This window comes from Amaranthus tricolor, chromosome 14, assembly GCF_026212465.1.
Source record: "Amaranthus tricolor cultivar Red isolate AtriRed21 chromosome 14, ASM2621246v1, whole genome shotgun sequence".
Classification (NCBI taxonomy): domain Eukaryota; kingdom Viridiplantae; phylum Streptophyta; class Magnoliopsida; order Caryophyllales; family Amaranthaceae; genus Amaranthus; species Amaranthus tricolor.
Window position 1 is genome coordinate 12578052 of NC_080060.1, and position 60948 is coordinate 12638999.

At 33.4% G+C, this 60948-nt stretch overlaps 2 protein-coding genes, 1 long non-coding RNA gene and 1 pseudogene across 10 annotated transcripts; 1 reads left to right on the forward strand and 3 right to left on the reverse strand.

The window, feature by feature from the left end:
- The first annotated feature begins 3986 nt into the window (after positions 1–3986).
- Positions 3987–6101, forward strand: LOC130799560 (uncharacterized). 2 transcript variants are annotated; one of them, XR_009039292.1, is made up of 3 exons: positions 4011–4202; positions 4697–4818; positions 5699–6101. It is a non-coding gene; the product is annotated as an uncharacterized LOC130799560 (long non-coding RNA). The 2 variants fall into 2 exon arrangements; XR_009039293.1 differs by having other exon boundaries at positions 3987–4202; positions 4697–6101.
- Positions 6102–7771: 1670 nt separating this feature from the next.
- LOC130799559 (uncharacterized) lies at positions 7772–13170 on the reverse strand. Its single transcript, XM_057662691.1, has 6 exons — positions 13010–13170; positions 11994–12150; positions 11703–11904; positions 10373–10438; positions 9621–9697; positions 7772–8965 (listed from the first exon to the last, which is right to left on the reverse strand). The coding sequence occupies exons 1-6, from the start codon at positions 13027–13029 to the stop codon at positions 7880–7882; spliced, it is 1608 nt and encodes a 535-aa protein (XP_057518674.1). The 5' UTR covers positions 13030–13170; the 3' UTR covers positions 7772–7879.
- A 9978-nt stretch (positions 13171–23148) lies between these two features.
- LOC130799562 (uncharacterized) lies at positions 23149–53488 on the reverse strand. Of its 7 annotated transcripts, none has more exons than XR_009039299.1 (4): positions 35774–35853; positions 27860–27966; positions 24197–24237; positions 23149–24017 (listed from the first exon to the last, which is right to left on the reverse strand). XR_009039299.1 is itself a non-coding variant. In XM_057662692.1 (3 exons), the coding sequence occupies exons 2-3, from the start codon at positions 35837–35839 to the stop codon at positions 34033–34035; spliced, it is 1152 nt and encodes a 383-aa protein (XP_057518675.1). In that variant the 5' UTR covers positions 35840–35850; positions 53370–53488; the 3' UTR covers positions 33883–34032. The 7 variants fall into 7 exon arrangements, 1 of the variants encoding a protein (XP_057518675.1); XR_009039295.1 differs by having other exon boundaries at positions 23152–24017; positions 24197–24275; XR_009039297.1 differs by lacking the exon at positions 24197–24237 and having other exon boundaries at positions 23153–24017.
- Positions 38092–38185, reverse strand: LOC130800566 (small nucleolar RNA R71; annotated as a pseudogene).
- Positions 53489–60948: the final 7460 nt, after the last annotated feature.

Below are 60948 nucleotides of genomic sequence, written 5' to 3' on the forward strand. Positions count from 1 at the left end.
TGCGGGTAGTTTGACGATCGTCTCAGCCAACACTTTAATAGCGGTAAGCTAAAAAAACCTTACAATATGGTGAAGATCCGATGAAGCGTGCAATATTTTTCGAACTTGAAGCCATATATATGTCATTCCCAATATAAGTATGCCTATCAAGGAAATGGAAATCACATGAAGCAAGTTGTGAGATTTGATAACGAATACTCAACTAACACTACAAGAAAAATCATTTTTGGCAACAAGTTTTAGCAACGACTATTTTTTTCTTGTTGCGAAAAATAAAAGTTGTTGCAAAATCCATTATTGTTGCTAAATAATTATTGCTATAAATAAAAATTAACTTTCCACCTCTTGAACTATTTTCGTGGGTTTGAACACATCTTTAGCAACAACTATTTTTGTAGCTAAAATTAAAAGTCATTTGCAATAGCATATTTCGCTGCAAAAACTTATTGAATATATTGATATAACAATGTCGTTGCCAAAAACCTCATAGTATTATTTATAAAAGAAATCGATTTTTATTGTGCATAGTATCTCACCCAAAACAGCGCATGGTATCTCCCTCTCACCCAAACCACGACCAAGTTTCTAATCATCGTAGAAAATTTTCAAATTACTACCGTCACTAATTAAAAAAGAATTAGACGTCAAATTCGTGATTAAAATGAGATTAATTTCTCTGCACTTGGCCAAAAGAAACCGCACTCAAGTACCTTCGTCGTGGTTTTATAAGAAGTTGCATGACCGCCACAAGGTAGGCTATGATAATGGACAAGAACGAACTCCATTTTCTCCTGGGTAATACACCTTCAAATCATACCATCCGAACACATGAAAAAGAAGAAAATCATCCCAAAAGTAAGATTTGGTATCATGAAAGAACATCTTTTCATAGTAATTGAGATTGTGTGGTATGCCTCCACTAGCAAGATAATTGACAATGTCGGCATATCAAGGATCACCGAAAGAGGTGATTATAGAGAACAATTGATCGTCAAGAAAAGAATCATCAATTGGGAGCTCATCGTGAGATGACTCCAATGTTAGCCTAGAAAGGTGATCGTTTATTACATTCTTGGCCCATTTCTTATCCTTAATCTCCAACTCAAACTCTTGGAGCAATAATATCCATCGAATCAACCGGGATTTAGCATCCTTCTTGCCAAGGAGGTACTTGAGAGCCGAATGGTCGGTGTGAACAATGACCTTCGACCCGATCAAATAGGAACGAAACTTCTCCATGGCGAATACTACGGCTATCAACTCTTTTTAGTTGTGGCATAATTGACCTAAAGTTTTACTAGCGCAGTATATCGCATTGAGCTTCCCCATCTTCTTTTGTCCAAGTACCGCACCTACTGCATAATCGCTTGCATCACACATGAGCTCAAATGGTAAGCTCTGATCTGGCGGTTGGATGATATGTGCGTTATGAGTACCTGCTTAATTTCTCAAAAACTTCCAAACATTCATTAGTAAAAACAAAAGAGGCATCCTTGACTAGAAGCTCAGTTAGAGGTCGCGCAACCTTAGAAAAATCAGGAATAAATCGCCTATAAAAGCCGGCATACCCGAGAAAACTTCTTATACCGTTCACATTGATAGGTGATGGAAGTTTCTCAATTACCTCAACCTTCGCTCTATCCACTTCGATGTCTCGATACGACACAACATAGCCCAAACAACCCCAGATTGGACCATGAAGTTACATTTCTCACAATTTAGCACTAGGCCGACTTCTTCACATCTATATAACACTTTCTCAAGATTAGCTACATAATTATCAAAGGTATTACCATGGACTGAGAAGTCGTCCATAAAAACTTACATGCATGACTTAACAAAATCAAAAAATATAGTGGTCACGCAGTGTTGGAACATGTTGGGAGTGTTGCACAATCCAAATGGCATTCAGCCATGAGCATAAGTGCAAGGACAAGTGAACGTGGTCTTCTCTCTATCATCGGGATGGACCGAGATTTGGAAAAATCTAGAATATCAATCCAAATAACAAAAGTAAGAATGATTGGCAAGTCTTCCAACATTTTATAAATGAATGGAAGGGGATAAGTGGTCTTTACCAGTTGACGTGTCCAATTTTCAATAATCAATACACATACGCCAACCCATAATAGTCCTAGTGGATACTAGTTCGCCCTTGTCATTTTCAACAATGATCATACCCCTCTTCTTAGGTACGACTTGGACAGTGCTAACCCACTTATTATCGACTATTCGATAGATAATTCATCACCTCTTTTTTCACTACCACTTTCATATTTTGGTGTTCAACCAATAGGTGGGCCCAGTGTCACATGATTCAGTGGTTTTACCCATGAATCACGATTGGGTTCAATCGACCCGAACCGGGGTTCATTTGCCGATTAAATCGCCTTGATGAGAGATTTAGATCGCCGGCGACAACGTTCTCGTTTGCAAAGATAGAAGCTTTCTCCAACTTTAAGATTTAACACCAAGAAAAGAGACGAAAACTGAAAAAAAATTGAAGAGAAGAAGAGAGAAGGACAGAAAATAAAGAGAGAGAAAACCTACATGAAGGCAGGAATCCCAGGCAGGAAGGCTCTATGTTCAGCCGCCCTTCTCTAGGGTTTTTTTGTTGTAAGTGTTTGCACTTTACTCTTGTCCTTCTAATTTAGACTGTAATTTTGTAAAAACCCTGCATCATATGATCAGTGGGCTAGGCCCATTTAAAAATACTCTCATCAAACTCTTTCTTATATTCTTTACCTTTTTTTTTTCTTTCTTTTTCCTTTTCTTTCCTTCAACGTTATTTGATTAGTGGGCTAGGCCCATTTTAACTGTTCTTTTTCTATTATTTAATGTCACATTATTTTTTAACCATTAACATTATTTATAAAACGATACAATACAATTAACTTAATGTGATGACTACTTATATTTTTTACAATTAACTTAAAGAATACCTAAAAATTGAACGAAACAATCTAAGTGAACGAACAACAAATATGCCAACTAGCGAATCACGAATTCGAATCCGTACATCGAATCAAATCGAATCACGAATCGTGTGACATTGGGCGGGCCTCATCCTCCAAATTAATGCGGTGAGTGCAATTAGAGGGGCTTATACCCTTAATTTCATCAATAGTGTATCCAATGGCTTTACGGTGCTTAAACACAAGGCCACACAAACATGTCAATTGATCATCATCAAGTGCAATATTAACAATAATAGGGTATGAGGAATTATCACCAAGAAAATCATATTTCAAATTGGAAGGTAAAGATTTTAGTTCTACCTTGGGAGGCGTAGATCTCTCCCTTTCAACCTTCTCCATTGCATAGACTTCATCATTAGAGAATTGAGCATTCCCCAACACATCTTCCATAGGAGGCTCAAGCATCTCCTCTTCATCAACATTATCATCTAGACACCAACCTTCATCAACTCCCAAGACCAACTCTAACTCATCAAGCTCCTCTTCCCAAAAGGATTTAGGAGCTTCTTCTTCGATTGCTTCAATAGAGAAACGTTGATCCATTGAGCTAGGGTAGCTTAGAGCTTTAGGTAGTTCAAACTCTATCTTGTCGTCACCAACCTCTAATGACAACTTCTCTTACATCAAGTGCAATATTAACAATAATAGGGTATGCGAGATTTAATAACGAATACTCAACTAACACTACAAGAAAAATCATTTTTAGCAACAAGTTTTAGCAACGACAATTTTTTTTCTCGTTGCGAAAAATAAAAGTTGTTGCAAAATCCATTATTGTTGCTAAATAATTATTGCTATAGATAAAAATTAACTTTCCACCTCTTGAACTATTTTCGTGGGTTAGAACACATCTCTAGCAACAACTATTTTTGTAGCTAAAATTAAAATAGTCATTTGCAATAGCATATTTCGTTGCAAAAACTTATTGAATTTATTGATATAACAATGTCGTTGCCAAAAACCTCATAGTATTATTTATAAAAGAAATTGATTTTTATTGTGCATAGTATCTCACCCAAAACAGCGTATAATATCTCGCTCTCACCCAAACCACGACATTAGTATCTCCCTCACACCCAAACAGTGCCCGTATCCCTCACCCAAAACTTTCTGCATAGCCAACCGCCGCACAGCCCCAACATAAAGTGCCCAACGACCATGGTGGTTGTAAGAGTGTCCTCTTTGCTTCACACAATAGCCAAATCAGGCACATAATCGAGATGGGTAGCTCTCAACCTCCTTAATTCTCATTTGTTCAATTGAATGCACTTAAATTTTGGTTCTTTCATTTTAAATATAATTGATGATTTTTTTTAAGACAATTTTATGTGGTTAGATTTATTATTTGGATGTTTCTTTGGTTATAATTTTCTGGGTTTTGCCCTTAAACTCAATCAATCGCCATTCACTCTTTAATGTTGACGGAAATCACACTATGAAATTACTCAATTGTTGATGTTTAGGACCCAACATTTGCATCCTGCTTTAATTAAGAGTAGCAACCTAACTGTAGGATCTGAAAATAATTTCACGCATAATTGTTTTTGCTTGCTAGACTCATGGTTAGGTGAAGTATGGTTATGACTTATGACAAGTTAATTTCCTTCCTGATCTGGTTACCAATGTTCTGAATTCTGCTGTTCATCTTTGTGATTCAGTTTAGCCATCCAAAACTCCGAGAAGCTATGTCTGACTTAATTTTATAATTTTTATTTCAGGACGTTGCTCTTAAAGACTTCCTCCAACACATCCCATAAGGTTGGCTCTTTCTCTCAACTTTTCAGTGTTCTACTTTGAGATCCTCAATTCTGCTGATAAAGCTTGTAGCATGGCTAAACAGGTAAAATATTTCTGTTTCATTCTAAAGTTTTTATGGTTGAAGTATTTTTCATTTTTGGTAATGATAATAACCCCACATGAACTTGTTTTCGTTTCACCCCCCACTTATCTTAATGTGGATGATACTATTGAGTGTAGCTCTTATATATTGATGCTAGAAGGATTGTGCTTTCTATTGTAGATTTGTACCTCTAAATAATGTTTATGGAGTTTTTGCAGTTTGCATTGGATTCTATGTAGGAGCTTGCCAAAGTTTTTGATTTTATTATTTGATCACAAAAGATGGACTTGTTATCATTGATGCTATTTATATTTGTCTACTACTCTTGTAGTCCTATATTAAGTGGTGAAGTAGGTAAATATTTTGCAGAGTTGAATTAGTGATACTGAGTGTAGAAAGTTTCCCTTTGAGGCCTTCGTGGATTAAGTGTAAAACGGAGGAAATAGTGAGTTAGAAAATTTACGGAAATTTTATAGACTTTGATTGATAGTGAAAGAGGAGGATAAAGTATAGTAATCTTTTATCCTTCTAGAAAATCTTGGCTTGCTCATTTTTCATCCCACCAATGCCAATCATTACTACTATCTTCACCACCTCCATCCTCATACCCACCCCCAAGGTGTAGAAAATAAGAAACAAAGTAACCCACAAAAAGTACCCCAAGGTGTAGAGAAGAACAGGGATTTGATGCACTTGGACGCAAATCTACAGCCTATTTCGGCTAGAAAGATGTGGAGTATTTTGGACTGTTCTGTCGTCAAGCTTAGAATCGATCTTAAGGGGTATAGTTTAATTTGTTCATGTGGCATTCATGTGCGCTAAAACTTTTGTGATTTCTTCGAGTTTGCTATCTGCTATTTATCTTCACATTCTTGTACAGCTGGTATATTGTACAGCTGGTATGTGTTTCGGACTTTGATTGTGATGCATTGGTGTTCTGCTGTCATCCGCTTGCTGTTAATGCCTTCTGCTCTGCTGCTGCTTCCATCTGACGCAGCTGCTACCGTAGCTGCTGCTGCTGTTGATGGTGCTGTCATTGCTACTGCTGCCGTTGATGTTACTGCTGCTGCCGTTGCTGCTGTGTGCCATCTGAAGCTGATGCGTGCGTGTACTAATGTTCTAAGGCTTGGTTGATTCCTCTAGTTAGACATGGGTGGAGTGTACTAATGTTCTAAGAAGCTGTGTACTAATGTTCTTGCTTTCTGTTTTTTTCAAAGACATACCTTAGAATATCAAATTCAAAAAATTAATACAGCAGAATCCAAATAGGAGGACCAAGGCCATCTACAAGAACAAGTAACACCAGACACACAATATTGTAAGCAAACTTGATGTACCTTAAAATGGAGGAAATTTCATAATCATCATGTTGAACTACAAAACAGCCAAATTAAGCTAAATGACCAACTTTGAAGAATGTTCATTTCAAGTTGGAAAACCCATGAAAACCAATTATAAACCAATTACATAAAAAATTAACACAAATTACAAACCAATTTTCTTCAACCTTAATTTAGAAGAATTTTCATTTTCAACAAATCAGAAAGAACATCAGAACACGAAGACGAGCAATTCGAAGAATTCCCAGCTTGAACAGGGATAAATTGCTGACCTTGAAAATTTGTGGGTATAGAATTGAAAGGTCTAGCAATAAAAAGATCTCCATCCCATTTCATTTATGAACTTTCCATCAGTTGCGCTACAACATCAGTCCCAAAACCAAGGAGGAAAAAAAAGACAACCAACAAACAAATAAAAAGAATCCAGCAAATAAGAGTTAATCACCAGGCATATATGACAGTCTAGTCAAAGACATACACAGACCACACAAAACTCAGTCTGGTCTTAAGTAGACCACCTTATATGAATGCATGGGTCATTTACTTCAATCTTTGGTTTACCTTAAACTTACCTTCAATACATATGGGAATATGAACACTAAAACTTTCAGCTTCAAATGCTCAATACAAGATAAGCATCTCCATTACCAAATATTTACAGGACAAATACCACAGGATTTTCTCGCTAATATTCAACCCAGAGAACTGACCTCTTTTCTTTAGCTCGTTTTTCTACAAAAATCTTGCTACATATTTCTTTTCTCGGAGTTCCAATTAAATTTTTATATACATCTTTTTGGAAAACTTTACCTTAGAAGTTCGCCTCCATTCACCCACTCTTATTCACTTCCCTCCCTTAAACATTGTTCCAAAAGAAAATGGAGCAAGTCATTTGAGACAGCAGGAGTGATAAGTAATAGAGAGATCAATTATTAGAAAGGAATCCATATACAAAAGAACTTTCACGAAAAAAAAGAATCATGCATTCTAGCCACTATGAAGCAATTTATCTACAAAATGAAGATATACCAAATGTCAATTGTAGCTTAGAAGCTAAAACTGAACTTTAGCTATAAACAAATAACCTCAAAACAGAAATTTGAAAACTCTTTTCTGATCCTTTAATGAAGCTTTCAATAAATTGATTGAGTGCTTGATTTATACCCTTCAATTTCATATGGTTCTTAATTTGTTTGATGATGCTTTGAATTCCGGCATTTGGGTGCAAAAATGTGTTTATTGTAAGGCAATACAGGCATCTGTAAAAGGTTGGTGAATTGGGGAGAGGTTTGCAGTTGTTGAAACTAATGGAGGAGAGAAAACTTGGGTTTAATGTGTTTATAATGTTTTGATTAGTGGTTTGTGTTAGGAAAAAATAACTACTACTGAGTAATGACTCAATCAATAAATTATACACTAAAACAACCATAAAGAGAGATTAAACAACAAAGATATTATCAACAACAAAGATATTATAAACTGGGTATGTTTGATTTCTTCAAATTAGCCACCAATTTTTAATTTCTCACAGAATTTTCAACAGCAAAAATATTAAATTTTGTTTCTGATTCAAAGCCTACAAAACAATACTTTCAAAGATTGAAGAAATTGAGTAGCACTTCAAAACTTGACTCAAAGTTGAGTTTTCTTCAGGTCTTTACATATGTTAATCTTTACATATATATCTGCCCACGCTAAGTTCAGCCATATAAGAAAACCCATCAAGTGAAAGCTGTACGTTTGTTGATAAATTCCTCGAAGCTTTCAGTAAAGCTTAAGAACTTTTTACAATGCTTAAGTGTGTCAATAACGTCCAAAAAAGATACCATCCCAACATCCTCCACACTACAGTACTTCTTAGCAAACCCATGCAAGCTATGGCGATGAGTACCAATTTCTTCCATAAATTTTCCACATTCCTTCAAACTTGTTTTTACATCTTCCCATGCACCATTTTTCTCATGCGTCTCAATTGCTTTACGCAGTTCTATAATTTTATCCATGTATTTATCCGTCTCATCCATGAGTTTTGCAACCTTATCCACATCCCTTTTAAGGTATTGAAGTAGATCATATGATTGCATCAGAGCTGGAGGGTGTACTGGAGGAAGGGATGCTCCGTATATCAGCTCAACAATGAGATTTGAACGAATTAAAGAAATTCCTTTTTTACATAAACTCTTTTCAGGATCACCATCTGAGTTTTGGTAATATACATACAATACATCGTCTACTTCTATGTAATCTAAAAGCACAACAGCATGATAAGCTTTGCCCCAAACTTTTTTCCCCTTATCATCAAAACAAAAAAGAATATCATCAATGTGATCCCCCAAACCATGGTATATCCCATCTCCATTAATCTTATAATCCTTTCTAACTTGAAACACTCCAACCACAGGGCATGTATTCAAAAACATCTTTATAGTATCCTCCCACTTCATTCCTTTAGAGGCTAAGGGGTCAGCAAACATGCATTCTTGAATACAATGGTTCAACTCATTCCAAAGGGGAGCACCATCAATTGTTGCTGATTTTATAAGGTCAGCAGGTTTCCAACGAGTTTTTTCAGGAAATTTTGCTTTAAGGTCACTTCTCCACTTAACATGGTCAAAAAGACAAACACCTATGTGATTGACTAATTCGGTTGGTTTAGGTGTAAGTGAATATAACAGCCTTAGTTGATAATCTAAAGCCTTAACAGCTGCAGCAAAACTACACTGACAATATTCTTGTTGAATTGGAGGCTGAATTATTTGTACGCCTCTCGATGTTTCATGTCTTATTAGATGACATGTAAGTTTGACCTACAAACAAATATAGAAATATTTGATTCTTAAGCTATAGGTTGTGCATCAATTACATGAGATCAATAACATATTCTTAATTCAAATCTAAAAATAAAGCTGAAATAAGAAAAAACATGACAAAAGTGATACAAATTTCAAATAATGATATGTTAAAACATTGACACCAAAGTGAATCAATCAACTGCGTTTATTACCTAGTAGAATACACTATTCTAAAATAGGAATCTTCAAAACGAAAAACCAAAAGAGAGAAGAGAAGTTCATGCATATTTAATAAATGAAACATCATTATTTTTTGTTCATTTTAAAATTAAACAAAATTTTCAATTTTCACAATAATCAACTCCCTTTGATTTTTCATTCTGTTTTTTTTTTTACTCAAATATCAGCGGCATGGCTCAAGTGCGTCGAGTAGAATGGCGCGAGTGGATTGAGCGACCCTTCTAAAGCTTCTGACTATTTTTCACACACATTCTGAAATAGTTGTCTTATATATTTTGTCTTGGCCAGACAACCTTTAAAGACATATGCCTTTGTTCATCATGCTTATAAATACTCTAACATCTAATTATTCACTTTAATAAATTGATGGTGTTCATCAAATCGATAGGAAGGAATAGGTTAAAGCTGAGAAAAATACAAAATAACATACCCTCAATTTGGCGTCTAAATCAGCGTAAAATTCATTATCAGCTTTCATTTTTGGCACTTCTTCCATATTCGTAATCACTGCAAAATACAAAGCAAAATCAGGATTTAGTTTTGGATTATCGTTTGGTTTTTGGATGAAAAGTCAAATATATATATGTATTTTAAATCATTTTGTTAGTTTTTGGATGAAATGGTTTTCGCAAAACCATAATGATATCTTTATTTTTGATTAAAATGTAATATACTCTCTTAATACTTTCAACCTTATGACATTTTTTTGGATAGATTTGAGTTTTTAATGATAATTCTTTGCAATAGGTTTTTGTGGAGAAGGTCTTATATGAAATTAATCCACACTATTTTAATATGTAACAAACGTAAAAAATACAAAAATAGATTTTTGTTAATTTTAGATCGATGCACACTGTAATAGGGTAAATCAAATCCATACGAGAATTAAGTTTTTGGGTCGAGCTTAATGTCATCCAACTTATTTATAAACTAATCAAGTTAATCTTGTAGGCATAAAGAGAGGCTTAACTTGAATCATAGGAAAGAGAAATCCTAAGTAATATAAAAGTCTTAAAAATAAAAAATTGTCCAACAGTTGCCAAAACACTCCCGACTACTTGAAGAAATCACGTCACACATCCACTAGCATATTTGTAAAACAAAATTATTACAAGCCTAGATAACAGTAGAGATGTGATAGTTATCACAGACTAGTAGATTGTTGGTAGGAGGGTCACTTATCAGATTTAGAGATGGGATGATAAACTATATTTGGGCACATCTTACAGCCAAGCTCGGTCTTCATACCTGACAATAGAATAGTCATACGTAAATACTTAACAAAAATTCCCAACATTCAAAACCTAATAAAGCGAAATGCAGATAAAATGTCAAGTTAAATTGACATTAAGAGGTCACCCAATATCTAGCATTTACAAAAGTGGTTTGAATTTCCAAAAGAAACAACAGTCAAAGAAAGCATAATATTAAAAAAGTATTCAATATAAATTAGTTGAAAACAAGACATCTCGGAAGAAAACATCATTAAAAACTTCAACAATGCTTCCAAATTGAAGACGAAAAAAGAAAATGAATAATAGGGAGTTTGGTATGAGGAATGAAAACGTAATGGCATTAAAAAAGAGGGATAAGCATCGCATTTTTTCCCAAAACCTAGATGTGAAATTCCGTCCAAAACTCACCTCTCAACTGCCACATACCACTAATAAGAATTGAACAAACAAATTTCCACTCTTTTCTTTTGTAAATTCTCTCCCATAAATTCATCTTTAAATTTCTGTTATATAACTTAATTCTTTGAATTTCAAATTTTTACAACTTAATTCGTTGATCAAATTTGACCCTTTCTAAACCAAACAGAGAAGAAAGAAGTTGAATTTGATCTTCAATTAGTAAAAATAGAATAAGGATATATATATATATATATATATATATATATATATATATATATATATATATATATATATATATATATATATATATATATATATATATACCAACAATGGCAATGATAATGTGCGTTGTGTTTGCAATCTTTGTTGATTGGAGAATTGAAATATTGTTTTGCTAGTAGGTTTGTTGTTGGGTTGTATCATGTATGAGAGAGAAACTGATCAGAAAGTCATATTTGAGTAAATATTGTGGGTAAAAGAAACTCGTTTCCCCTCGTAACTGAGGGTAGTTGTTACTCTACAAAAGGGGAATCGGTTGATTAAAATATAAAAAACTACTAAATAAATTTAATCAAGAAACGCAACAGTTAAAGTAATTGCAATTATTATCAGAGCTATTTAATATAAGACGTTAAAAAAAGCTGATTAAATTTCAACTGGAAATATAAAAACAAATGAATAAAAATTCTACTCGTGGCAAGGAAGCATGAGCAGTCCATGATAAACAATTTTAATGAGGAATAGTGATAACATATGCTACTTTCCCTATAGAAAATCAATTTGGCATCAATTTTAATTGTAGAAAAATGGGACAATAGTTAAGTAGTAGTGCATGAAAATGAAGCTAAAATTCAATAAAGTGGTTTATGAGTTCTGACCATGCAATATAGAATACTTAGATGCATTTATTTGGCCATTGATATCTCCGCGAATCTCGGCATAGAATAACTTGGTGGAATAATCACCAGCAACAAAGGGATATTTGTGGGGCTTGGCAGTAAAGTTGCAGTGAACAAAAAGATCAAATTCAAGTGTTGATTTAACAAGAGCAACACAATCAACAAGCTCATAGTCAGTGGACTGCAAATCATCAAATCAATAATATCAATATGAACTATTAAGATTAGTAAATGAAATCAATATGAATGAATGAATGAAATAATACTTACATTTTCAGAATTAAATTGATCCAAAATCTTGTTAGCAAAAGGGGTAAGGAAGTTTGCACGGTATTTTGGATTCAAACAGATATTACAACCTATGGGCGATGCAGGATCATAGGAAGAATAACTCATCAGAGACGGGTTCAACTTATACCCACCGTAGCTGCAATTCAACCGAATTCCCAATCGTTAATTCAAATACACTAAATTAAAACAAAACAAAGCAAAACAAAACAAAAATTAGGCTTAGAAACAGAATAATACAATAATATATAATTATTAATTAATTGACAAAAGTTAGGATTATGAAAATATTGCGATTAGGTTACCAATATTGGATTAAGAAAATGTATGTATGTCAAAAACGACGGTGGGTTGAATGAGAAAAATTATTTATTATTCAAGAAAATACTAACAATCAAATTGTAAGGTTGAGCATGTAAAGTGAGTAATCAAGAATGAATTTTGCATAATTACCTTGCCATGAGTCTGAGTCAGATTTTTTTGTAAATAACCCTAATTCTTCAATTAAAACCAATAACCTCTATTATATTATATTATATTATGCTTGACACAATTTTTTTTCTTGTAAAATTCTATGAGTCAGAGTCATTTACACCAATTCTTCAACTAAAACTGATAACCTCTATTGTATTATACTTGACACAATTTTTTTTCTAAAAAAATTCTAAGAGTGAGAGATTCATGAGTCAGTCATTTTTGTAGATAACCCCAATCCTTCAACTAAAACCGATAATTTCTATTATATTATGCTTGACACAATTTTTTTTCTTGTAAAATTGTAAGAGAGTGAGAGATTGAATGAGAGAAGGAGATAAAGTTTTTTTTCAAAAGTGAGAGGCACAGGAGGATTAAATCCTGACTTTTATTTATCTGATGGCCACCCTTTATTTTCATATGGTACAAAAACCCACAATAATAACAAAAGCCCGTGAATGAATTAAATTTAACCATTGTTGAATCCATAGCAAAAACATAATTAAAAAAAAAAAAAAAAAAACCTGCTATCTTCGTATTCCATGGCGGTGGGAATAACACAGATGATGAACCTTTTGGAATATTTTGTAGATGAAGGCACCAGATTTGAAAGAGAATGAGAGAGAGCAGAGGCGTGTTTCTGTTGTGGAGTTAGGGTTTACTTTACATAAGATTTGAGGATTAGAGGCAAATCAGGCAATGAATGAAAAACATAATAATGACAAAATGGGGCGCGTGTTTCCGAGGCTTTTTTTTTTATTGTGGGTTGGGCTTTAGTTAAATTCGGTGTTTTGGAAAAATTTGAAATAAATAAGTAAAATTATTAAAAAAAGGATTTTTCAACTTATTTCTAAATATAAGCACCTAATTCTCAAACTTGAGTTATGGGTTCTGTTCGCACTTACTAACTGCGAACAAAGGGTTTGATCCAAATTTTTTGACCAAATACCTTGTTCGCTTAGTTGATTTTTTTTGACCAGTTTGCCTCTGTTCGCAGTTATCAATTGCAAACAGAACTGAACCTGAGCTTCAGGTTGAAGGCGCTTACATTTGGGAATAAGTTGAAAAATAGCTTAATGTATGCTTTTTTTTGATAATTTTACATATCAAATTTCAAATTTTCAGTGTTTAGTGTTTTGGTTCATCAAAATCCAAAACCAACTCCAAATTGAACACTGAAATCTATTACAGCTGGCCTTGGACGAGACAACCTCATAATGATACCGTTAATTTGGGTCGGCCCAATTCGCGTGTGTAAAAATCTCACATGCTTTCTCTCATTTTTCTCATTTTCTAGACATTTTTCAATTTTGATCTTAAAGATATCAATTTTGACCTTAAAGGTATCAATTTTTAAAATTGATACTTTTAAGATCAAAATTGATAAATGCCCAAAAAATAAAAATGTTACACGCACGAATTGGGCCGATTCAAATTGACGGTCTCATAATGAGACCGTCTCGTCCAAGTTTTTGTGAATCTATTATCTATTATTTATCTATCTACACAAATTCTTACTTGAGACCGTCTCTACAAGAGACATCTCAAGTTTGGGCAGCCCATTTTTTATTTAAAAAATAATAATAATTAAACTTTCTAAATACGCGTGTATAGTTGGGTATATAATGATTCGTGTCTGAGGTTATAACATTATATAATTGGGTATATAATAGTTTGTGTTTGGGGTTATAGTATTATATATTTGGTATATAATGATCTGTATTTGGGGTTATACGTTATAACATCATATAGTTGGGTATATAATGGTTTGTGTTTGAAATCATAACATTATATATTTGGGTATATAATGGTCTGTGTTTGGGGTTATAGTATTATACATATGGGGTCTTAGTATTATGCGTTTAGGGTTATAATGGTTTGTGTTTGGAGTTATAGTATTATATATTTTGGTATATAATGATTTGTGTTTGGGGTTATAACATTATATATTTGGGTATATAATGGTTTATGTTTGGAATTATAACTTTATATATGTGGATATATAATGGTCTGTGTTTGGGGTTATAGTATTATATATTTGGGGGTCTTAAAATTATGTAGTTGGGTATATAATGGTCTGTTTTTGGGATATAGTATTTTTATAACACCAAATATATTATGTTATAACTCGAAATACATGTTTTTATAACCCCATATATATTATGTTATAGCCTCAAATATATATTGTTACAACTCTAAATATATTATGTTATAACCCCAAATATATGTTGTTATAACCTCAAATATATGTTGTTATAACCCCATATATATACGTTATAACCTTAGATATATATATATATATATATATATATATATATATATATATATATATATATATATATATATATATATATATATATATATATATATATATATATATATATATTAATATAACTCCAAATATATTATGTTATAACCCCAAATAAATTATGTTATAACCCCAAATATATGTTGTTATAACACCAAATATATTATGCTATAACCCCAAATAAATGTTGTTATAATCCCAAATATATTATGTGACTTTTCACATTCCATACACACGCACGCTTTTGTTTTTTGATTTCAGCAACAGCTTTTTTTTTATAAAAATTAACATAAATTAGATTTGGGCTGGGCTCTTGAAAACTGTCTTTCCTAAAGACAGTCTCTCGAGAGACCAACTCATCTATCTATCCATAACGTATAAAATGTGAACAACACTTTGACACTATTCACATTTACAAAATGAATAGTACTTTTGCCATGTCAGCTGCCATCTCAGCCTTTTAGTCGCCACAGTTATTAGGTTTTGTCTGATTTAATTCTTTTTCCTTCTGCTTCCATGAATTCCTTGGTTTGTCATTCTTTTCGATATTTCCTCTGCAATTTTCACTCTTCATCCACCCTTGCTCCTCCTGCACTTATCTGCTTTTCTTATTGCTTCTTGGTGATGGCTTTTCCTCTTCGTCAATTCATTCTGTGTTTCTCTTTCTTCTCGCCATTTCTACCCTAATTAGTCAATTCTTTCATTTTACCCTTTACATTCCTTTCTTTTTTGCAGATCAATACAAGACGAATGTTTGAAGCGGAAAAATCATCCTTCAAAGAGCAACTTCAAGCGATTTTTAGGAGCAATGAAGTGAAGATGGTTCAATTTTGTAAGAGATCTAGATGTTCTAAGATGTATTTTTGTTTTAGGGTTTTGTGTTTTCAGCAAGCTTCATCTTCTCCATTGCGTTTGATCTTATTCCCATATACGAATTTCTAAATTTTAGGTTTAATTTGGCTAATTTTTACATATCAAATTCACTTTCGAATTTTGTACTTTGTTGACTTATTTATGTCTCTCAACCCTGACTTTCTAATTCCTTTCATTTCAACTTCAAAAGTTGCAAGCAGTTGAAGATGGAGATGAGCATTTTCAGGTTCGGTTGATTGATTTAGTTTATTAATCTTTCAAAGTTTTGATCTTTTCTAAATTTTGAAGCTGAAATTTTGTTTTTTGGGGATGGAAATTTTGAGTAGAATTTGTGGTTCATTTTTACAGGTTTCCCGTCTTAAATTTAAGGTTCAGGGTCTATTTTGTTGAATTTTCTTGCTATTTCATGTTGGGTTTTCGGTTTTATTTGTTTTAGTTTTGTGGTATTTTCTATTTGATTTTGGTATTGTTCTGTGTTCATTTGTTTTAATTGAATTTACAGAGTTTTCTTTCCAACTCTACTGATTATTATGGTAAATTTATGTCCTAATAAGTCTTCTAATGGCTTTGATGCTAACTATAGACTAATTATACATCTATGTGTTTTCAATCTCGATCTGCCATCAAATTATGAGAAGCTTTACATCTTTATTGTCGGCTAATCCACGAGTAATATAATTACTCTTCAAATTACATAAATTGATATGGGTTTAGTTCATCTTTCTTAAATTTGAAGAGTAATATTGGTTCATCTTTCTTAAATTTGGAGTAATTTATGTCATGAAGGAAAACTATGTCATTCTAATTTATTTTTAACTTTGGTTTTTGAAACAAAAGATTTAGTTCATCTTTCTTAAATTTGAAGAGTAATATTGGTTTATCTTTCTTAATTTTGGAGTAATTTGTGCCATGAAGGAAAACTATGTCATTCAATTATGGTTGATTTAGGTTGAGAGCTTTGGTTCATTTCTTTTATATTAATACATTGTTTTGATATGTTTTTTAGTGTTTCTTCAAAACTAACTCAATGATTTAGGTTAATTTTTGTGTATTATCACTACAAAAAACTATCAATTTGGCGACAGACGGTTTGGTCGCCATTTGATAGCTAAATGGTCAAAAAGTAGGGTTGGCGACCGCGGGGCGACGGCTATCTTGGTGGTCGCTAATCTCTTCGTCGCTAATCTCAAAGTGGACGCGTTTTCCTCGCCAGAAAAACCGGCGACCAATTGGCGACCAGTACCCGTCGCCACACTGGCGACCACCTCCTCCTAGCTATTTGGCGACCATCTTTTCGTAGCTGTTACGTCGCCAGCATGGCGACCACATTTTCATAGCTGTTTGGTCGCCCTTTTTTTTAATTAATTAATTAATATATATATATATATATATATATATATATATATATATATATATATATATATATATATATATATATATATATATACATATATATATTATTTATTGTAATATTAAGATAAATATATATATACACATAAAACAAGTAAATAAAAATAAAGAACTGAAAATATATATATATATTATTAAAGTTTATGTACAAATTCACAAAAAGTACATATATTTAATCATTCATTTGGAGGAGGGGGTTGATACATCTCGTTCTAGCAGTCTAAACATTTCCCATTTGCACCGCTTTCCATAATTGATTATTGAACTCCATTTGTCGTGCTTCTTGTAAATATTCCGTAGGCTGTCGCTCTTTGACCGTTCGATTGTTCTTGAAATATTAAAAAAAACGATTTAAAACTAAATAATGAACATAAGAAAATACTGGAAAATTTTAGCACTAAACATGTTTCAAAAATGCCATTATTCGAAAATATAAAAAAAAACATAAAAATATATCGAAAATAACATAAAACAATATCTAGGCAAAAAAATAACATTAAAAATGCTCAAGTTATACCATAATTCGGAATATAAAAACAAACATTATGAAACAAAAACTGGGCAAAAAATAGCATTAAACAAAATAATAACAATGAAAAAATACAAAAAAATATATAATAAACACTAACCTTTTATTAACAAGATGAGAATTTTAGAGTTGAAAATGAGTTGTAACACAAGATGATGAAGATGACATAAAGAAACAAAAAAAAAATAGAGAATGAGATTAATGGATGAAAAGAAAGAAAATGAAGGATGCGTATAAGGGAAGAAGTATAAGGTAAATGAAGGAAATGAGAAATGAGGGCAAAACAGCACGGTTTTATCCCAACAATTGGCGACCGAAATAATGGTCGCTAGGTGGTCGCCATCTGCAGCGATATGACAGGAATTTGACTTTCTGTAACTAGCGACCGACTTTCTGGTCGCTGGGTGGTCGCTGGACCTTGGAAATGAAAAAAGTTTGCGTGTGGCAGTAACGAAAAAATCGGATGCAGTACTTTTTTTTAATTATTATTATTATTATTATTATATTTATTATTATTGTTATTATTATTATTATTATTATTATTATTATTATTGTTATTATTATTATTATTATTATTATTATTATTGTTATTATTATTATTATTATTATTATTGTTATTATTATTATTATTATTATTATTATTATTATTAACTGATTAGTAAAGTAAGTTAATGACAACAAAAATATATAAAACAATTCATGAAAATAACAATATATGATAATAATATAATTATTTTAATAACATTTATTAAGGAAAATTAATGACAATAAAAATAAAATATAAAACAATAAAAAAATATAAAAAACTCAAGTAAATAACAAATAAAATAAAATATGTACTAATTAAATAAAAAAAATTAATTCAAATTGATAAAGTGGGAATCACAAATCCATCGCCACATTTTGAAATTCAAATTGATAAAACATTGGCGAAGAAATGTCGCCAACAAATTTTTTAAAAAAAAAAAAGAAAAAAACAAATTAGCGACTGCTTAGCGACCAACACGCCCGTCGCCATATATTTTAAAAAAATTTATAAAAATACTGGCTTCTGGGCGACTACTTGGCGACTGAAGTCCCCGTCGGTACACATTTTAAAAAAAATAAAAAAATTAAATAGGCGCGGCGAAGGATGGGCGACGACTTTGCCCGTCGCCAATTTGCTTTTCCTTTTTGCGTCGAATCCAGCCGTCGCTTGACTGTCGCCAAGGGCGACCAACCCGCCCCATCGTTAATTTTTCCTCGCTATTTCGATACTTATTTGTAGTGTACTAAATTTTCTTAGGGGTTTGATGTAAAAAACAAGTCAATTTTTTGTTTTTGTCTTACATACACATTGCTTTTGGATAACCGGAGGAAACTTTTGGAACGATTAAAGAATAGTTAATAGCCATTGCACCAACATTGTAGAAGTTGTGTAAACAAAAGGAGCTGAGGCTGAAAGACTTCTCTGATAGAGCGGTGATTTTTAGAATTTAAATTTATCTTTTTAAATTTTGTTTAATTTATTGGTATTTATTTTGTCTTTTTGTGATGATTTTCAAATTACGGTGATTGATTAGGAATTTTTGCAATTATAAGACTAACATTTCAGAAGTTACATGATTATAGGCAATCAGTTGTTTGCAATATCCAACAATATTAGTGGACAATGATAACTTTATAAAACAAATATACTTCATTTGTATGAAATATCACCAAATGAGATTAGAACGTCAAGTATCGTTCCTCTATTATTGGTCCACAAGCACCAATTGGATCACCACGTATGCTAGTATGAAATAAGAAATACTAACACTCTTATTTCTTTTAAGGTGGAGAAAGGTAGAGAGAAATGGCACACAAGCTTATGAAAATGATGAGCAAAGTGCATCTATTTATACACAAATGCAACACCTCTTCACATACCCATTTGATGGTTACATATAACATTTACATGTAATAATCAAAATGAATTAATTTTGTGTTTTAATTCCCAATTAAAACATATCATCAATTCATACTAATAACTCCTACATTAAAAAGTCCAAAGAGCATCTTATGCAATTGGTACTGTTTTATCCAATCGGTAACTTATATGGGTGACCTCATAGGACCCGATTATAATAGCAGTATACTAATCTAATTAATATACAGATCAAAGTTGGTTTCTAGCAAAACACTGGGACCACCTAATATAATCAAATGTATTAATCTCCATATTATATTCTATTTATATTTTAGTAGTTACACTTGATTATTAGGACACTTAATTCCTTCAAAGGTACTCGACTATTTGATTCTTTTTCAATTTTTGTCATTTCCTTTTGATGTTGGTATTTGTTGATTTTTATGCTTATCAGATTATCTATTTAGGTTATTTAATTGGCAATGTAATTGAATGTAGGGAAAGAAAAATTTGAAAAGAGGATACGAACTATACATAATGGTATAATGCCCTTAATAGCTCTCCACAGTGCCCTTAACTCATAGTTCTTATTATTTAATCATGGTTTGGCTAAGGTAAGCCATATTTTAGCTTGTGATGGGTGTTTTGAAAAGTTTAGTTGTGTTAATAGTGTTTGAATTTGTATAGTACAAAAGAGAAAGAAGAAAAATGAGGCTAACCTTTGAATAGAGGAATAATCGATAACGAGTTCTTCTTAAAATAGAAGTTTATTAACCTTTTCTTCTTAAGTAGATTGAAATTAAACATAAAATTTTAGTAGAACTTTTTTTGGGCAAATTTTAATAGTTCTTTGATCAGGTGTTAATAGTTCTTATATGCCTTAGTCTCCTTCTATCACTACTACTTTATTTCCTTAATTACTACTTCCTCCGGATTCTAATAGTTGCTACAGTTCCTATAGCAACAACTGTTCATCAACTGATCTTATTTGATATGTATTTCTCCATGTATAATGTAAAACATAGTCATGTGGGATCTTGTTTGATTCGTCTTAATGCATATTTTCATAATATTAACTTTTTAGAATTTTTTATCATATTAAATTGAAGATATCAAAGATTAAAATCGTCCATCGAATAGCGTAAAAAACAGAAGTGTGACAACTATTAAAAACCAGATGAAGTATTTTATTAGCTGTATCTTCATCTCTATTCACCTTCATTTTTTCCTATTTGATGCATAACTCTATCTAAGCATGGCCTCAACATGAATGTTACTCAATTTTTAAATTTGGCCATTCTTTCCACCTTCGTGATAGATGACTTTTGAATGAAATTGCAAAGCTAAGTGACTAACCTATATTGGTTATTTATCAATTAAAAATGCATTTGGTCACTATTGAATGAATGATTATATTATAAGTTATTTGTTTCAATTAAAACAAATTTTGCTTCCTTTTTTGGGGTTATGATTGAATTAGGGTTGTTTCATGAGATGCTTAGATCAACAAAGAAGGGAACCTCACGGTCAACTTGGAAGTTAGTTGTTGGATTTCTGTTGGTGTTGGTGTTGCCTTTTCTTTTTCACTGTTAAAAGTGTTTTCTGAAGAAAGAAAATGTGCTCAATTATGCTGAAATGAATAATTACGTCAACTTTATTTCTGCAACATATAACCATTTTTAATTGGGTAGAGTTGTAATTATCTTTAATCTTCCTTTAATCATATATTTGATGATATAATTTCACTTTTGTCTCTTTTATTATTTCATTTCCAAAGTTACCGTATCTTGGATTCAGTCAGTTTACAATAAATATAGTATCAGAGCGGTACGATTCCGACTATTCCGATGAATTTCATTACAAACATAAAGATGCTTGAGGTTGAAGGTAGAGACATGCAATCAGTGCTTGACTTGTTCAAAGGTACATGGAAGATAGTTTGTTGTTCCATAGAGTGAAAGTTGATAGCAAGAACCATATTTCATGCATCTACTGGCATTATTCTATCATGCTTGAAGATTTTAAGTTATTTGGTGATTTTGTTTATAACTGACACAACACATAGAACCAACAAGTACAATTGACAAATGCTACAACACATGGAACCAACAAGTCTATCTTTCGGGATAAACAATCATTGACATACGATAATGTTTGGTTGTGAGTTCATAACAAACGAAAAGTAAGACACCTTTGTAATTGTATGACATCTTGATACCTATAAAAAATCAATGTGTGGCAAGTAACCAAATAATAGTAGTATCCTTTTATTTTAATAAATGCATACTACTATTATTACAAAATACTATCTTAACAAATCAAGTTATGAAATTGACTAATATTTTAATAGTAGTATGCTTTTATTTTTATTCTTTTTGATTTTTGTGTTGGATACAATAATCAATTAATCATTTTACATTACTAGTTGTTCCTGGGCGTGCTTTTAGATTAAAAAAATTGTACTATTAATAGTTTAATGAAAGTTATTATGTAAAAAAAGTTATAATAGATAATTTTATGAAAAAGGTATTGCACTAAATTGAATACAATTAGTTGACAATGTTCAATCTCATATAATACTACCAATAATAACCTTTTTTATTGTAATATATATTAAAATTCATTTTATTTAGCATACAATAGTGTAATAATTGAAAATTTGTTAAGCTATATAATTATCGTTTCATATAAATGCTAAAACTGAACGTAAGTATAATTATTTCATATATACATGCACAATTTGGTTGATTCATATCTGGACCCTTTTTGTCTAAGTAAAAAAAGTATAACTATATTGGTTTTAACTATTTGACTTATTTTAACTGTTTGACTTATCGGTTCTATCCACTATAATGAATAGGGTATAGATATATGACCCCTTCGTAGAAGTAAATGAGGACTGAGTGGCTGCTACTTCACTGGTGGCGAACGGTCTTCTAGTTTCTTTGTTTCATGCTATGCTCGAAACAACTTTGTAAGAGGTAGTTTTTGTTTGTTCAACTCTAGATGAAACAAGGTTTAAGCTTCCTGTGACATTTTCTCTCCCCCCTGCTTCGAGGAAGAAAAAGGCTAGCTGTTTTGTATTCACAAAGGGTGTTCAGATGCATTTTATGGAGCTGCCAGACAACATTAAAGGCTCGTTTGTGAAAAGAGCAAGGCATTAATAGGATGATGTAGAGTGCCCTAGAGGTAGGAAGTATTTCTTTTGCTTTAATTAATTTGCGTACTTGCTTTTGTGGGAAAGGTTTAAATTCTTTTATGATATGTCTATTTAGTCAGATATTCTTATTTGTTAGCTTTTTAATTGATACACTTTCCATTTTTGGTGATTTTATTTATTTAATACAGTTTTATAAATTTAATCAAAGTAATTAACCGTAATTAATACAATCCTATACTAATGACGTTTTAAAATTTAGTCAAAGTAATTAACCGTAATTAAATTAAATTTATAATAGGAAGATTCTTATTTGTTAGCTTTTTAATAGTGTAGGTAAGTTAAACCCAAAATCATCTGATATATTAATCATCTGGTAAGTTAAATCCAATATATTATATGTTAATAAAATAATTAATTATATTTCATTATAGAATGTTAAAAAAAACTTTGGTGTATCACAAAGTTCGAAATTACATTTTCATTTTTGAGTAAAGCCTCTTATATATTTTTTTTCCGATGATTGAAAAGTTCTTGATTTTTCTATCACTTTGATTTTGACTTTATAAATAGATGATTTGTTTATTAGTTCATAAAAGCTAGATATTTTTGCATTATGCTAATAAATTTTTGTATCAAAATAAACAAGTCTTTTATTACAAATTCATCGGTACTTAAAGCTAAAACTGATTTACCATAGGTATTAGTTGTAAACAAAGGATTCACAAGCAAAAATAAATAAGTTGCACCGGTAACCAAAATAAATGAAGCTAGTCCAAGTAAATAACAGTGATTCAAAATATTGGCAAATCACCCTTATGTGGAAGAATTTGATACGGTGGTGCTTTTAGAATTTAAATTTATCCTTTTTAAACTTTATTTAATATATTGGCATTTATTTTGTGTTTTTATATTAATTTACAAATTACAGTGATTGATTAGGAATTTTTGTAATTATAAGACTAACATTTTAGAAGTTACATGATTATATATAAAAGGAATTAAATTATTAATTAGCAGGAGGATACAAGTTAAGATCTAGCAGCTCTAACTCTAATCATCTTCCATTAACAACTTAGGTCTTAATGCTCTATAACATCATGATCACCATCGATGTTATGAACAACATCAGTATTAAGATGGATGTTGGTGATCCTTAACGCATGTACATTTGAATGAGGGAGTCATTTGAATCAGGTACTCCCTCATCCAGGCTATAACTACCCGTCTTGTAACTTAACATAAGTCGATTACTACTGGAGGAAAAATAGCTGAATTTGCCTCCTGAAATTTGATTCTGTGCTATCGCAAAACAAATATATACCTCCTTTTCATATGCCAGTATTGAAAAATCAACAAATTTGTACCTACACCAAAAAAACTATTAAAAGTAAAAAATGCATCATAAAGAATTGCTCCAATTTTATGTTTAACCACAATATTCTATATCAAAATGGTGACAACCATCCTTAAAAATGGTGGAACCTTAATTCAAGAAACAACTATGAAAAAATCTGCAATAGATGAAGTAATAGAAACTTGCAACCTCCTGTATGGATCCAAACTGTATCACGTCTCACAACTCAACTGAAACAAGAAAAATTGTTTGCACAGCTATCATGGCTCTGGCAATAAAATATTTGACACTGTTAATGTCGAGACCTCAATTGAAATATAATATACACATGAATAGCACATTAGAAAGTAGCATTATTAACAATTGGATTATCTCCAATTACCACAAATTGAGGTTAGATTTTACTGATATCATTCATATTATTTCGGAGTAACAAAATTTGTAATACAAAAATACATGAGATAGTGCGTACCTGCAAGCCTCCTTAAGCATAGACATAAAAAAAAGAGAATATACATGAATTTTAGAATAGTTACAACAGAGATAGTCCTCAAATTGCTCAAACTCTAGATATCAAGGGTGCACTCAAAAGAAGTATACAGAGGGATACAGAAAAGAATCCTATTATACTAAAAAATTTAAGTTAAATGAAATCATGAATTAAATTTCAACCATGAGTGTTGAATCGAATTTGTTTCACATTATGCGGGTAGTTTGACGATCGTCTCAGCCAACACTTTAATAGCGGTAAGCTAAAAGAACCTTACAATATGGTGAAGATCCGATGATGCGTGCAATATTTTTCGAACTCGAAGCCATATATATGTCGTTCCCAATATGAGTATGCCTTTCAAGGAAATGGAAATCACATGAAGCAAGTTGCGAGATTTAATAACGAATACTCAACTAACACTACAAGAAAAATCATTTTTAGCAACAAGTTTTAGCAACGACAATTTTTTTTCTCGTTGCGAAAAATAAAAGTTGTTGCAAAATCCATTATTGCTATAAATAAAAATTAACTTTCCACCTCTTGAACTATTTTCGTGGGTTAGAACACATCTCTAGCAACAACTATTTTTGTAGCTAAAATTAAAATAGTCATTTGCAATAGCATATTTCGTTGCAAAAACTTATTGAATATATTGATATAACAATGTCGTTGCCAAAAACCTCATAGTATTATTTTTAAAAGAAATTGATTTTTATTGTGCATAGTATCTCACCCAAAACAGCGCATAGTATCTCCCTCTCACCCAAACCACGACATTAGTATCTGCCTCACACCCAAACAGCGCCCGTATCCCTCACCCAAAACTTTCTGCATAGCCAACCGCCGCACAGCCCCAACGTAGAGTGCCCGACGACCATGGTGGTTGTAAGAGTGATCTCTTTGCTTCACACAATAGCCAAATCAGGCACATAATCGAGATGGGTAGCTCTCAACCTCTTTAGTTCTCATTTGTTCAATTGAATGGACTTAAATTTTGGTTCTTTCATTTTAAATATAATTGATGATTTTTTTTAAGAAAATTTTATGTGGTTAGATTTATTATTTGGATGTTTCTTTGGTTATAATTTTCTGGGTTTTGCCCTTAAACTCAATCAATCGCCATTCACTCTTTAATGTTGACGGAAATCACACTATGAAATTACTCAATTGTTGATGTTTAGGACCCAACATTTGCATCCTGCTTTAATTAAGAGTAGCAACCTAACTGTAGGATCTGAAAATAATTTCACGCATAATTGTTTTTGCTTGCTAGACTCATGTTTAGGTGAAGTATGGTTATGACTTATGACAAGTTAATTTCCTTCCTGATCTGGTTACCAATGTTCTGGATTCTGCTGTTCATCTTTGTGATTTCAGTTCAGCCATCCAAAACTCCGAGAAGCTATGTCTGACTTAATTTTATAATTTTTATTTCAGGACGTTGCTCTTACAGACTTCCTCCAACACATCCCATAAGGTTGGCTCTTTCTCTCAACTTCTCAGTGTTCTACTTTGAGATCCTCAATTCTGCTGATAAAGCTTGTAGCATGGCTAAACAGGTAAATATGTCTGTTTCATTCTAAAGTTTTTATGGTTGAAGTATTTTTCATTTTTGGAGTAGATAATAACCCCACATGAACTTGTTTTCGTTTCACCCCCCACTTATCTTAATGTGGATGATACTATTGAGTGTAGCTCTTATATATTGATGCTAGAAGGATTGTGCTTTCCATTGTAGATTTGTACCTCTAAATAACGTTTATGGACTTCTTGCAGTTTGCATTGGATTCTATGTAGGAGCTTCCCAAAGTTTTTGATTTTATTATTTGATCACAAAAGATGGACTTGTTATCATTGATGCTCTTTATAATTGTCTACTACTCTTGTAGTCCTATATTAAGTGTTGAAGTAGGTAAATATTTTGCAGAGTTGAATTAGTGATACCGAGTGTAGAAAGTTTCCCTTAGGGGCCTTCGTGGATTAAGTGTAAAACGGAGGAAATAGTGAGAGAAAATTTATGGAAATTTTATAGACTTCGATTGATAGTGAAAGAGGAGGATAAAGTATAGTAATCTTTTATCCTTCTAGAAAATCTTGGCTTGCACATTTTTCATCCCACCAATGCCAATCATTACTACTATCTTCACCACCTCCATCCTCATACCCACCCCCAAGGTGTAGAAAATAAGAAACAAAGTAACCCACAAAAAGTACCCCAAGGTGTAGAGAAGAACAGGGATTTGATGCACTTGGACGCAAATCTACAGCCTATTTCGGCTGGAAAGAAGATGTGGAGTATTTTGGACTGTTCTGTCGTCAAGCTCAGAATCGATCTTAAGGGGTATAGTTTAATTTGTTCATGTGGCATTCATGTGTGTTAAAACTTTTGTGATTTCTTCGAGTTTGCTATCTGCTATTTATCTTCACATTCTTGTACAGCTGGTATATTGTACAGCTGGTATGTGTTTCGGACTTTGATTGTGATGAATTGGTGTTCTGCTGTCATCCGCTTGCTGTTGCTGCCTTCTGCTCTGCTGCTGCTTCCATCTGATGCTGCTGCTACCGTAGCTGCTGCTGCTGTTGATGGTGCTGTCATTGCTACTGCTGCCGTTGATGTTACTGCTGCTGCCGTTGCTGCAGTGTGCCATCTGAAGCTGCTGCGTGCGTGTACTAATGTTCTAAGGCTTGGTTGATTCCTCTAGTTAGACATGGGTGGTGTGTACTAATGTTCTAAGAAGCTGTTTGATATTTTTTTAGACGTGCATATATATGTATTTCTCTTGTTATTAATATATAATTTTTATATTGTTGGTTCTATATAAATTATATAACGATAATATTTTACAATGATTTTAGTTTGTTGCCAAAGGAATTGGTTTTTCTTGTGGTGTAACTGATTACTTAAATGCTCATCTAACATAATAGCTCATCAAATTATCAGACCGCTATTCTTCGCAAGACATTTACATGTACTGACTACCTGGAGAAAAAGAGAGTATGTAGAGAAGTTTAAAAGTAGGAAATTTTTTCCAAGGAAGTTCGTGAAGGCAATGCGAACATTCTACATGCAAAAATAGAAATGTTTATTATTGTCAAAAATAGCAGCTTCAAATTATTAAAGAAGAAAGGACATTAAGGTTAGTTACAGTTTCAGTTAGACACAAGGCACAGCTTGTGGGACACAGCCATAGCAACAGAACAAATAGTAAACAAAAGGAGTGAACTATACTTCACATGTAAACAGACAACTGACATGCTTATGTACCAGACTCAAAGGTCAACAAAAGACTTTCTGTACAAAAGTGACGGGGCAAGAGTGTAGGTGACGAAGAAAACCACAAAAGAAAAAAAATAAATACCTAAAGACGGCCAATGACTTTTTCTGGAGCCTTAACTTTCTTGTCTTTTGAGTCTGTATTCTTGGCTTCTTGCTTTATGGAGGAAATTTCATAATCATCATGTTGAACTACAAAACAGCCAAATTAAGCTAAATGACCAACTTTGAAGAATGTTCATTTCAAGTTGGAAAACCCATGAAAACCAATTATAAACCAATTACATAAAAAATTAACACAAATTACAAACCAATTTTCTTCAACCTTAATTTAGAAGAATTTTCATTTTCAACAAATCAGAAAGAACATCAGAACACGAAGACGAGCAATTCGAAGAATTCCCAGCTTGAACAGGGATAAATTGCTGACCTTGAAAATTTGTGGGTATAGAATTGAAAGGTCTAGCAATAAAAAGATCTCCATCCCATTTCATTTATGAACTTTCCATCAGTTGCGCTACAACATCAGTCCCAAAACCAAGGAGGAAAAAAAAGACAACCAACAAACAAATAAAAAGAATCCAGCAAATAAGAGTTAATCACCAGGCATATATGACAGTCTAGTCAAAGACATACACAGACCACACAAAACTCAGTCTGGTCTTAAGTAGACCACCTTATATGAATGCATGGGTCATTTACTTCAATCTTTGGTTTACCTTAAACTTACCTTCAATACATATGGGAATATGAACACTAAAACTTTCAGCTTCAAATGCTCAATACAAGATAAGCATCTCCATTACCAAATATTTACAGGACAAATACCACAGGATTTTCTCGCTAATATTCAACCCAGAGAACTGACCTCTTTTCTTTAGCTCGTTTTTCTACAAAAATCTTGCTACATATTTCTTTTCTCGGAGTTCCAATTAAATTTTTATATACATCTTTTTGGAAAACTTTACCTTAGAAGTTCGCCTCCATTCACCCACTCTTATTCACTTCCCTCCCTTAAACATTGTTCCAAAAGAAAATGGAGCAAGTCATTTGAGACAGCAGGAGTGATAAGTAATAGAGAGATCAATTATTAGAAAGGAATCCATATACAAAAGAACTTTCACGAAAAAAAAGAATCATGCATTCTAGCCACTATGAAGCAATTTATCTACAAAATGAAGATATACCAAATGTCAATTGTAGCTTAGAAGCTAAAACTGAACTTTAGCTATAAACAAATAACCTCAAAACAGAAATTTGAAAACTCTTTTCTGATCCTTTAATGAAGCTTTCAATAAATTGATTGAGTGCTTGATTTATACCCTTCAATTTCATATGGTTCTTAATTTGTTTGATGATGCTTTGAATTCCGGCATTTGGGTGCAAAAATGTGTTTATTGTAAGGCAATACAGGCATCTGTAAAAGGTTGGTGAATTGGGGAGAGGTTTGCAGTTGTTGAAACTAATGGAGGAGAGAAAACTTGGGTTTAATGTGTTTATAATGTTTTGATTAGTGGTTTGTGTTAGGAAAAAATAACTACTACTGAGTAATGACTCAATCAATAAATTATACACTAAAACAACCATAAAGAGAGATTAAACAACAAAGATATTATCAACAACAAAGATATTATAAACTGGGTATGTTTGATTTCTTCAAATTAGCCACCAATTTTCAATTTCTCACAGAATTTTCAACAGCAAAAATATTAAATTTTGTTTCCGATTCAAAGCCTACAAAACAATACTTTCAAAGATTGAAGAAATTGAGTAGCACTTCAAAACTTGACTCAAAGTTGAGTTTTCTTCAGGTCTTTACATATGTTAATCTTTACATATATATCTGATGCGAGTATGGGGTTGAAAACTCAAAGAACCTGATAAATCCTTCCAAGAACAATGCCAAGATTGATCTTGAACAAACGCCACACGATAAGCCTTCTGTTCTGAATGAACAGAAGGTGGCCAGAACAATTCTGATGAATGGTTCTGTGCCTTGGATAGAAACAAATTGGCCTTATATCAACCAATTGGCCTCTTCCTCACACTAATATTAAGATTCACTCTCTTAACCCTCGTGGAACAAACCGAATGTCTCTTTGTTTCACTCACAAAGAACTCACCCAGGCAAAGGAAATTGCAAGGCAATTTACTTGAAGGAATTTGTCATTAACAATCTGTGTATTTTTCATACAAATGAGAGGATCCCTTTATATAGGAATTCCAAGGAAAAAAAAATAACGGCTATAACAAGGATTAACTAACACATTTTAAAGAGCACGTGATAGGCACGTTTGTTTTAAAACAGAAACAGAAATCAGAAATTATGCTAAGTATGCTTCCAGCTCTTCCAGTTCTGATCTGTCTGACAGGGGACCTTCAGCTCCCTTTTTTGGTGTCTTACTGTGATCGTTAGGAGGCACTTAAGGTCTTGTTGGATAGGTCTGTGTATAGAGATTCCATTTCTACCCTCCATGTCCTCCAAGATGCGTGGGTTAGCTCTGGACAACCCTTGCAAGGTAGGCTGGTCGGCAGATTTGTTGGATTGTCTGTTCTGCTATTTGTTGGCTTTGAACCAAGCTTCTGTTATGTCTGATGGTTGCTGGGAGACCTTCTGTTGTTCCCTCCTGGACTTGCCATGTCTTGATACTCATGCTTGGTCCAGCTTGGAGGTAGGCTTCCTTAGTTTTCGTGCTAAGCTCAGTAAGTTCAGTTTCAGCAAGTGTGTTGTTGATCCAATTATGCTCTTCATGGTTTGTCTTGGATTGTAGGTTGTTTATAATTGGATCATGGTCCAACCCTTACATAGCATTAAGACCTGATCCAAGCATACATGGATCATTCCCTCCTTCTTGGAAAAAGAATTGTTTTTAATTCTTGACCTTCTCCTTGAATGCTTGGACAAAGTTGTTCATGCGTGCAGCCTACTGATGCTACTTGATCTGACTTGCAAAATGCTGTTGCTGCTGGCTGTCAGAATATAAGCTCACTGATCTAAATCATCACACACTTATTTTCAATGTACACCACAACTTATCCTCATGTGCACAAGCTCTCCTTCTACACAAGTCCTGCTTCTATTGCCCAGAACACATCAGTTTCAGTTGGTCAGATACCTACTGCCCAGAACACATCAATTTCTATTGTTGCTACTATTGATCAGATGAACTGCTACTGCTGATATTCTGACTAGAATCTCCTTCTACACACACGCACATGCTGCTGATCACCGATGCTTTTAAACTGTATCTGCTGAGCTACAATTTCTGATGCACCTGCTGCTCCTGCTCACATTTGCACATGTGGCTGTTACCCCTACACTGATAATATCGTGCACACTGATCTGATTCATCTGTTGCTGGCACACGAATCTGTATTCTGATCTACATACAAACACTCCTACATACAAACACTCCACAAACCAAGTCCCCCATAATCATCACACATGTAAGGATGAATGATCTTGCCTTTACTTGCATAATCAACCACACCCATACGTTAAACAAGCTTACCAAGAAGATTACCTTGCTTCTATTGCCAAGACTACATTCAACTTGTTGTATTCTCCCCTTAGAAAAAATTCGACCCCGAATTTTTGTAGGGTTAAACTCAACAAATTTGCTAACATGAACAAACTCAAAAAAATCAGTAATCCTTACAAAATCATGCTTCTTTGTTGGTTCTAGTAGTGAATCATCTTCAAAACTTGCATGAACATTGGCCACATGTAATACCTACTGCCTAGTACAACGCAAATCATCACAAGATGTCTCTACAACCTTTTCAAGATCATCGAGAATCTCTACACAAGATGCCTCAACATCTCCTTTAAGATCATTAATCACCTCTACACAAGATGGTACAACAATTTCTTCACTATTCTCCACAATGGATGGTTCTTGATTGCTACCAAAAGAAGAAAACAATGGTGTTCTTTTTGTATCAACATGCTTTGAAATGATCTCAAATTTAATCCTAACCGGATCAACATCAGTGTTATACTCATGAACAATCACCACTTTAGAATCCCCATATTGCTCTTGCAATCTTTGTTGAAATCTCAGCTTTTCTTGTTGAAGATGAAGCTTCCTCTTCAAGCTTTGCTTTTGACTCCTAACATTCACCAATTGTTTATGCAAATTATCAACTCGCACCCAATGCCTAAATCTTTCATAAATCTTTTTTAGCTCTTCAAGACTGGCTTCCTCATCCTCCAATGATGCTAGTTGAAGTTTTTCAATGGCATAATCTAGTTTATCCAATGGTTTATGTATGTTCATGTTCACTATTGAAGACTCGGTATTCTAAGACTCAAGAATCTCTCAAAAACAAAGTGTGAGAGTAAGAAAAAGGGTGAAAAAGAGAAAAAAGGAACAGAAACGAAGTTTGGAAAATTTTTGTGCACAAAACAGAAACAAAAAAAAAAACAGAACCCACACAGCCCAAATTCAGAAATCTGTATGAAATGTTTGCTACTGAAAACCCGACCAAACCAACTCCAAGTATGATGAAATTTGGTGACAACACACCTCAAGATGTCTACAAACACCCCAAATTGGAAATACTCAAATACGTGGTCTAGTTTGATCACAATTCAAAAATTCCTCCAAACATCCAATCTGAACTGTTTTTGTGACCTTTGGTCTAAACACTTGCGCATCTTTTTTTCCACAACTTCAATGACTACACAAGAAGACTGAAGAAAAACTAGACTCAAAATACCCAACGTGAAAAAAAGAAACAATGAAAAAGACTCAAAAAGGAAGGAGACACAAGGAAAATACAGACGACAAATACAAAAGAGACTCTCCTGTACTTTGCAAAACAAACATGCAATGGGTCACTCAAGAAACCTATAAATCATATGAAAAAGTGCACAAATGATGTGGTTTGATGAATATAGGATAGTGATTGATAATGTGGTAGAAAATGAAGGCCAAACAAAGGAATCTTGATAGCTTTTCGAAGACAACTTACCAAGGTACCCGGATTTGATCAGTTTTGGGCAGGCTTTAAAGAAAATTCATATCTCCTTAACTACAACACCAAATTCAATGATTCAAAAGCCAAACGTTTCCCAACTCAATCAGGAATACCGTGTAAAAACAGTTTTGAAAAACAATCACAATACCATCCCCGAAACGCTACTGTTTTCGACCCCAAATGCAGTCAGTTTCAGACAGCTTCTATTTCTTCGTGTCCCTTATCTGCAACCTTGCTCTAATATCAAGTTGATGCGAGTATGGGGTTGAAAAATCAAAGAACCTGATAAATCCTTCCAAGAACAATGCCAAGATTGATCTTGAACAAACGCCACACGATAAGCCTTCTGTTCTGAATGCCAGAACAATTCTGATTAATGGTTCTGTGCCTTGGATAGAAACAAATTGGCCTTATATCAACCAATTGGCCTCTTCCTCACACTAATATTAAGATTCACTCTCTTAACCCTCGTGGAACAAACCGAATGTCTCTTTGTTTCACTCACAAAGAACTCACCCAGGCAAAGGAAGTTGCAAGGCAATTTACTTGAAGGAATTTGTCATTAACAATCTGTGTATTTTTCATACAAATGAGAGGATCCCTTTATATAGGAATTCCAGGGAAAAAAAACATAACGGCTATAACAAGGATTAACTAACACATTTTAAAGAGCACGTGATAGGCACGTTTGTTTTAAAACAGAAACAGAAATCAGAAATTATGCTAAGTATGCTTCCAGCTCTTCCACGTCTGATCTGTCTGATAGGGGACGTTCAGCGCCCTTTTTGGGTGTCTTACTGTGATCGTTAGGAGGCACTTAAGCTCTTGTTGGAAAGGTCTGTGTATAGAGATTCCATTTCTACCCTCCATGTCCTCCAAGATGCGTGGGTTAGCTCTGGACAACCCTTGCAAGGTAGGCTGGTCGGCAGATTTGTTGGATTGTCTGTTCTGCTATTTGTTGGCTTTGAACCAAGCTTCTGTTCTGTCTGATGGTTGCTGGGAGACCTTCTGCTGTTCCCTCCTGGACTTGCCATGTCTTGACACTCATGCTTGGTCCAGCTTGGAGGTAGGCTTCCTTAGTTTTCGTGCTAAGCTCAGTAAGTTCAGTTTCAGCAAGTGTGTTGTTGATCCAATTATGCTCTTCATGGTTTGTCTTGGATTGTAGGTTGTTTATAATTGGATCATGGTCCAACCCTTACATAGCATTAAGACCTGATCCAAGCATACATGGATCAATATCTGCCAACGCTAAGTTCAACCATATAAGAAAACCCATCAAGTGAAAGCTGTACGTTTGTTGATAAATTCCTCGAAGCTTTCAGTAAAGCTTAAGAACTTTTTACAATGCTTAAGTGTGTCAATAACGTCCAAATAAGATACCATCCCAGCATCCTCCACATTAAAGTACTTCTTAGCAAACCCACGCAAGCTATGGCGATGAGTACCAATTTCTTCCATAAATTTTCCACATTCCTTCAAACTTGTTTTTACATCTTCCCATGCACCATTTTTCTCATGCGTCTCAATTGCTTTACGCAGTTCTATAACTTTATCCATGTATTTATCCGTCTCATCCATGAGTTTTGCAACCTTATCCACATCCCTTTTAAGGTATTGAAGTAGATCATATGATTGCATCAGAGCTGGAGGGTGTACTGGAGGAAGGGATGCTCCGTATATCAGCTCAACAATGAGATTTGAACGAATTAAAGAAATTCCTTTTTTACATAAACTCTTTTCAGGATCACCATCTGAGTTTTGGTAATATACATACAATACATCGTCTACTTCTATGTAATCTAAAAGCACAACAGCATGATAAGCTTTGCCCCAAACTTTTTTCCCCTTATCATCAAAACAAAAAAGAATATCATCAATGTGATCCCCCAAACCATGGTATATCCCATCTCCATTAATCTTATAATCCTTTCTAACTTGAAACACTCCAACCACAGGGCATGTATTCAAAAACATCTTTATAGTATCCTCCCACTTCATTCCTTTAGAGGCTAAGGGGTCAGCAAACATGCATTCTTGAATACAATGGTTCAACTCATTCCAAAGGGGAGCACCATCAATTGTTGCTGATTTTATAAGGTCAGCAGGTTTCCAACGAGTTTTTTCAGGAAATTTTGCTTTAAGGTCACTTCTCCACTTAACATGGTCAAAAAGACAAACACCTATGTGATTGACTAATTCGGTTGGTTTAGGTGTAAGTGAATATAACAGCCTTAGTTGATAATCTAAAGCCTTAACAGCTGCAGCAAAACTACACTGACAATATTCTTGTTGAATTGGAGGCTGAATTATTTGTATGCCTCTCGATGTTTCATGTCTTATTAGATGACATGTAAGTTTGACCTACAAACAAATATAGAAATATTTGATTCTTAAGCTATAGGTTGTGCATCAATTACATGAGATCAATAACATATTCTTAATTCAAATCTAAAAATAAAGCTGAAATAAGAAAAAACATGACAAAAGTGATACAAATTTCAAATAATGATATGTTAAAACATTGACACCAAAGTGAATCAATCAACTCCGTTTATTACCTAGTAGAATACACTATTCTAAAATAGGAATCTTCAAAACGAAAAACCAAAAGAGAGAAGAGAAGTTCATGCATATTTAATAAATGAAACATCATTATTTTTTGTTCATTTTAAAATTAAACAAAATTTTCAATTTTCACAATAATCAACTCCCTTTGATTTTTCATTCTGTTTTTTTTTTTACTCAAATATCAGCGGCATGGCTCAAGTGCGTCGAGTAGAATGGCGCGAGTGGATTGAGCGACCCTTCTAAAGCTTCTGACTATTTTTCACACACATTCTGAAATAGTTGTCTTATATATTTTGTCTTGGCCAGACAACCTTTAAAGACATATGCCTTTGTTCATCATGCTTATAAATACTCTAACATCTAATTATTCACTTTAATAAATTGATGGTGTTCATCAAATCGATAGGAAGGAATAGGTTTAAGCTGAGAAAAATACAAAATTACATACCCTCAATTTGGCATCTAAATCAGCGTAAAATTCATTATCAGCTTTCATTTTTGGCACTTCTTCCATATTCGTAATCACTGCAAAACACAAAGCAAAGTTATATTAATGGACACACCACAAAATACAATCAAAATAAGAACAATTCCACACTAATGGCTCAACTTAACTTGTTCTTTGGAGGGAAAGGGATGTCTTGATGAGGGTAAAGGGGGTTTTGAATGAATTTAGGGACTTCGACCTATAATCGCCAACTCAGGCAACAAAAAAATTTGTTCTCTATTATCAGATCATGCTACTTACTCCCTCTTGCTACATTTCTTCTAAACATGTTTGCTAAGCAATATTTCTATTCTTGATTACTCTAATTATATATAGTAAAAAATTCTAAAAAGTTGTTATTAATAAAATTTTCCTTGAAAGGAATCAAACGAGATCCCACTTGATAATGTTTTAAATTATAGATTAAGAATAAAATATAAAAAGGAAGAGTTGTGAATATTGTCGATCTCTCTTACTTCCTCGGTCCCTTGATATAACCTACACTTTCCTTTAAGTTTGTACTTAAATATAAGCTACCTTTCCTTCAATAGAAGGGAATCTCACTTTCCACACATATATTCAACCACTTATTTCACTTTTTCATTCTTTCTCATAATTTTAACCATTAATTCTACCATTATAAAACAAAAACATTCACTATTCTTAATAAACATCAATTTTCTCTTTGTAACTTATAATCGAGGACAGAGGAAGTATGTAGCAAGATAATAAATGAACAAAGAGAATATAACTTAGTACTGTTAGTGACACCGTAGTAGATCTGTACCTACCTTATACCCCTTTTATACCAAAATGCGAACATTGCTAATAACACCCACATACTACTAGTTACACCCTTAATTAAAGTGCTAATAACACTACTAATCTACGAATCCCTATTATTACATACTTTTTCGACTTTTTCCACGTGGTAGAAAAACGTTTTTTTTATCTACTTGGTAATATTGAGCTTCTACTTTTCTAGGTGTTGGATAACAGGTTAAGATGTTTTTGGTTAAATTAAGCACTAATCATAGTTTGACCTTCATTAATCTTGAACTAACTATGATAATCTAAACTAACTTAATAAACATTAATTTTTAAATTTATATATCAGAAAATCTTTGAATAATTTAAAAATCTAAAAGATCAATTAATGACGTTTTTATCCAACGTAACGATATTTTTTTCAACTAACCTTATGGGGCATGTATTTTGAAAATGCAGCCGAAATGAGTACTTATTTGACTATTCAATTTTAATTTGGTTTAGTTAGGTTTGATCAAAGTCAAGTTAAGATTAGTGTAAGTCAAACTATGAGTATCGCTTAATTGAACGAAAAACTTCACTTTTTGTGTAACATATGGAAAAGTAAAAAGATCAAGGAAATCATGTGGATTATATAAAAAAAAAATTGTATAACCAGTGGAAAGGCCAAAAGTTTTACCTAAAATTATTTGAAAATTAAAAATAACCTAACTATTGTCCATTTGCTCAAAATAAACCAAAACTATTGGCAAACTCCAAACTATTTTCAAAATAAGACTAATACTTGAATAATTATTGTAAATATAGCATTATTAATAGTTAGGGTTTATTTTTAACAAGTTCAATTTACTCATTTGCATTTGAGTTCTTGTTCTTCTTGCTTCCTTTTTGCTGGATTTATGCTTCTTTCGTTGTTTTTGGATGTGCTAGCGATCTCATTCGTCCACTAACTTTCGATTTGATCCAGAGATCGAAGCCACTGCCCGTAGATTGAACGCCGAAAGAAGGCGAAGGGTAACTAGAGCATCGAGGGTGGACATCACTACTCCAACACCCTCAGTTTCATCTTCCGCACAAACATCACCTGGACCATCTCCACCATCATCTCCAAGAATGGCCGATACCTTATCATTTGGCAAATTAGGTCGACCTTCTCCCACTCACTCAACTGCTTCATGTATTGTGATTTGTGAAGCCACGCATTACTGCTGAAAATTTTGAGCTTAGCACTCATTTGATCCAGTTGATTGAGCACAACCAATTTTTGGGTCAACCTTTAGACAATCCACATGACCATTTGTCGGATTTCTTGGAGTAGTGTGACATAATCACAATCAATAATGTCACACAAGAGGCTATTCGAATGAGGGTTTTCCCATTCAGCTTGACGGGCAAAGCCAAGACATGGTTTAAGGCCGAGCTCGCCAACAAATATGCTACTTGGGATGCTCTTGCCACAGGTTTCCTTACCTAGTTCTTCCCTCCAAGGAAGACTTCTCAATTGCGCACGGAGATTCAAACTTTCAAGCAAAGTCCATTTGAGAACTATTATGAAGCGTGGGAGCGCTTCAAAGATCTCTTGCACCAATGTCCTCATCATGAAATTCCCAAATGGCTTCTCATTCAATCAGTCTACCATTAATGCGGTATGTGGTGGAGATATGAGTCACAAGACAGAAGACCAACTCTTGGCTCCCTTTGATACTATCGCACAAAACTCATCTTCTTGGTCTTCCGAAAGAGATTCTACTTCAAGGGTCAGCGATAAATCCGATGGAGAGGTTATAAAGGCCATATCTGAAAGAGATTCTACTTCAAGGGTCTCCGATAAATCCGATGGAGAGGTTATAAAGGCCATATCCGCACTCATAAAAGTTGAGTATAGATTTTCAAAAGGGTTCTTCATCTTTTTCTTCCTAAGTCTAAAGTGTGTCACTTGTGGCTCAAACACTCACTACAACTACACACGCTTCGGAAGAAGTCAATACTCTTTACGGTAACAACTACAACCAAAATAAGAGCCTTATCTGTCATATTCGAGCACCAATGTGCAAAATTCACAGCAAAAAATTGCCCCAAGATTACCATTCAATCCTCTGGGGTTCAACCTAGGCCCCAATATCAAGCTCCTTATCGTCCCCCTATGCAACAAGCTTCATCACAAAAGGAGGAATGGAGAGTAGCTTTTGAAGCTATGACGTCGGCACAAAATAAGTTCATTGCTTCACAAAATCAATTCATGAATACTTAAAACCAATTCAATGCCAACATGAAGAAGGATATAGGCAAGTTTGAAGCTTCCCTAGGCCAATTTCAAAAGGAGAGCAAGATGATGGATTCTCAAATTACCCAAATGGGGCAACATATTTCTAGTTCTCAACGCCCTTCCACCCAATTCCCTACACAAACCGTGCAAAATGATAAGGGACCAAACCAAATGAATGCAATCACCACAAGAAGCGGTAAAGTACTTAAACCTCCACCACCTCATGCAAAGATTGTGGACAAAAGCAAGGGCAAGGAAAAGGTTGTTGAGGTTGAGATTGAAGGTCCCATTGAAGATATCGATGCATCCCCCACAAATGTTCCCACTTATGTCCCGCCGACTCCATTCCCTCAAAGACTAGCAAAGGCGAGAATTGAGAAGAGGTACAGGAAAATCCTTCAAATGGTCAAAGATGTACAATTTTAGATTCCCTACCTTGAAGCAGTTTCAGAGATCCCTTCTTTTGCAAGGTTCTTGAAGGATCTTATGACCAATAGAAGGAAGACCGAGGGGATAGTTAATCTTACACAACAATGCAGCGCGGTGATCCTATTCAACTCCCACCTAAACTCAGTGATCCGGGTAGCTTTTCTATTCCTATTACCATTGGGAATCTCACTATTGATGAAGCTTTACGTGACTTAGGGGCTAGTTTTAGTCTTATGCCCTTGAGTGTTTTCAAGAAGTTAAAGAATGTCGGTTCCCTCACCCAAACCTCCATGACACTTCAACTTGCCGATAGGAGTGTTTGACGGCCTAAAGGTATTCTTATTGATGTGCCCACGTTTGTCCGCAACATTGTCTTCCCTTGTGATTTTGTTGTAATGGATATCCTTGAAGACACCCACACTCTTATCATCCTTGGTAGGCCATGCCTTCATACTGACGACCGTGATATATGTGAAGTAAGAGAAGTTGTCATTAGAGGTTGGTGACGACAAGGTAGAGTTTGAACTACCTAAAGCTCTAAGCTACCCTAGCTCAATGGATCAATGTTTCTCTATTGAAGCAATCGAAGAAGAAGCTCCTAAATCCTCTTGGGAAGAGGAGCTTGATGAGTTAGAGTTGCTCTTGGGAGTTGATGAAGGTTGGGGTCTAGATGATAATGTTGATGAAGAGGAGATGCTTGAGCCTCCTATGGAAGATGTGTTGGGGAATGCTCAATTCTGTAATGATGAAGTGTATGCAATGGAGAAGGTTAAAAGGGAGAGATCTACGCCTCCCAAGGTAGAACTAAAATCTTTACCTTCTAATTTGAAATATGCTTTTCTTGGTGATAATTCCTCATACCCTATTATTGTTAATAGTGCACTTGATGATGATCAATTGACATGTTTGTGTGGCCTTCTGTTTAAGCACCGTAAAGCCATTGGATACACTATTGATGAAATTAAGGGTATAAGCCCCTATAATTGCACTCACCGCATTAATTTGGAGGATGAGGCCCGCCCAATGTCACACGATTCGTGATTCAATTTGATTCGATGTACGGATTCAAATTCGTGAATTCGCTAGTTGGCATATTTGTTGTTCGTTCACTTAGATTGTTTCGTTCAATTTTTAGGTATTCTTTACGTTAATTGTAAAAAATATAAGTAGTAATCAAATTAAGTTAATTGTATTGTATTGTTTTATAAATAATGTTATGGTTAAAAAATAATGTGACATTAAATAATAGAAAAAGAACAGTTAAAATGGGCCTAGCCCACTAATCAAATAACGTTGAAGGAAAGAAAAGGAAAAAGAAAGAAAAAAAGGTAAAGAATATAAGAAAGACTAGTGATGAGAGTATTTTAAATTGGGCCTAGCCCACTGATCATATGATGGAGGGTTTTTAAAAAATTACAGTCTAAATTAGAAGAACAAGAGTAAAGTGCAAACACTTACAACAGAAAAACCCTAGAGAAGGGCGGCTGAACATGAGCCTTCCTGCCTTCAGCCTTCATGTAAGTTTTCTCTCTCTTTATTTTATGTCCTTCTCTCTTCTTCTTTTCAATTTTTTTCAGTTTTCTTCTCTTTTCTTGGTGTTAAATCTTAAAGTTGGAGAAAGCTTCTATCTTTGCAAACGAGAACGTTGTCGCCAGCGATCTAAATCTCTCATCAAGGCGATTCAATCGGCAAACGAAGCCCGGTTCGGGTCGATTGAACCGAATCGTGATTCATGGGTAAAACCACCGAATCATGTGACACTGGGCCCACCTATTGGTTGAACACCAAAATATGAAAGTGGTAGTGAAAAAAGAGGTGATGAATTATCTACCAAATAGTCGATAATAAGTGGGTTAGCACTGTCCAAGTCGTACCTAAGAAAAGGGGTATGATCATTGTTGAAAATGACAAGGGAGACCTAGTATCCACTAGGACTATTATGGGTTGGCGTATGTGTATTGATTATTGAAAATTGGACACGTCAACTTGTAAAGACCACTTATCCCCTTCCATTCATTGATAAAATGTTGGAAGACTTGCCAATCATTCTTACTTTTGTTATTTGGATTGATATTCTAGATTTTTCCAAATCTCGGTCCATCCCAATGATAGAGAGAAGACCACGTTCACTTGTCCTTGCACTTATGCTCATGGCTGAATGCCATTTGGATTGTGCAACACTCCCAACATGTTCCAACAATGCATGACCACTATATTTTCTGATTTTGTTAAGTCATGCATGTAAGTTTTTATGGACGGCTTCTCGGTCCATGGTAATACCTTTGATAATTATGTAGCTAATCTTGAGAAAGTGTTATATAGATGTGAAGAAGTCGGCCTAGTGCTAAATTGTGAGAAATGTCACTTCATGATCCAATCTGGGGTTGTTTTGGGCTATGTTGTGTCATATCGAGACATCGAAGTGGATAGAGCTAAGGTTGAGGTAATTGAGAAACTTCCATCACCTATCAATGTGAACGGTATAAGAAGTTTTCTCGGGTATGCCGGCTTTTACAGGCGATTTATTCCTGATTTTTCTAAGGTTGCGCGACCTCTAACTGAGCTTCTAGTCAAGGATGCCTCTTTTGTTTTTACTAATGAATGTTTGGAAGTTTTTGAGAAATTAAGCAGGTACTCATAACGCACCTATCATACAACCGCCAGATCAAAGCTTACCATTTGAGCTCATGTGTGATGCAAGCGATTATGCGGTAGGTGCGGTACTTGGACAAAAGAAGATGGGGAAGCTCAACGCGATATACTGCGCTAGTAAAACTTTAGCTCAATTATGCCACAACTAAGAAAGAGTTGATAGCCGTAGTATTCGCCATGGAGAAGTTTCGTTCCTATTTGATCGGGTCGAAGGTCATTGTTCACACCGACCATTCGGCTCTCAAGTACCTCCTTGGCAAGAAGGATGCCAAATCCCGGTTGATTCGATGGATATTGTTGCTCCAAGAGTTTGAATTGGAGATCAAGGATAAGAAAGGGGCCAAGAATGTAATAAACGATCACCTTTCTAGGCTAACATTGGAGTCATCTCACGATGAGCTTTCTATTGATGATTCTTTTCCTGACGATCAATTGTTCTCTATAATCACCTCTTTCGGTGATCCTTGATATGCCGACATTGTCAATTATCTTGCTAGTGGAGGCATACCACACAATCTCAATTACTATGAAAAGATGTTCTTTCATGATACCAAATCTTACTTTTGGGATGATTTTCTTCTTTTTCATGTGTTCGGATGGTATGATTTGAAGGTGTATTACCCAGGAGAAAATGGAGTTCGTTCTTGTCCATTATCATAGCCTACCTTGTGGTGGTCATGCAACTTCTTATAAAACCACAACGAAGGTACTTGAGTGCGGTTTCTTTTTGCCAAGTGCAGAGAAATTAATCTCATTTTAATCACGAATTTGACGTCTAATTCTTTTTTAATTAGTGACGGTAGTAATTTGAAAATTTTCTACGATGATTAGAAACTTGGTAATTCGTAACGTAGTTATGATCTTAACATGTAACGTAAACTTTGGAAGTAAAACTTAAAGTTGAGCAACTACCCATAATATTTCGGGATAATTATAGTACTTACCAGTAAACTTTATTTACCCATGTTGGGAATAAATTAAATATTTCATACACATGTACAAGTGATTTTTAAACATGAAATACAAGTTACATAACTTGTTACATGCACAACAATTTTTACCCACACTTTAAACTATCTTAGATAAACCTTCCTACACCATAATAGATCAAATGAATGACAAAATCCACCTCCAAACAGCCCTAACAATCAGCCATCTTTTGCTGTCCCAAACCCCTTTTTAGCCTTTTGTTCACTTACATACACAAACTGGAAACTCTACCCAAGAACCCCTTTTGTTCTACCCAAAGCTGGTGCATCATTTACAAGCATGCAAGAGGCAAATATTTGAAGCAAAACACTCTATTTTCTGACCATTTCATTCAGCCATAAGCCCCAACATATTGCACTCAAATTCATTCAAGAACAAACACTAGAATCCGTCAAAGTTTCAACTACTAAAACACCATCTTTTCTCATCAAATCTTCTTCAAAAACCCATCTAAACTTTTAAAAATTTATGTTTAGAAACTCAAATCATTCATTAAAATAATCTTCAATTTAAGAGCTTTCCATACACACCAAACTTGAAGAAATCCACCAAGAATAGAGTAGGTTATGTTCATTCCTTTATTTCACTAGTTTTGTTAAAACTTGTTCATGTAAAATTCTTTTTACATGAAATCTTTCTATAAACTAAGATTAATATAAAATGGGTATTTCATCATAATAACTAAGAAAATTAATCTACTAAGAAGTCCTAAAATTTCGGCCAAAAAAAGGAAATTTGAAACATTTTTCTTCCATCAACTTACAATCTCCTATCTTTGTTTCCTAGCCAAAAACTTTCAAGTTGTGGGACTTGTTCAATAAGTGTTGCTCAAGACTAATCCATGTCGAAAGTGACAAAATATCAAAGGGTAAAAAAATTTAACAATTTTTAGTTAGAAATGAAAATTCATTAACTTACATAGAAAGAACTGAAAATAATGCTATTTTTGGGTTCTTTGAAAATGTTTGTAGCAAAGGAGTTGAATCTTAGTTCTTAAGAAGTTGGACCGAAGGTTAAGGAGCACTTTTGGAGCTAAGAATCGAGGTATAGTTATATGGGATGATTTTTAAGTATATATCAAAAACAAATTGGGAACTTTTATAAAATAATTGTTTTGAAAATTCCCAAGTTTTGTTCTTAAGGATATGAAAATTGTTGTATATTTATTTGTGTTGGTAAATATATGTTTTATGATGAGCTATTATGTGTGCTATAATTGTGGGCTTCATACTTATGATTTTTATGAATTATTTTAGTGTACAAGTGCTTAAAATTAAATTTTAAAAATATTTTAATTATGAAAATTATGATGAACAAAATTATGTGGTTTTGAGAAATAGTTTTTAAATATTTTCTAAGCATATTCAAGTACTAAAAGGTTGGGGAAATTTTATTTAGATTTTTCCTTGCGTTTATTGACTGTTGGAGTTTTACCGTTATTTAAATGCTTAAATTATTTATAAAATGTAAAATGGTGTTAAATATATTCTTATTAATTAAAATAATTATGAAAAAAGTCATTTTAATTACCCAACAAGTTTCGGCCAATAGGTATTATTTAAGAATTTTTGATGAATTTTTGTTTAATCGGTTTATTATTTATCGGTAAATGGTATAATGGAAAAATATAAAAAAAATACTAAATGACATCATTGAAACAATCGCATTATTAATGAGATTCGCTAGTCCTTTTTAGCGCCTAATTTTTTTTTTTATATTTGTTCGTTACTAATTATTATTTAATTAGTGATGGTAGTAATTTGAAAAATTTTTACGATGATTAGAAACTTGTTAACTCATAACGTAGTAATGAATCGTAACAAGTAACATAAACTTTGGAGGTAAAACTTAAAGTTGAGCAACTACCCATAACATTTCGGAATAATTATAATACTTACTCGAAAACTTTATTTACCATGTTGGGGATAAATTAAATATTTTATACATATATACAAGTGTAAATTAAATATTTTATACATATATACAAGTGATTTTTAGACATGAAATACAAGTTACATAAGTTGTTACATGTAGAACAATTTTTATCCAAACTTTAAACTATCTTAGATAAATCTTTCTTACACCATAATAGACCAAATTGAGACAAAAATCACCTCCAAAACAGCCCCAACAGCAGCCCCATTGCTGCACCCGTACCCCTCTTTTTAGTCTTTGTACACTTACATACTCAAGTAAATTGTTCTATTCAAAACCCCTTTTGTTCTTCAAAGGTTGTGCATCATTATAAGCATGCAAGAGGCAAATATTAGAAGAAAAACACTTCATTTTCAAAACATTTTATTCAGCCATAATCCACAACAAATTGCTCCCAAATTCATCCAAGAACAAACACTACAATCCTTCAAAGTTTCAACTACTAAAACATCTTCTTTTCTCATCAAATCTTCTTGAAAAAACCCATCTAAAACTTCTGAAAATTTATGTTTATAAACTCAAATCTTCCATAAAAATAATCTTCATCTCAAGAGCTTTCCATAGACACCAAACTTGAAGAAATCCACCTAGTATAGAGTAAGTTATGTTCATTTCTTTATTCCACTAGTTTTTGTTAAAACTTGTTCATGTAAAATATTTTTTTTACATGAATCTTTCTATAAACTAAGATCATTATAAAATGGGTATTTTATCTCCAAAACTAAGAAAATCATCACTTATAAATCTATAAAAATCGGCCATAAAAAAAAGTAAGTCCACAAACATATAATTTTGTTACTTAAAAGGATTTAAGTAAAATTATGGGACTTGACTAAGTATGTTACTCAACATAATAAGTATACTCCAAATATGTTCAAATCATCACAAGTATTAGTTTAACAACCCTAACTAAGAAAACTTAAGTGCATGTTAGAAATCCAAAATTATTATTGATTTTTGTATGAATGCAATATGTTTAGGTGAAGAGTTGGAGTTGAGACTTGAAGGGCAAGAACCTAAAGTTGAAACCACTTCTAATAACCTATCGGAGCTTACATGGGAGTTTACGGAATATTTATGTAGGCTTGGAGTCAAGTTATGTCACATGGGGTGATTTTTAAAGGATTTAAGAACAAGTTGGGGAAGTTTGTGTATGAACTTGTTTTTAAAAAATAAAATTCCCAAAGAGAAGTTTTTAAATCTTGAAAAATGATATCAAAATGATAATTTTGAGTATGGAATGATTTATCACATGTATTATTATTGTGGGCATTATACATGTCGATTTTATGAATTGTTGTATGTTTAAAGGCATGTTTAACAATACTTTGTGAAAGTAATTGTGATGGAAATGATTATATGGACTTGGAAAATATTTGAAATGCATTTTAAAAGTAATTTCTAGTAGCTATATGTTAAAAGTTTGGGAAGTTTTTGTTGACATTTAAGGACCTTAATAATTTTTACTCGGTTATTAATAATCGGTTACCTAGAAAACTATAAAATATAAAATAAATACTAAATAACGTCTTTTGGACATGAAAATTTTATGAGACACTTATATAAATAGTAGATACATGTTAGAAAATTTATATAGATTTTCGTGACCATATATGAACTTGAATAAATTCTATTCGTTTTATCGGTAAAATAACGACATTAATTATTAAAAATACCCCACACGGTTTTTAATGGTTATTTAAAATTTTATACCCCTTAAAATACTTTCTAGAACATTATCGAATTTTTATATTATTTAATTCGGACTCAAATAATTTTAAACCTATTTTATTTGATTTATCGATAATATGTCTATACAAAATAATAAGATGCCATACATGACTTATATAAGTTCAAATGACCTAATAAACATGTTATATGACTTCCAGAACTTTGGTATAATTTTATGAAATAAATTATTAATTATTTACTAATTTATCAAGTTAATAGAAATTATTTATTTATTAAAAGGTGTAATATCGATAATCTAATTTGAGTAAAGATACACCTATATCAAAAAGTTATAATTGTATCATTAACCTATTGCCTCATAGTGTAAAATAAGTTTAACTTAGATGATTTATAATTTTACGGATTTAAGACATCATTTAAATAACGATAAATACTTAAATTGTCGAAAATAATCGTAAAATCGTTATAAATTGGTATAACTAATTATAATCTGATGGGACAACCTTCATTCATTATAAATAAGGTTTTATAAAGACTAAATTAATTTGGGCCTTGTTGGAGAATTACTATGTATTTTGTAAATCAATTATTGATTTTATTACCGACAAAATTACCGAGTATTTGAGAAAAGAGTGTTTTATGAATTTTCTATCATAATGATTTTATAAACTTGTGAACTATATTTTGGTTGTTTTGAATGAATTTCAAAACTCTTGTAAGTTATATTTACTTTACTTAAGAAAGATTGAAACGAAATATTTTAGTGGTTTCCTTGAAAAACCATATTGAATTTTAACTACTTTTTATTTCGATGCATTTTCATACATGTTAGTGATGCTCCAATATAATACAAAGGTTATGTTTGATGATATGATTATGCTAAAGCATGTTTTACCCAGGTGGGAAAGATTATGATTTGGTTTTGCTATGTTGCAAATAAAATATATTTATCATACGGAAAAAGTTGATATTTTTTTTTTGACTTTCAAAGGCTATTGAAATTCCAAGAAATATATTGTATACAAAAATGTTTTAGCCTAAATGGAAGGTACATATGCCACAACAAATGTAGTGTGCATGATTAAACGGCTCACCAATGCTAAGCGCGTATTGTACACCATACCATTGTGTTACACTTGCCGGACATGTCACGGACGGTAAACCGACCACCAAACGAGTCAGATGATGACTCATAGAGTACCCATGCAAACTTATGATATGAAATTGAAATTAATTTGGATCCATTAAGATCTTATGATTTATGATGAAAAATGAAAACTTGGAATTACTATAAAACCATTGAACTAAGTTTGAATGATAATATGATTTATCAAATGAAAAAGCATTTTTCAAAATGAATTCACTCAAATCAAAAAGTTTTAATAACTTGTTTAACGAACACTAGTGTGTTTATACTCAGCCTTTTTGCTGAAAATATACTTTGTATGTTTTCCAATGGTTTTGTTTTTAGAGTAAACCCCAATGGCACCTCGACGGAGAATTAATATGCGAGCGGAAGATGAACTCGAGTTGGAGTATGACTCCCTTTTGTTTAGATCTCTTTATTGTATTTGAGAGACTAAAGTTTAGTAGTTTAGGTTTGGGATATTTCAAAGATGTAATTTGAACTTTGGAATTATTTCGATTTAGTTGTAATTTTCCTTTATTTTGGACAGTTAAGACTTCCGTTATATTGCTTTAGTTTGGTTCAAGTATTTTACTTGGATATTGGTTTAACCTTTAAGTAACCTTTCAATTGTGTTGGCAAAAGTAAGCTTCCGCTTGATTAATACTAAATTCCAGTTAGTGTTTGCCTTCATAATTCGGGACGGTTACAATCATTTTGACTTGTAATTTTAATGAGACACTAATATGGACAGTAGGTAGATATTAGAACCCTTAGATTAATTCTCTTGGACATTAATGGACTTTAATGAATTTTATCGTTTTATTGGTAAAAATGGCTATATTAATTATTTAAAATATGATAAACGTAATTAATTGTTGGAGTATTATTTTATTTTCTTTTTATAAATTGTTGTTTTGATTACCGATAAATTGCAAATTTTTTGAAAAATCGTTAATTCTATGAAATCTTTTATTTAATAAATATATGATATATGAAAAATATTTTGGTTGTTTTGAATCAAATTCATAACTATTTGAAATTTTATTATTTTACTTGAAATGAGTTGAATCAAGTCTTTAAAAACATTTTAGTAAATCCCTTGAAATTGTATTGTTTGTAAGTAAGTTGTAAAAGATGTTTTTTTTTCCATTCTTTGTAGTGATGCCCTAATATAATACAAGTATTTATACATGATGTGTTTGATGATTTCACAAGCAAGTATGTTTAATCCCATGTGAAAAAGTTATGAATTATGTTTTACCAAAACATGTTGACCGCATGGAAAAATATTTACAATTATAAGTCATGATACTACAATGAAAAGCATGTTTATACCAAGTGGTGAAAATGTTGAATATCAAGTAAAGTAATATGAATGATGTATATATATGAACAAATGAAAGTGTTGGGTACATTCGTCACAACAATGGTTGTGTATGTGGTTAGGCATAACAAAGGTTATGCCTGATTTTAACACAATACCATTCTATTAGAATCTAGTCTGTCGCGCGCGAATGGTGGATCGCCTACCAAAAGAGTCATAGAATGAACTCAATGTTAGTACCATTCAGCTAAATAATATATACTGCTAATAAGAAACCATATTGTTTTGGAAGTTACTGAGCAGCTTTTGAACCATTGATTTGAGTAAAAACAAAAAAATTGATTTTATGATTTCAAGATTTAATTATCTCAAACAAAAGTTTTATGACATGACGGACACTAGTGTTGAATACTCGGCCTTTTTGCTGAAACTATGCTTTTGTGTGTTTTTCAATGATTTTGTTTTAGAGTAATCCCCATGCCACCTCTGATGCAATTATGAAGAGCTCACAATTCAATATCAAATACGTACATAATTGTATCAAAGCACTAATAAAGCCCATTGAACCTCCATGTACTAAACATGCTGATCATAGCTTGAAGGAAGGAGATCAACTTCAAGATGGACTAAACATGAACATGAAAGCATGGCAAGAGCAAGAGGAAACACAAGGAAGCCTTCCAGCAAACATCAGACAGAACAAAAGGCTGTTCCCAGGTCAGCAAGCAACAGAACAGCAAAGACATCGACCTGCCTGGCAGCCCACCTTGCGAGCATTGGAACGTCTAGCCTGGTGTGTGTATGAGCATGGGATTTCAAAGAATGGCATCTTTAGACATGAAAGAAGAAGCCAAGACTCAGAGTTAGCACAGAGAGCCCTCACAGAACCCACAAGATCAGCTCCAAGGTCACGTGTTCGCCAGCTGTTTGATAGTGGCTGATTTCAGAACACTTAGGCTATTTTTTTGTTCTGTTTTATTTTCTTGTTTGCACGTGTTTTAATAAATAGGCACGGGGTAGTTAAGTTTGTTAGGCTCCCCAACTAGCCGTTAAGAAAAGCTCTATATAAAGGGCATGCTCATTGTAATAAAATTCAGTTTTGGTTAATGAAAATCTTATTCAAGTAATTGGTGCAATTACAATCCTGAGTATCATCTTTGTGAGTGAAGCAAGGAAGTATTCAGTCATTTCCACGAAGGTTGAGAGAGTGAATCTCGACTCTAGTGTGAGGAGGAGGCCAGGGATCGAGTGAAGATTCATTGTCTCCATCCACGACATAGAACCATTCATCCGAATTGTTCTCGTCACCCTTCTGTTTTCATACAAAACAGAAGGTTTTATCTGTTCTTTGTGTGTCACGAGGGGTCGTGGCATCAATCTTGAAGGCTTTAAGGGGGTTCTTGGATCATTGCACTCCATACTCGCATCAACCTCGAAGAAGTGTTAGAGGAGAAGTCAGGATTGGACTTGTGTAGGAGTACGACTTCATTATCTTCATTATGTTCTTAAGTTAGCTTTTATGAATTTGAGAGATATTATTAGACATCTTAGAAAGATTTGAATTATTTAAAGTTGTAAGTTTGAACTTATGAACTTCAATTCAATTTGGTTGTAATTTTCCTTTATTTTGAGACATTTAAGACTTCTGTTATATTGATTTGGTTTTGGTTCAAGTATTTTACTTTGATATTGGTTTAACCTTTAAGTAACCCCTTTAATTGTGCTGGCAAAAGTGAGCTTCCGCTTGATTAATACTAAATTACAGTTAGCCTTTGCCTTCATATTTCGTGGATGTTACATGTACATGGTGATACACGTGAGTTTATCAAAGCGTGCGATAGATGCCAACGGGTTGGGAAATTTTCCAAAAGAAATAGGATTCCCCTCAACTTTATTCTTGAGGTTGAAATATTTGATTGTTGGGGGATTGACTTCCAAGGCCCGTTTCCTTCTTCTTATGGCAGCAAGTATATCTTGGTGGCTTGTGATTATGTGTTCAAATGGGTGGAGGCTATTACAACTTCAATAAATGATGCTAGAGTGGCGTGCAAACTCTTCAAGAATACCATCTTTTCCCGTTTTGTTGTGCCCCGGATCCCTATTAATGATAGTTTTACTCATTTCATCGAGAACAAGTTCGAGGCCTTGCTTAAGAAGTATGGGGTTCATCACCGTTTTATATTGCCCTATCACCCACAAACAAGTGGGCAAGTGGAGATAACTAATAGAGTGATTAAGTCTATTCTTGAGAAGATCATGACTCGCGTAAGGAAAGCTCGAGCACACAAGCTCAATGATGCTCTTTGGGCTTATCGGACGAATTACAAAACACCTATAGGGACCACTCCATATCGCCTTGTGTTTGGTAAAGCATGCCACCTACCGGTGAAAATAGAGCGTTATGGGCTATCAAGGCTTTGAATTTTGATCTAACAGTGCTGGTGAGAACCGTCTCTCAGACATCAATGAACTTGAGGAGATTAGATTGAATGCTTATGAGAGCTCAATGATATACAAAGAGAAGACTAAAGTGTGGCATGACAAGTGTATTTCTAAATGCGAGTTTGAGGTTGGTGACCCGCTTCTTGTGTTCAATGCTTGTTTGAAACTATTTCCTAGGATATTGCGATCAAGATGGACAGGACTTTACACCGTAACTAGGGTCTTTCCTTATCGGTCACTTGAAATTAATGGTGAAAGAGGTACTTTCAAGGTAAATGGTCACCGAGCTAAGCATTATGTGGTTGGTTCAAAGATTGAAGGCAAGAAGACATTGTTCCTTGCCCCATTGGAGGCTTCTTGAGTGTTAGCAACTTCATCGAGCTACCAACGTTAAAAATAACGTTTTCGAGAGGCAACCCGCATATGTACATTCTTTGAGTCTTGAAATTTGGGTATACTTCTAAAGTACCTATGGCCTAAGGAGGAACTTTAGAAGCAAGTTGAGAGTTGTGGGTATAATTTTGTGAAAGTTTGAAATTTGGGTGCATCAATTTTTACCTAATGTCGACCGAGATTACCGCGGCTTTGCCCGAAGTCAAACAATCTCAAGCGAGACTTATCCTGTGTGGGAAATTTTTGTTGCATAGAAAAGTGGATAGTCTCGCTCTAGACCATACCCACTTCGACCGAGAGTGACAGATCTCGCCCGAGATCAACCCCAACTTCACCAAGATCTTTTGCAGAACAACAAATTTCGAATGAAGCTACCCTAATCTCGGCCGAGACTGAGCCAACTTCGGCCAAAGCCAACCCAGTCTCGGTCGAGACTGACCCTTATACAGAAAGATCCGCCCTTTTTCACAAAACTTCACACCCTTTCTCATTCTTACCCAAATCCGATTTCTCTTCTCTCTCTCTAAACATCTTACTACCACTCTCACAATCAATAAAACCACCACAAACCACCACTCTAACCACCCTCAAAGTCAACTCTCACAACTACATCTCTTTCTCTTTCCATTCTCACTCTCTCACTCAAATCTTTCATCTTCCCACTTTCTCTACTATCCCCAACTTCTACCATGGCTAGAGACAAAAGGTCTAGATCTACAAGGGAGCGCACTAAGGGTAAAGATGGTGGGTCAAAAAGCAACGCTGCTAGTAGTTCCAGAAGGGCTGCAATAGAGGAGGATGTGAGGCCCGAGTAACCGGGCCAAGAGATTGGTACGATGCTCAGTTCCACAAAGTCATCTTCAAATCTCAAGAGCAATTCGACAAGTTTCAAGCATTCAAACAAAGAGGTATTCAACAAACCCGATTTGTTTGTACTAATATTTTGGAAAGAATGAATCTCCTTGAGTCCTTTACTGCTTTGATGGATACATGTGGGTTGGGGGGATGGATGGATATTTGGCACATGTCCTTTGAGTCTTGGACATCTGAGTTCTTGTGTTCCGTACAACCCGACACAGAAATGGGTAATAATGTTATGCAGTTATGCTATTTAGACACAATAATGTTGACCATATCTTGACTTATGCTCAATTCTGTGCTGCATTTCACATTAACACTGAAATAATGATAGAAATAACCCTAAACAATACAACAGAATACATATAACATTAAAAGAAAAAAAACGTCGAGGATAAAATAACATTAAAAGAATACAACTGAAATTACATTAAGAAATCAGACAGAGAAAAGAAGACATTTAAAAGAATACAATAAGAGAGAAAAGAATAACATTCAAGAATAGAAAATGTAAGGGAGAAAGAGGCGGTTGAATAAATTGACACAGAAGAACAAATAGCGAGCAACAATCAAGAAGTTTCGACAGAGAAAAATGGCGAGCAGCAAGCAAGAATAATGGCCGTCGAAAAATCAACAGAAGAAAAAATCGAGAGAGAAGAAGATAGGAGAAGCAACATACCTGGATGTGCACTGTGCAGCAATGGCAACTGGAGCAGCAGCAAGAATCAAGAGAGAGAGTTTAGGTTTTTTAAATTTGAAGGGCAGTAATATGCACGAGTTTTTTACACGTTCTAAAATTTATTATTTGATAAAATGGCTCGAGCTTCATGAGGCGCTTTAGGCGCCCCTTTTTCACCGTCTTTGTATATGTGTTGCGCTTGGAGTGAATGAGGCGTTTTTGCAACTGGAGTAGCAGTAAGAATTGAGAGAGAATCGAGAGAGTGTTTAGGTTTTTTCCTTCCTTCAATTCTGACTTCTAGGGCAAAAAATTAAATTTTTTTCTTCTACATCATTAAATTTGAAGGGCATATTCAGTAATATGCATGAGTTTTTTACACCTTCTAAAGTTTATTATTTGATAAAAGGGCTCGAGCTTCATGAGGCGCTCTAGGCGCGCCTTTTCCACCGCTTTGTATATGCGTTGCGTCTGGAGTGAATGAGGCGTTTTGGCTAGCGCCTTGGTGCACCCTGCGCCCGAGGGGCACTTTTTAAAACAAAGAGTGTACCTAAGCGGCAATCTATTTCTTGTGGATGTTCTGCATCCCGTTTTGCGCTTATTTTTGACGTTTTGTCGGAATTGCTTGTTTGCGGGACCTGGTGGTCATTTACTGCAGTTGACAAATATTTACATACTATTGTTTTATACAAAGATGTTCAATATATAAATGAAACACTAAAAAATTCATCAATTAGCAATATGTTCCGCAATAATTCATAAAATGTTCAAAGAAAAATCACTTACATTAGACTTGAAAATATCGGACAAAATGGTTGAAATAGAATCCAAACACCATTGTTTTATACAAAGATGTTCAATATGTTTCCATAAAGGAGATTTCAAAAGAAAGCAACACGCTAACAAGTAACGACATACAATTTTACAGCAGCTCCAAATAAAGCATCAGAAAGAAAATTTTAATCACTTCATATTATGCTTTGTCCTCTATATGGTGTAGGTCTAAGGCACCAAATGCAATCAAGTCCTAAAATACAATCAAACAGAAGTATTCAAAACACGGAGACAATTTTTAAGAAAACAAAATGCACCACAATGTAACAAACTATACTACAAAGAAAAGAAGAAAGATCTAGATGATATTCATATAAACACTCTGAAGTCTAACCTAAATCATTGGATTTTCACCATAACTAAATAGTTTCATTGAACCTCAAGGCTCAAATGAGCAAGAACGGCAAGAGTATATGAATTAGAGAAAAACATTAAAAATATTAAAAATGCAATCTTACAAACTGTATTAAAGAAAAACTTTTAAATAAAATCACTTACAACATCGGTCGAGACTCTATGGGCTTCGGTCGAAGTCGCCCACTCTCGGCCGAGAATGCCCTAATTTCAGTTGAGACTGGTGGTTTTCTTATTGATCCATTTGCAATAGGATCACAAACAACACAAGCAGAAGCATACACTGATGAGGAACCTACTGATGGACCAGCCCCTGAGATGCCTTCTGACGTACCTGCTGATGAGCATGTGCAGCAAAACAAGAGCACAACCAACCTTGCAACAACCCTCCAATCAACCACCATTCACGGCCCAAGCACAGCAGGATCCAGGACACTTTTAATAGTAGGTGTACAATCAGTAGGTTAAGGCTAGTTCAGTCAGCAAACAAAAATAAGCCTTTTAATTCTATTTTGTTGTGCATATGTTAGCACGTGCATTCTTGATTTTGTTAAGCAAGTTAGTTAGGCTAATATAGCCGTTAAGATCCTTGTGAGGCCTATATAAAGGATCCTCACTTCATTTGTATATTTCTTTTGATTTTGATTTCGATAAACACAAAAGTGATTGCATTGACAATTGTTCAAAGGAGGAATACAGGAAGTATTTCTTGACCTGTGTGTGTTCCTTGTGAGTGAAGCAAGGAGTGTATTCAAATTTCCACAAAGATTGAGAGAGTGAATCTTAATCCAAGTGTGAGGAAGAGGCCAATTGGTTGAGTGTAGACCAATATGTTTCTGTCCAAGTCACAGAACCAATCCTTTGGATTTGTTCTGGTCAACCTTCTGTTCCTGAAGATCAGAAGGGTGTATCTGGGTTTGGAGTATTCAACAAGACCATCAGACGCATTCTTGAACACCTAGGTGGAATCTTGGAAAGCTTAAAGGCATTCACGCATCAACTTGGTATCAGAGCAAGGCTGCAGAAGAGGGACACGAAGAATAAAACACGAAACCCACAGCAATACAGGTGACATTTTCATCATTCTGGTGAAGTTTACAAAAATCAAGTATATTGCAATTTTGTTTGGAATTGGCAATAACAAGGACGAATTCAGTTTCCAATTCTTTTAAATATTTGTTTTGTTGTTCCAATTACAAATCATAATCAATTATGAATTGCACTTAATCGTGGAATTTGATTTTCTGATCTCTGATAAGTGTGCATTTCAATCATATATCAACATTTTCAATTCTTGATTAATTTTTGCACAAATTTGTGGAATGCTGTGGAGAATATCATTGCTATTTTGATTTTACATGAACTTAGCGAGCAACATCTCCATCTCAGCGTCAGTTTCTGTTTTTGTTGCAGTTTTGCTTGGGCTTTAAGCCCTTTGGTCTTAGGGTTATATAAGGGTCTTAAAACATCATTAGAACAAGTGTGGAGAGCCTAATACATAGAAACAACTAGGGTTTAGCCATGAGAGTTCTTTCTTCCTTGTATTAGGTTGCTTGTGTGAAATTGATATTAAAGGTTCAATATTTTCTTTGAGAGAGTATTCTCAAAGGTTGTGAGGCTTGTCATTGATGTATTGTTGAGTATATTAATGAAAGTAATCTTTGTTTGAGGGGGAGGTATCCATAGATACCTCATAAATCTTGTGTTTGTTGTCTATTGTTGTTGTGCTCTGTTTTTGGGTAGTTCTTTGTGCATTTATTGTTGATTGTTCTTCACCAAACATCAAAACTCATTCACAACAATTACTCTTTATCCTTGCAAATTAGTTGAACTAAATTCATATCAATTGTTGTCTCCCTGTGTCGACCAATAAGTACTACAATTATCCTTACGCTTTCGGTATAAAATAAAACAGACAACACCCATAGTGACAGAGTTACTTAAATGCCCTTAGTTTAGTAAGGTTACCACACTAGAACAAAAAAGATGGGCCCACCAACACAATTCACCAACAGTGAAATCAACCACCACTGTAAGTTCATAGCCAACTCCGAGAGTCCACCGTCAAGGATGACTACACCACTAGATCACCATCCCTAACACCATATAAATTTCTGCCTATACAACTCCCAAACTCCAAATCCCCAACCACCATAATCAAACCGCAGCCAACACCAAACAACCTAAAACTACCTACCATCAAAATCGAACCACCAAAAACACCAAACAAACCTAAAACTACCAATAAACACCATGAACATAAATGAAAACCATTACAACAACGAACTATCAAAAATTTTAAAAATCCCCACTCAAATAAGAAGTCAAAAAACCCAGCACAAGTAAAAAAGTACGACTATCCGCATCCAATAATGGATTCACATAAAAACACTAGATCTGGAATAAGGATGAGAAACAATTAAAAAGCCTTATAAAATTGAGAAGAAAAAAAGGTTTTTTGAAGGAGAGAGAAAAATACTTGAAATGATGTATGAAGATTGAGAGATTGAAGGTGATGGAATGAAAGAGCCATGGAAGTGGGGTGAGTTGTGTTGTTTGTTTCCTATGAATGTTCAGATGGAGGAAGATAGTTAATGATGATGATTTGATAATAGTCTGCCTGTCAATATTACTAAGGAGGTGGTTCAACACCAAATGTAGATGAAGTAATAATAGCTGATGTACTAGTCCAAATGACACTAATCTCAATTATCCATCCTATCTCTGTTAACTTGTTAAGTGGTAGCAAAGGAGGAGCAATTGATGCAACAAACCATATATATCAACTATCAACCAGTACAGTTTACAGCCATTGCAGATATACATTTGGTATGACATTATGAACAACAAGCTAAAAGGTCAAGTATGCATGCAATGAAGGTACTACTCTGTCACTTATAATTTGTCTCGTTTAACTAAATGTGAGTTTTTTTTCGTCAAATGAGGCCAATAATAAGAGAGAGGAGTAGTGCTTAAGAAGGAACTATTACTTGATATCCATGCCGCATTGGAGGATGGTTACTAGGATGAAGGTACGGTGCTCCTGTTTGCCCTGTATACATTAAAAATAAGGTTAACATCTGAAACTCATTTGCATCAGATCAATCATGCAAGATTTTCTTATGAACTAACACTTCAAGATCAATAAGATCTAATTGAGTACAAAAAAATATAGTTGATCGGAAGTTCCAAATAAAATAGAAAGTAAACACTGAGCATGAAGTAAACACTAAGCATGAACTAACACAGAGCAGGAAGTAAACACTAAGCATGATCTCAGCACTACTTAAATTAGTTGTAAATTAAGAATGACATTCAGCTGCTGGTAAAAGATGAACACATAGTATAAATAGCAAGTAGCAAATGAGATATTGGAATCTCGAATCCTAAAATGCCCCTTTTGTACCATAAACACATGTCACCAACTCCCCTTTAGCCCAGAGTATCAATCATCAAACGTGATAAAAGGTTAAAGGTTATCTAAACTCAAATTCCTCAGAGAGCATGTCCAGTGACTATCTTAGGCATCGCCTAGCACAAGCTCCAATATAACAAAATCCGAACCTAGTTGACACGTTGGAAAGACCTTAAGCAGCCTCATTTATTAATGAACATAGCTCGGCATAGTTTTTTTGTAGAACACAAAGTCAAATAAACCAACTCCAATTGACTCGACCTTGCAACCTAAGGGACTAAGACTAAGCTGAACAAGCTCATATAGAGAGTAGATTTAAAGCTAGCCACTGATTATCCTCAAATAGAGTAATAAGTACAATGTTTGGGTATCTGAAGCTTTATCAACTCTAATGAGCTCCGTGTTCAAAGACGAGCTTTTTCCTCGAGTTCACATAGAGTTCAATTTTTCATAAACCTCTTACTTTGCTAATTATCCACAAAAATCTCACACCAAAGACAACAATGCCAAGGCTAAAGCTTTATTCACTTTCGAGGCTCCATGTTCTAATACAAGTTTTTTCCTCAAATTTTCATAAAAATTTTACTTTGCCAATCATCCACACAAATTTCACACCAACAACAATCTCGAAACGTTATTCCCAAAAGAAAAAGGCCGGCTACATGAACCAATAATTTATTCTTAATGATCATCCACATGATTTATCGCCACCATTCATTTCTATGAATCTTATCTAATCCTGTTTTCCTTGTCTACCTTAATAATAAAAAATAATTAATAAACAAAAAGTAAGATCTTATTTGCATCAAATCAAGTATGCATGGGTTATTTTATGAAATAACACTTAAATCTACAAAAATCATCATGTTCAGATCTATTCAAAACTATACATATAAAAAAATAAAATAAAATAAAAAAGGTCTCTGATAGGAGTATACATATATCTACAAACAGCATCATGTTCAGATCTGTTCAAAAATGGCCCGAGACCTTTGATATCAAGCAGATCCATCTCCACAGATTCTCTTTTCATGTTCAGATCTAGCAAAGCCACCAGGAATTATAGATTTATTAAGATAAACTGCAAAAGTGGGAGTGAGAATAATAACATGATGATACAGAAATGGCAGAAAGTCAGAGAGCTAAGTACAACTTCAAGCGGCTTTCAATTTCTGTCCCAACATGTGAATAGAGTTTTAACTTAATATGATATGATATGATACTAGATAATTCTCTGCCGTGCAATTTTTTTTTCGTTTTATTATTTTTTATTATTTTGAAAAAATAAAAAAAATAAATTATAAATTATTGGTTATTGATTTTTAATGAATCATTAATAGTTTATAATAGCTAATATTTAATTTATTTTTTATTTTTAAAATACTTTTTTATAAGTTACGTATGATGTTAAAAAATGTTATTTTAATATTATTTTAATCTTTACTTAGTAACCAATAGCATAACAAACTATGTTAAAAATAAATTTTAATTTTAATAAATTATTTTAAACACATATTACAATATTAATTTAAATGAAATATTTTAGATGATGATAACTTTTATATATTAAAAAATAATTTAAATAATAACAAAAATATTAAATTAAAAATAGCTTGTCTTGTATGAGACAAGACTATCTCAGTGTTGAAACCAACCCATGTAATTAGCTCAATTATTTTATTGATCACTATAAGATTGTAAGTGACAAATTATTATTTTTTGTTTTTAAAATAAAAGTTAGCAAATTATTATTACAAAGAATAAATTTTTTTTGTTTTCCAAATTGAATGCTAGCAAATTATTATTGTGTATTGAGCAACGAAAAGTCACATGCATCCCACTCAAACAATTTAATAAAAGCTAATAAAATGATAAGTCATATAATTCCCACTTAGACACTTTATTAGCAAATAATGACATTATCTTTGATAAATGGAGGAAGTTGACAAATCATCACTTTTTGTGTTTGCTTATGTCATCCGTATTTTGTTATAGTATAATGTATATATAGATAGATGATATAATAACACAAAATCCTAATCAATAAAAGTAATTTGCAAATTTTCACAAAAAAAAAACTTAATAATAAAATAAATAAAGTAATAAAAAAAATAAATAAAATTAAAATTTCAAAAATTTTGCCTATAAAATTGTGCCACATTTCCAAATAAATTTGATTTGATTAAACTTACTCCTATTCATATTGTAATATGCATCCCGTATTTATTTTTTTTTTCTAAGAATAAAATTGATTGTCTAATAAGGTAGTTAAAAAATGTTATTACACAAAATTTGTGATAAATTGACAAAATCATAATTGTTATCAAGTAACACTATAGTAAAATTCAATATTTTCTTATAATCTATTAATCTATCTATTATATACTCCCTCCAATTCACCATTAATGTTCTATTTGCTTTTTGGATACTAATCATCTCTTATTGTTAATTTGTATTTATTATTAATCTATAAGTTAAAACATAGTCAAGTGGGATCTTGTTTGATTCGTCTCAATGCAAGAATTATTTATATCAACTTTTCATAACTTTTAATTATGTACAATTAGAGATACTAAGGATTGAATAAGTGCATTAGATATAGCGCATAAAGTACATGGGACATTAATAGTGAATTGGAGCGAGTATCAACTACTCTCTTCGTCTCATTGAATTTGCAGCATTTTCTATTTTGGTTAGTCTCCCTTAATTTACAATATTTCTATTTTTGGACAATGACCCACTATTTTTTTTAATCTCATCCATACATTTTAACTCTCTTTTAATTTTATCCACACAATCCATTCTCTCTCTCTTCATTTATTATCATTTTCTTAAAAATTACTCTATTTCTCTTTGATGAAAATCTAATGAGATAAATGAGTAAAAAGTTACAAGCAACTTGTCTACCCTATTCATTTTCCCATATAATAAACAATGGTTTTTTAGCTTATGCCACGTGTAGGTGGGGAAAATCAGATT

Bases quoted from the DNA above. Each gene is read 5' to 3' on its own strand.
- LOC130799559 (XM_057662691.1), bottom strand. From the start codon at position 13,029: ATGGAATACGAAGATAGCAG. The intron at 12,151-13,009 runs GTTTTTTTTTTT...GTTGAATTGCAG, and splicing joins ATGGAATACGAAGATAGCAG to CTACGGTGGGTATAAGTTGA. The intron at 10,439-11,702 runs GTCAGAACTCAT...TTCTATTGTCAG, and splicing joins TAAGTATTCTATATTGCATG to GTATGAAGACCGAGCTTGGC.
- LOC130799562 (XM_057662692.1), bottom strand. From the start codon at position 35,839: ATGGAAGAAGTGCCAAAAATGAAAGCTGATAATGAATTTTACGCTGAT. The intron at 35,119-35,773 runs GTATGTAATTTT...ATTTGTTTGTAG, and splicing joins ATTTAGATGCCAAATTGAGG to GTCAAACTTACATGTCATCT.